Here is a 71,058-nt window from a genome sequence, read left to right as displayed (position 1 = left end):
ATACCTGAGGGGCCAAAGTCACTGGAGTCAGCCCCAAATGGTTCTCTCTTCTGCCTCTGCCAAGTGCAACCTCACATGGCCACTCAGTGTCCTGCTCAGGAGAGCACATAGAAGGCCCTTAACAAAGGGGAACTAAACTCAAGTACCATCAGGTCATGACATAAGCCACTGGGGTGAATGCCATTACCCTGATTTTAGATAAAGGTCCTGGGAGGCCCAGGAAAGTCCTTTGCCAAATTAGCAGAGTGCTGGCCTGTCAGCCACAGATGAGCTCTCAGCTTCAGTCCTGCAGGATGAGGGAAAAAGGATGAGAGCAAAGACAAATTTCCAGACCTGAAGGGACAGCCCTCTGTGATCTGTGGTACCACTTTTCCTCTCCTTTACAGTAAGGTGCTTAATATAGAGTCTTAACGATAATTTCTAGTCTGAAACAGCAATTTAATCAAGATGACAGAAAGTGGAGAACAGCTATGTCTAATGCTGTCACTGTGTTCTTTTGGACAAATCATTCCCCCATCACATGCTTTGCTTCTCTAGCTGCCAAACTGAGCCGATAATGCTGACCACCTATTTCCCTTAGGGGAAAGAAGAGAGTATTTACATCCAGCAGAGCCTGCAGCTCCTGGAGAAAAGTATTAGATAAACACTGTACCGTTCAAATGGAATCTGGGCTTGTTTTTACTTTTACTGCCAAGCTAGAAGTACACAGCATTTCAGATATGTCCTCTAAAGCTTTAAGAGCTGTTTTCATTTTCCTGAGTGCTTTGGGAAAGAGAGTACTAATGTGTTTTAGAAAACTATGCAATTTTCTCTTTTGGAATTTGGAATCTCTGGATGGGTAAGGGAAAAACCAGATTAAGAAATCAATCTAGTCTATCACTTCTACTCACACACACACAGACCCTCCTTCTTGGCAGGTGTCAGTCAAAAGTTTATGGAAACACTGCAGTCTGGGGGAAATCCTGACTCATTTTCTCACCCTCAGGGAAAGCAAGTATTTGGTTTTCCTTTTTCTTAATCGAAACTACTTTCTTCCCCAAAGCCTTTTCTAAATAGCTATTGATTTCCTTCGACTTGAATAGGCCATTAATAATGCTGGGTCCTCAGGAGTCCCTTTAATGTCTTGTCTTTGGGATTGTATTTGCTTGCTGAGGTCCTCTGGGGGCCTGCATCCCAGTGGCAGGTGAGCAGCCCAAAATGGGCTTTCGGGGTAATTTGCATCACAGCCACACCCCAACCCAGGACCGAGGTTGGGGAAATGAGCTTGCCTGATGCCCACCCTGACCCCAGCATCTGTACCCACAGCCATGTCCAATCCGAGGCCAGCTCCAGTTCTCAGGGGTTGCCAGCAGGCAGGAACCTGCTAAAGAGCTAACTGGTAACATGGCGACAGCTGCTAATAATAAGAAGGATCATCCCTGAACCAGGTACCGCTTAGGCAACTCCAGAATCTCTTTGGCCTCTCCAAAGGCCACTTGTTTCAGCCCTGGTCTTCACTGCAGTGACCTGCTCTGTGTGGGCCCCAACAACTTTCACCTCAGCCCGACCCCACAGCGCCTCTCCTGAAGGCCACTCCATTCACCACCATCATGGGGACAGGGCTTCCCTGTTGACCCTGACAAGTAAAGTGCCTTGTGGACCACCTGGTGCTCGCGCATGCGCAGCGTGGAAGAGTAGAGGAACTCATGCCCATGGGCCAAACGTCTCCAATAAGAGATGAGAGTTGGCAGATACACTCTTCTCTCTTCCTCTTCCGACCGACTGAGAAGGAATGTTGTATATGTTTGTCATATGGCCTCTCAGAAGATGGTCTCGTAAAACAAGCAGTCGTGGTTTGTACAAGTTGTGGCCAGTTTGGAAACATGCCCTTCTATTGACTCTCCCTCAGCTTTACTCTGCTTTTCCCTTCCTTCCACTCCATGGGGTTGCACCCCCTAATAAAGCAGATACTTAAGCATTTACCTCAGGCTCTGCTCTCTAAGGAACCCAGGGTAGATCATCCTTCATAAGGATGTGAGCATTTTCAAAGGGACATCTTGAAGGAAGAGGTGTTGAGACTCTAAGAGGCATTCTAGAGATGGGATCCTGGACAGAGGGGTTGAAGGAGGGTAAAGTTAATCCAGATTTTCAGAAGTGGGTGGGGAGGGAATGATGCTGTCTTTGGCTGCCTTGTCACTGCATGCCAACAAGCTTCCTCTTCCTTTTGCCCTTGCTGTGACCCAAGCTTCTCTCTGCCTGGCTCTGCTGTGACATGTTTGGTTTTTTTTTTCCCCCACTTGTACATTCTGCTTCTCAAGGTGTTTCATCCCAGAGAAACACCTGCTCCCTCTGAAGGAGGTTGCCTGAATTATAAATGAGGCTCCAACAGAGAAAGATGTGCTCAAGTGAGGGGAAAGAGAAAAACAGGTAAACAAGTGGGTCAGAACGTTTCTCTGAGCATCCCAGGACAATGCAAACTTTGCTTTCCCTTGAGCTCCTAGTTTGAACCCTGAGACCTACCTCAGGATGGTCTGAAATCATCCTGACCACCACTTTCTTCTTATGTTCTGGGCTTCACCACCTCTGTTCTTTGCCTCACTCTCTTTCCTCTGCTTGTAATGTGACCTCTTTACCCCCATCTCTATGTCCAAATCCTATGTGTTCTTCAGGACTCACAACAAAATGCTAGCTCCTCCAGGAAGCCTTCCCAGATATCCCAGTTGGGCATGATCTCTCAGGCCTCAGTCCTTTCCCTGTCTTTACTTTCTTACCTCTGATTGTAAGCATCTTATTAGTGGGACTCCGGCTAATTCTCCTCTGTGAGTAAGTAGTTGGTCAGGAAATAATGAGAAAAGGCAGGAAGGGAGGGAAGGAAGGAGGTACTGTGGGCCCAGACAAGTGTCTCCTGAGGCGGGAATACAGCAGGGTCAGTGGCTAGTTTTCTTTGCTTTCTCCTTTTTGTGCACGTTTGGTGTTGTTAATGACAAGTTGCAGCAGAGAATCTCAACTTTGCTTCCCTCAGAGGAGGCGTTGCCTGAGGTAATGTTCTTTCGTTGCTTCTCTTCGCCTCATTGAAAAAGCCTGTGTCTGAAGCCTATTAGTGACTCCAGTGTGGGGACTTTGCAGGGAGGAGTTACCAAAGGACATGACAGACATGGATCCCAAGCGCCCAGTCAGTAGGGAAAGAAGCTGTGCTGGGGGATGGGAAGCCCCTGACCCTTGCATTCTCCTCAGTCTCCCTCCCCAGCACACTGTCCTCACCTTTCACCTTGTTGTCTCCTTTGAGTCTGGTCTCCTCTCCTTCCTCCAACAGTCTCTGAGCTTTAAGTCCCTAGTGACTAGATTTATTGTCTTGCACATTTAAACAGTGCCCTTTTGCACATAGGAAGCCCTCAAACATATGTATTGAGTTAGTAAAGACAGACCACTTCCTTAATCCAAATTGCTTGAAGGGTAAAGAGACCCTCTGTTGAAGGCAGGGCTCTCCCCTGGGGACATGGGTGAGGCACATGGGACATCCAAGTGGCTTTCTACACCTGCTGAATCCTCTGCTTGATATGGTCCAGGCATCCCATAGAGCTGCTGGATAAAATCTAAGATGCCCAGTTAAATTGGAATTTCATATAAACAATGAATAATTTTTAATGTAAGTATTTGGAACATACTTATACTAAAACATAATGTGTTGTTTATCTGAAATTCCAATTTAAGTGGACATCCCATATTTTTTTGCTCTATCTCGCAAGCCTCCCTGAGAGGATCCTGGAACCCTTTGTTGTAGCCAGTTACAGATCCCCCTCTGGGTCCCTGGGGCCAGGGAGAGGTGGTGTCAACTGCGAGAAACTTCAGGAGTTTCTGTCTTATTGATTTCTTCCCCTCTAAATCATTTTACAACTAGAAAATAATTATTGCCATTTTTTTCTTTTAGGATTACTTTTAAGATGGGTTAAAAATACATGCTTTGCCATACTGTATATGCTGTATGTCAGAGAAAGTACTAACGGAGCATGGCCACGCACAGTCTCTCTTCACTCTCAGGATGACCCCGGAGCACAGGATGGACAGGTGGATAATCACTATCTGTCTGCTTCATAGTTGGGGAACTGAAGGTCCAGGGAGTACAGTGACTCACTGAGAGTCCCAGGAATGGTGCTGGGGTTGCCAAAACAAGTCTTAGGCTCCTGGTGCAAAGGCTCCTCCCTCCTTGCAGCCGCCTCCTCCTTCGCAGGTCACTGGGCTCCAAGTTAATTAGGCAGCAAAGAAGTCTTTGGAGGAAGTTGAAAGTGAAAGGAAGTCCCCTGGAGGGACTGGTGCGGGGCGAGCAAACCAGAGTGGCCTGTTTTAACTGATCTCTGACTGTGCCGAGGATGGCGGCTCCCAGGGCGAGCAGCTGCTGGTTCTGAGTCAGCTCCTTCGGGTGAGGCTCAGCCTGCCCAGAGTGCAGGCCTTTCTGGCTCTCTATCTTTTTTCTTCCCCAAGCTCTTTGTGCAGGAAGTGGGTCTGTGCAAAGCCAGAGGTTTCTTCTGCTTTCTTAACTGGCCAAGCAGCTTGGAGCCCGGAGTGCTGGGAATACTGTCCAGGGTCACCTATCGCTTCCCCCAACCTTTCCACCCAGTTTATTCTCGAAGCCCCAAGAGATCTGACTCTGCAGATGAAGCTAGACATGGCTCTAAAAACACTGCAGGAAGCTTTTGAAGCACAAAATACTTTGTGAAGGAGTTTGAAAACTTCCATGCAACTTAGCAAGTTTCTTGGCATTAGAGGTTTATTCAAGGCCACCCAGAATGCATATGCTTATCTATAACCCTGGACAAAGAGAAGCCTTCCAAGAGGGAAAAAAAGAAACTCTCTCCATTCTCACTAGAGGCCTTGGGATTTGGAAAGATCTCCAGAAAGAAGGACCTTGGATTTGGGGGCCCTCTTGCCACTGAAGTCACATAGCCAATGATTTGCTTGCATCTCCACAAAGATGTTTAATAAGCATCTCAAAACTAACTGAACTCCCTCCCTCTCACCCCCAACATGTGCCTCCCCTAATCTTCCTCATTTCCATAAAAGACCTCACCATCTATCCCAAAACAAATGGTTTCGGCTTAAACCAAAAATATAGATTCATCCTTGATTCCCTCAGCCAATCCATCAGGAAGATCTTTTGATTCTACCGTCATGAGATATCTCGAATCACCTCCATTGCCACCCTTTTCTTCCAGGCCACCATCATTCATTTGAACAACCTACATAGCTCTATCCACAGCCACTCTGGCTCCACGACAATTCCTTTCCCCATACAACATCCCAAGGCCCTGTATGATCTGGTTCCAGCCCACCTACCCCACAATAGACCTCTCTTCCTTGAAGTAAGAACTAAAGTGATACAAGACCCTGTTTAATCCCTTTAGTACCTGAATCTGCCGTTTTCATATTTATTCACCTATGTTTATTGTCATGACTTCTTCATCAAAATATAAGTTCTATGTCTTAGTCTCTGCTAGATGCCCAATATGTCAATGTATTAGTTTCCTAAGGCTGCCATAACAAAGTACCACAAAGTAAGTGGCTTAAAACAACAGAAGTGTATTATCTCACAGTTCTGGAGGCTGGATATCCAAAACCAAGGTCTTGGTAGGGCCATGCTCCCTCCAAAACCCCTAGGACAGGAACTTTCCTTGTCTCTTCTAGCTTCCAGATGCCATTGTCTGTGGCAGCATAACTCCAATCTCTGCCTCCGTTTTTACATGGCACCCCTCCCTCTGGGTCTGTCTGTTTCTCTTCTCTTCTTATAAGGACACCAGTCATGTTGGAGTAGGGCTCACCTTCCTTTAGGATGACCTCATCTTAACTTGATTATATTTACAGACTTGATTTCCAAATAAGGTCACTTTCACAGATACTAGGGGCTAGGACTTCAGCATATCTTTTTTGAGGGGCACAATTCAACCCATCACAGCCTGGCACAGTAGATGCTCAGGAAATATTTGGGGGATGAATGAATATTTTCAACTGGAGTCAGTAGAATAGTAGTGTGCTGATTTCCAGAGCAATAGCTTCGAGGGCCTTGGGGTGACCCATAAGTAGCAGGAAGCCTGTAACTCTATAATGCCACAGCATCCACTAGAAAGAGAACATTCAGATAAATGGGTTATTTGGTATTACACAATTTTTAAAATCTTAGATACTGACTTTAGTTTTTTTCCCCCCACTGATTTCAATAAGCTGGCCAAGTCAGCCTGCAGTTTAGAAATGCTTCTACGTGCATCTGTCTTCAGCTCCTCGCAGAGGAGTGAGCACACGTAGTGGCTGAGAGGGCAGGAGCTCTGAGGGAGGACGTGGCTTGCCGAGGATAATGGCAGGGCCAGGATGGGGTCCAGGCCAGTCCACCTCCTTGGACCAGTGCCTCTGAAGGCAGCCACTGTGTTGGTTTCACAGGCATGGGTCAAGGTTAGACAGTGTTTATGTGGAGCTACATGTTAAATGCTTGAGAATGAGGAAGAGGACAAGATGGAAGGAACTTTGCTCAGCTTTAAAAGAATCTAGCCAGGGCCTGAATGTTCAAAAATGAGACTGATTCTGTACAATTTCATTTTTAAAAAACCCTCTATTTTAGAGTAACATCTTTTGAGATCATAGCATCATAGTATTTTAAAGCTGGAAGAAAGACACTGTATTAGGTTCTGGGAAGAGGCCTTTGTCCTCAAAAAGGATGAAATCTCAGGAGTGGGGTTAAGCCTCAAATGGCTCTAAGACCAAAGCAGAACGTCCTAAGAGTGTCACCAAAGGTTCTAGAGGGACACAGTGAGTCTCTCTCACTATGACTCTTAAGGAAACTTCATAGGGGAGGGGAGATCCGCTTGATCCAGGTCTATAGGGAAAAAATGCAAGTTTCACAGGCAGAAATACATTCTGAGAAGAGGGACTAGCTTGAGCTAAGGAGTTTTGAAATGATTGGGTGTGTTAGTAATATAGGGAGCACTGAAGGATTATGACCAAAAAGTGAGTTGGGCCAATCAGCTTATTCTGCACGGGGACCCTTCAGTGGGAATACTGCTGGCTTCAGGTTCCAGCTCCAGCTCACTGATCCTCCAAGAGACCTCTCCCTGTGCCTCTAGGCCTGTCTCCTCATCTATAAATAAGAGAGTTTTCCAGAGATATTAAGTAAGGCTGCAAGTTCTATAAAGATACTGCTTTGATAGGCTTTCTCATTGAGCTGCCTGAATTTTAAGAATGGTTTTTATGTTTTAAAAATGTTTAAAAGCCACTGGTCTCAATAATTGAGTTTCCTGCAACTGTGTAATTCTATTTCTTTACGCTGCAGGCTTCAGAGTGCCTCTGGTTTGTTATTCAAATGAAGCATGACTCATTTAGGATTTACCAGGTCCCTCTGAATTGTCTACAGCTGTAATAAGTCATTTGACCTGTTTCCAGTGGAAAATCCATTTTTATTTATATCCTTAGGAGAAAGAGCCTGGTGTAGCTGAAGAGTCCTGAGTAGCCAGTCAGCAGATCTGGCTCCATGCTGTAATAACTAATATCATCCACAAAGCAGTATAAATAAAACAATGAATATCTGTTGAATAAATACTAACTAGTGACACCATCTTGAACAAGTCTCCTTGCCCCTCTAACTCTTGCTTTTACCATCTCTAAAATAGGAGAAAGCCTGCTGGCCTGCCTCACAGCAATTTTATGAGGCTTAAATGAGAGAATAGACACAAAAGCTCTTTACAAACTATACAGCGCTCCACTGTGTACTGTCCTGGGTGGTGCTGGGGGAGTCAGGACTTGACAGAGCAACTCTTCTGGGTGAGAGCAGAGGGGTGGTTTTTCTGAGACCTCAGGACTGCTTTTCTCCAACAAGCATTTCTCAGTTTGGTCATATAAAAGAAAAAGACAGGAAGGAAGCAAGGGAGGGAGGGAGGGAGGGAGAGAGAGGGAGGGAAAGAGGGAGAGAGAAAGGAAGAAAGGAAGAAAGAAAGAAGAAAGAAAGAAAGGAGGAAAGAAGGGAGGGAAGAAAAAGGAGGCAGGGAGGAAGGAAGAGAGAAGGAGGGAGGGAAGAAGGAAGAAAGAAAGGCAGGGAAGGAAGAAGGAAAAAAGGAGGGAGGGAAGAAGGAAGAAAGAAAGGCAGGGAAGGAAGAAGGAAAAAAGGAGAGAGGTAGGAAGGAAGAAAGAAGGAAAGAGAGGGAGGGAGGAAGGAAAGAAGAAAGAAATAGGGAGGAAGGAAGAAAGAAAGAAAGAGGGAGGGAGGAAAAAGAAGGAGGAAGGGAGGAAGGAAGAAAGAAAGAGGGAGGGAGGGAGGAAGGAAGGAAGAAGGAAGAGTGAAAGAAAGAAAGGAAGGAAGGAAGAAAGAAAGATAGAAATGTGCTACACACTTTAGATGTTTCACTTCACTCCAAATCCCAGCACGCTTTCTCAGCCACAAGGTAACTGAAACTAAGACTTGTGATGAAAAACTGGTAGAGTCCTAGGGGAAGATGGCTTGACCAAGACAAATCATCAAGGAAGACAGAAGTCTAGCTTCCAAAGAAATTTATCAGTTCTTTGCATTATTTGTGAGTTCAAGATGCGGCTTATTTGTGTATCTATTTATTTTTACCTATCATTTTAGGTCTTTAAGTGTATTTTTTTTAATTGAAGTATAGTTGTTGTCCAGTATTATACAAGTTACAGGTGTACAATATGGTGATTCACAATTATTAAAGGTTATACTCTATTTATAGTTACTATAAAATATTGAGTATATTCCCCCTGTTGTGAAATACATCCTTGTAGTTTATTTTATACCTAATAGTTTATATTTCTTACTCCCCTGTCCCTGCATTGCCCCTCCCCCTCCCCTCTCCCCACTGGTAACCGTTAGTTTGTTCTCTGTATTTGTGAGTCTGCCTCTTTTTTGTTCTATTCACTAGTTTGTTGTATTTTTTAGATTCCACATATAAGTGATGTCACACAGTATTTGTCTTTCTCTGAGGGCTTTTTCAGTTATTGTTGAATTCCTAATCAAAGTCACATCATTAGGCCAATGAATGGACACAATTTCTCCCACAGTTTAAGGAAGCACTGATTCCACTGAACTTATTCACTGACAATTCATCTATTTACCAATACTGAACCAATGACACCTGGACTTCTCTAGCCCAAACCATCTCCACAGGTTTCTTTGACCCTGCATTGCTAGAGATAGTTCTCAGATGATTCAAACATGCTAGCCTCCTCAATCAAGGGGGACTGAAATATCAAGAGACTGCAGTCTGAACTAGGCTGTCACACTGGAATGCCAGAAAGAATGCCTTTGCCCAGCCACATTCCATGGCTCCCCATCTTGCAGAGCCTGCATCCCTTAACCTGGTGGAAGGTCTCCCCAGTCCAGCCCCATTCTGGAGGCAGTAAGGTCTGCTGGTGGAAGCCCTGAGCTGAGGAGAGGGGACAGATCTCAGTCTTACCTGCCTCAGCCCCTGATAGCCAATAAGCACGTCCTTCTTTGCCTCAGTCCAATAAGAAGATTGAACTAGTCCAGCTGGAAAGCTCCATTCCTTTTCTGGGGGCTAACCCTGGAGTAAAAGGGAAGCTGAGAGGACAGAGCAGTTCTGCTTTTAGCAGGTTGATACCTGAGTAAGTTTTTGTTGGGTGAAGAATTCTGCTGCTAAAAAATGCTTGAAAAACACCGGCCCTCACCCCATGACTCTGAGGCTGCCCCAACAACATTCCTTCCCACACCCCTGCGAGAAGCCCCGCATACTCTTGCTGCAGTGACTTTACTCAAAGCCCCTATCCCGATGTGTAATACTTGGGCTCCAATTCCAGCCTCACCTCCTCCAAGAAGCCAACTCACTTGCGAGGATCTCTGCTTCTTCTGAACCACCCACTGGGTGTACCTAGAGCTGTGCTGGCCTTGGAGTGCCTCGTGCTGAGTGTCTCAAGTGTACTCCACTTGCCAACAAGATCTTATGACCCCTGGAGGCAAGGACCAAGCTCTGGGTTCGGCATCAACCCTGGAACACAAGGGATATCTTGTGAGTTTCTCTGGATACTGAAGGTGACATCACTGACAGGGCCTTCAGGCTGAAGGCTGCCTAGAAGGGGGTCACTTCCAACCCTGGGCCTCTCCTCACCCACAAAGTAGGTGCCAGTGCAAGGGGCAGAGACAAGGAGATTCCTAGGGCTGGCAGAACATGAAGCCAGTCTGAGAAAATACAGAGCGATCTGCCAACTCAGCTCCTTTAATAGCTCCCCTTCTCCTGCCCCTACTCCCGCCCCCCGCTCCCAGTCCTGACATGCCTTGGGTGAGGCTGCTGCCACCTTATAAACAGAATCTGCAGCTGCACCATATTTCCTCGGAGACTTGCTCTGGCTCCGTTTCTTCCTTTCCATCTGAGCCTAATCCATCACCACCCCTGCCTCTAATCCATCTCCACCCCTGATAGTGGGTGAGTTTGGGAAAGTCCCTTCTGATCTCTGGATCTTGGTTTCTGAGGTCTTGCCTCACTGACTTTTCCAGAATTCTGCCACCCCTTTGCCTGGATGCCTTGCTAGGCTGTATCCTGCCTGCGCCCTGGGGTGCACCCTGGGGCCCTTGCTCTTGGACCTCCTTTGGCTCCAGCCCTGGGTCCTGCCTAGCCAGAGATAACAGCTTAAGTTGACAGCTCAGGCCTACCCCCTCCAGCAGGGGAGCTGGGACAAAGGCAGGCTTGGCTTCTCCGATAAAGTTCATGTCACAGACCAGGGGAGCACCCTACTGTGGAATAGCAGATGCCTTGGGATCTGGTATCAGTGATACTTTCTGGGCAACAGAGTAGCCAGCCTGACTTGCTTAGGGTACTGACTAGAGCTTGCAATGCTGAGAGGGAGAGAGGCTTGTGGGGGAGGCCCAGCTCTGCCACTAAGGCCTGTGTGACCTTGAGCAAGTCCCCTTCCCTTCCTCCCTCCCTCCCTTTCTCCCTTTCACAAACATTTATTGAGCATCTTGCAATGGCCAAGCCCTTTGCTAGGCTTTGAGGCTTCAAAAATATAGTCCTTGACAAGGGCTTAATTTCCAAAATATACAAACAACTCAACAACAACAAAACAAACCACCCAATCAAAAAATGAGCCAAACACATTTCTCCAAAGAAGACATACAAATGGCCAATAGGTACATGAAAAAAATGCTCAATATCACTAATTATCAGAGAAATGCAAATCAAAACTACAATGAGGCATCACCTCACACAGTCAGAGTGGCCATCATTAAAAAGTCCACAAACAATAAATGCTGGAGAGGATGTGGAGAAAAGTGAATCCTCCTACACTTTTGGTGGGAATGTTAACTGGTGCAGCCACTGTGGAGAACAGTATGGAGGTTCCTTAAAAAACTAAAAATAGACTTAACATATGATACAGCAATCCCACTCCTGGGCATATATCTGGAGAAAACTCTCATTTAAAAAGACACATGCTTCCCAGTGTTCACAGCAGCACTATTTACAATAGCCAAGACACAGAAACAACCTTAATGTCCCTTGATGACTGGATAAAGAAGATGTTGTATATATCTATACAAGGGAATACTTCAGGGCCATAAAAAAGAATGAAATAATGCCATTTGCAGTAACATGGATGGACCTAGAGATTATTATATTAAGTGAAGTAAGTCAGACAGAGAACAAATACCAAAAGATACCACTTACATGTAGAATCTAAAAAATGACACAAATGAACTTATTTACAAAACAGAGACAAATTCACAGGCATAGAAAACAAACTTATGGTTACCAAAGGGGAAAGTAGGGGTAGAGGGGATGGATAAATTAAGAGTTTGGGATTAGCAGATGTAAACTACTATACATAAAATAAATAAACAGCAAGGTCCTACTGATGGCACAGGGAACTATATTCAATAACTTGTAATAACCTACAATGGAAAAGAATATATATGTATAACTGAATCACTATGCTGTACACCAGAAACTAGCACAACATGGTGAATCAACTATACTTCAATAAAAAAGAGGAATATTACCAAAAAAACCCATATATATATATATACAGTCCTGATCCTCGAGATTCTTGTAATCTAATTGCAGAAGCAGAAATGTGGACAAATTAATATTTTCCTCCCTGGGGCTCAGTTTTCTTATTCATAGAATGAAGGAGTTCCAGCCTTGAAACTCTTGTAATTCTCTCATCATGTTAGACCATCTGTTCCCACCAGTCTGGTGAAGTGTTAGGTCACAGTCAGCGGGTCATCCACCGGGAAGAGTTAGCTAGTAATAAATGGTAACTTGGATTGCACTGAGGGCAGTCTGCAGCGTGGTTCATTGTGGCCAACAGATTGCTGTGGTCTGGTTCTTGCTCTCCAAATTTCCATTCTCTCAGCTAATACAGCTGAAACTGTCAAGATTATTTTCGGCATGTCCAGGGGATCCAAGAGGGATCAGATGAAAGATAGATTATACCGAGAATGTCAGAGCTGGCACCAAACTCAAGATCCTTCTGATTGTTGGTCCAGACTACCTGCAGGCCCACCAGGTACTTCCCTTCTTTGGTTAGGAACTGAGGAATATGAAATACAGGTCTGGGCATCTAAGAAGCTATCAGGTTGAAATTGTTTCACAGGATTTCCCAGGACAATGCATTAGGTGCATTAACTAATGTTATTCTGACTGGTGGCAAATCTCAGATGTTAGTTGCAGAGTTCCTTTCTTTCACATCCTCATCGTTCTCTCTCACACACACACTACACAGCAACCATCCTCCCTCTTCTCTGTTTCTCAAGTTGAAACCTAGCAAAAGGCAAGGAAGATACCCAGGCTATTCAGCTCATCCAAGATGTCTTCACAATCCAATAGAGGGCCTTCAGCCCAGATGAAAATCAGTGGAATAATGATCCTGTCTTGGGAACCAGTGACATCCTACCAAGTCTATGTTTATGCAGCAGTCTTGGTCACTTGTCTTTCTTTTTTTCCCCCTAGTTGTCTCTTCTTGATATCTTCTAGAACTTGGATTTCAGAGTCTTTGCCTTACATTTGCAAAATATTCAGGGAAAGTGGTCCTAGACAGTCCCAGCTCCCATGAGCTGGAAGATCTACTTCCCTGGCTCAAAAGAACACACCTGTCTGGTTCTCAGCAGTGCAGGGGCTGCTAGAGCACTTCTCACTGCATTGTTCAGCTGGAGCATCAGGCCTGAGAGAGGGGCATGGCTGGGCAAACTTCAGGGGTAGCTGTGGAACTATCAAAAGGTTTGTGATGAAAAATGGATCTAAGGGGGCAGGTATAGCTCAGTGGTAGGGTCCCTGCTTAGCAGGCATCAGGTCCTGGGTTCAATCTCAGTACCTCCATTAAAAAAAACAAGAGGATCTGCAGACTTCCATCACTTAAATGTGCAGTGTGGATGCTGCCCATTCTATCCAAGAGAGGTCTATATTAGCTTCTTCCCTGGAAGAGTCCAGAGGTGAGAGGGCTCATGAAAGCTGGTTGGACAGAGTTGTCTTTACCCAGCTGAATACAGCCCTGGTCACAGGGAGTCAAGGAAGCCTCCACTGTCACCTCTGACAGGCTGATATCAAAGAATCCAGCTTGACCAATAGAATATCTCAGTCTTCTATTTGTTTGACTTTCCTTTTAGCTTTGGAAGCAACTCTCATCTTCACTGCCCTGCTGTTTGGCAGAACAGCTTTTGATTAGGCATAGAACAATATCTGGCAGTTTCTTCCTGAAATCGCTGGATGAACACGGAGGCTAATACTGAAGTGTTGCGCTGAGACACTCTGGAGTCCTGCATGGGTCACGGCTGCTGAGAGAGTGACTCATAGAGGAAGCCCAGGCCTGCCTGGGAAGCAGGAAGGGTAGCATTTAGGGATTGATGTGCCCTGGACCATGACAGACAGAGGCAGATGGGATGCGGGCCACAGGATATTGCATCACTCTGGGGGTGATCTGGACAGTGCCAAAGGCAGACAAGATGCCAGGATGACCACCGTTATTCTGTCTGACGGGTCTGTAAAGCCTTGTCTCTTGCCATTTCCTTAAAAGAAACCTCTTCTGAATTGTCTGTGATTTTAGTTAGGCTCTAGCCAAGCTTTCTTTTAAAAATAGGACACATTACCTAGTTATTGAATTACCAAGCTTTGTCAACATCAATATCATCATTATCAAAATATGAGCCAGGTGTTCGTCTGAGCAGATCTCTGCATAGGGCAATTTAAATGAATAAGCACACTTTCTTCTCATCTTTGGGAATTTAACTGAGAAGCAAAAAACAAAACTGGTGTGGATAAAAATGTAAAAAGATATGCAGACATGCACCATGTGCACAAAATCTGAGCACACAACATCACGAAGGACTAAGAGGCAAGGGTGCCTAATTCTCAGTTATATCTGTATCCACCGATGGCATGACAGCCCGCTGATGGCTCTCAGTCTGGGCTGCTGGAGAGAGAAGAGTGAATTTGAAGGGTCATTGCAAACCCTTCTGAGTCAAAATGACCCAGACTCAGAGCCCTTTAAGACAAAGACCATGTCTTATTTATATTTGAATCCTCACCATCCCACACAGGGCCCAGATGTAGTTTGATTATAAGAACTATTATTTCACTGTTGTTATCTCTATTGTGAATGTCCGTATGTCACTTACTAACTATCCCATTAGATGAGACTGTTATAATGAGAGTTCATGTCCACACGCATCTTCAACGTGCTTAATTTTGTGGGAAGTCCAACATATCCCAGTTCTGGAAGCTCTTTTCCCAGAATTCCATAAGCTGGAACAACTATCTATGAACACCATATATTAAGAGATTTGTTAAGAACACCATTGTATTGCTGATACCATGAAATGGGTGCACTGGAAAAACGAAATTGTGTTTTGATCAAATAATTAAATATATGTATAGAGCAGAATGGGGTTTTATATCCCTCTCACCCATAGTCCATTTGGGCTGATATAACAAAATACCATAGACAGGGTAGTTTATAAACAGCAGAAATTTATTGCTCACTGTTCTGGAGGTTGAAAGTCCAAGATCAGGGTGCCAGCATGGTCTGGGGATCCACACATGGCAGGAGGGACTAGAGAGCTGTGTGGGGTTTCTCTTATAAAAGCACTCATCCCATTCATAAGGGCACCAACCTCATGGTCTAATCATGTCCCAAAGGCTCTACCCCCTAATACATAACCTGTGGGGGTTAGGATTTCAATCTATGAATATGAGGAAAGACAAACATTCAGCCCATACAAACTCTCACCTCTCTCCCCTGTCTTTTCCTGGGGCCTGACAAACCAAAGTCAGAACAATCCAAGGGGGAGGGAGAGCAGAAAGTCCCTAAGCATCAATACACAGGTGGTACACCAAGCTATCAGCTTGGTCAGGAGTGAGCTCAGCTCACCTTACAGAACCCAATGTCCTGTTTCTCCTACCAGCCTCCACCCAAGTCCCAGCCCAGGCAGAGGGGAACCCAAACTGCCTGCCCCATCTTGGAGGCTGAGGATGCAAGGCAGGACCTGGGAGTAGGAGCTGCGGGTTGAGAAAGTCTAAAGAGGCAGGATTGGGGGTGAGGGGGTGCTGAAAGGAGAGAAAAGTAAATGGGAGGGGCCCTCCGGCCTAGCCCAAAGGACCCAGGGCTGAGGAGGGCCCAGGTATTCCCCCAGCTGGAGTAGAAGAGCCACTCCCGATTGATTTGGAAGCTACAACTCACACTCGAGGGGCTGTTCTCTACATTCTTCTGGATTCCATGGCACACAGAGAGGCTAAAATTGTGTAAGAAACTGAAAACTGCTCTTCCCTACCACTCTTCAGGGAGAAGCTCTGAATTTGTTTTATATGCATTTTTTTCCTTTTCTTTCATAAAATAAAAGGAATTGTACTATCATCAGTTTTTTTTTTGTTTTTTTTTTTTTTTTAAGTTAGTGCTGGAGAGAGCTCAGCAGTAGAGTATATGCTCAGCATGCACAAGGTCCTGGGTTCAATCCCCAGTACCTCCATTAAAAAAATTAATTTAAAAGAAGTAAACTTGGTTCCCAACCTCCTTAGCTTTATCTGGGTCTGACGGGAGCCAGCTAATCACTAAGACCTCCCATACAAGCAGGGTGGAGCTTTCTAAATGGACATTTGTGAAGCCCTGGGTACTGGCTGGGCTGGGCAGGGTCAGAGAAATGCAAAGCATCCCAGGCATTAGCCCTGGAATTTACTCCCAACCTCACCTCTGCCCACAGCAAAACCCTACCCCCACCCCCCTGCCCCAAGGCCTCAGTCTTCTCTACTTGGAGCTGAAGTTACCCCTGTTGGCCCAGATGGAGGGAGGGAAGAGGCTCTGGTCAGAGGGAATGCCTAATGAGTCATCACATAGTAGGAACAGGCAGAATTGGAGCAGCAGAGTCTGCTGGTCAGGTTCAAAAAAAGGTGTTTCCAGTTTTGTGAGTTCAGTGGACAGGCAAGCAGGATGAGAGCCCATGGCCAGTGGATATAAAACTCCTGGAAATTCTGCTTCTTGAACCCTGGGGCAGGCTCAAGAGTAGCCGGAAGGGCACGGACTGGAGCTATCATCTCCTTAGTGTAGCAATGGGGCCTGACACCCTCAGTGGAGTCAAGATACAAAGGAGGGATGTTGAATGAGGGATTAAGGATTAAAATAGGTCTAGGGGGCTGTTCTAGCCCAAGGAGCAAAACCAAGTGAGAAAAAAATATACCTCGATTGACAGCATATTCCAACAAATTCCAAGGAGAGGGGGCATGGGGGTTGGGGACCTTTACCATCAGCAGCTCCTTTTGCAAACCTGGGGTGACTCACTAACTGGAATGGGGTGGGGACAGGAGAACTACATGATGGCAACTTGGTTAGTGCGTTACATTTTACAAAGCATGGTCACAACAAACATACCACTGAATGGGACAGCAGTCCCAGGAAGCAGTGTCATCATCACACTGCACCTATTTTACAGATGGTAAAACTGAGACAGGTACTAGCACTTGCTGCAGTGGTGTTCCTCAAAGCCAGGGCAGAGGACCCTTGGTTATGCACAAGCTGAATCAGTGCTACTAAACACCTGAAGTAAGACATATTGACTTCAACAGGCATGCAACTGTTGCACAGAGCCTTTAAAAATACAACTAAAGCCATCAAAACTGTGATTTCAAGGAAACTTGCTTAGAAGGAGGCTATGTTTTAAAAGCAAGTTTATTTAAAGTTTGTTTAAATAAAGTATTAAATAAATAATATGATGTATGATACTTGGTTTTGATTTTTTAAAAGTGAAGGTAGGAAACCAAGTACTGATGGTGATGATGATGACAGCAACCCGCTTTATAACACTTACTATGTGCCAAAAGCTTTACACATGCTCAATCATGTATTATCATGACAGCTCTGTGGAGTTGAACCTCACAATTATTAGCCTCATTTTACACAGAGGCCAGGGGGAGACCCTGGAAGGCACAGGGTGGAGGACTGCATCTAGGCAGTCAGACCGCAGAGCACAGTTCACCATGCGGCTATGAGAGCACCTGGCTGGGAGCACAGCTGCAGGGGCTTTGAGACAGCCTCTGGGCTGGGGAGGGCGTCAATGTGCCCTCCTTGCTTCCAAGGCAGAACTGTAAGAGACCGAATCTCATGACAGCGTTACTTCCCGCTGCAAATGAGGACAAGCCAGTGACAAAAGACCAGCTCCAGAAGGGTGTTTTTTGCACCAGGCAGTGGTTCTGTTGCACAGTTGATGTGAGGGCCTGGGGCAGAATCCTGGCTAACTCAATTTCAGGCTGGCTTTCCTGCCTGCCTGCTAAACTCTTTCAGATGATTTTGGCCGGATCTGAGAGGCTTTGACAGACAGGTTGTCTCTGCGTTAGAGGAGAGGAGGGACATCTGGAAAATGCCTGGAGAGAAGAAAGGAGAGATGGTCTGAGTTCAAAGGCTCGCAGGACCAGCGTGGACCAGGAGAGGAAAGCAGAGGCTGATAGGTCCTAGGAATCCCTCGGCAGAAAGCATAAAAAACAGTTGTGCTTCTTACTTTCACACAGTGGTTAAAAATTTTCCAGCACATCCTCCAGGTCAGCATGGTGTTTAAGAGCAAGAGCTATGGAATCTCAGAGCCACTTCTCATTAGCCAAGTGGCCTTGCCTCTGGCGGTTCCACCTCTCTGGGCCTCAGTCTCTCCACCTGTAAAATGGGAACATTAAAAGTGCTTCTCCTGGAGGGTACTGTGAAGATTAAGTGAGATAGTCTGAGCAGAGTCAAGTGCTCAACCCTGTAGTTGTTACTGTTATTATTATTATCCCTTGGGATGAGGTGCAGGCTCGCAACATCTCTGATGAGACTTGACTCAGATTTTAAGTCCAGGATGATCTACCAAAGCAAAGAAAAATTTTTTAAATTCTCATTTTGATGTAGTCAATGCCCCAAGATAATAAAAAAGGAGGCACATGGGCAAGTGTACTGATTTAGTGGGACGTTTTAGCCCAAAGTAAGACATCAAGTGGCCAGAAAAGCGATCCAAAGTTGAATTCATGGTCTCTCCCTCAAAACCTACTCTTGCCTAGCCCATGCCTCACAGCAGGAGCTCCAGCCACCCTGCTTTCTTTAACTTCTGGGAGATTCATTCTGCCTCAGAATCCTTGCCCACGCTGTTCCCTCTGCCTAGAATGCCCTTCCTTCTTTCCTCTCTCCCTCCTTCCCTTCCTTCCCCTACCTCTGGCTAACTCTTGCCCTTCTTTCATATCTTAACTCAAACGTCACCTTTCCAGGGAAGCACCCTAGACCAGATCAGGTACCCTACTAAAACGTTCAAGGGTTTGGTGAGCTTTTCCTTCGTAGTATTTATCACAGATGGTAATAAGATATCGTATGGTTCTCTGATTAATGCCTGTGTCCCACACTATACTCTAAGCTCCAGGAGGATAGGGTTATCCTGTCTCTCAGCACCCAGCATGGTCACTGGCACACAGAAGATGCCAGTAAATATTTATTGATTGACTGGATGAAGGAGAAAAAGTACTGGAGAAAAAGGTGCAATCCTAGTAGGTGGTTTTGGAGATCAAATGCCCTTCTTCTGGGGAAGTGGAGCAGACTAGGGAGACACCGGTTAGGGTATTTACGTATGAGTGGGGGCAGGGGACAAGGATTGGCCTGGAATCAGGGACCAGAGCTAGCAGCTGCACTAGCTGTGTGTGAAACATGAGTGTAGCAGTATAAGGAATAAACAAGAGTGGAGCAAAGGAGGTGATTCCTGGTAGGACCCTTCTCAGGTGGGATGCACACAGGATTTGAAACTTGTCCACAAGTCTAGGAAATGCTATTACTGGCACCAGCCGCAGCAAAGATCACCAACATTTCGCTGGGTGTAGAGGCTTTCAGGTTGCTGCATCCGCAGGTGAGCAGAGAATTCATTATTTTGTGGGATGTACAGCATCTAAATCCCCTCTTTAGTTCTGGGGAAGCCCCATGGCATGAGTCTTTCGGGGAGGCAGCCAGCTTTGTTTCTTCTACCTGTTTTCCAGGGCTTATTCTCTAGCCTTCCTGGAGAGTCTCCATGCTTCCCAATATCCCTGAATAAATTCCTTTTCTGCTTAAGTCAGCCAGAATTAGTTTCTGTTGTTTTCAGCCAAGAACCATAACTGGTATAGTCTGGGGCCAGTGACATGTGGCTTCTCTGTGTAGCCAAGCATGTGGCTGCCAGCCACGCAGACACCCCAGGAGGGGGCAGGACTGCTTTGGCAGCCTGGAAGTTAAGGCCTCCTGAGGAACAGGGAAGAAAGTTGGCTATTCTGAGCCAGCGACAGCCTTTGGTTAGAGTCAGGGTTCCCACAACTCTGGGTAGAGGCCACATCAGAGGAATCATCCTATTCCTAGGATATGGGGTGGGTCACCTAACATACCCCAGACTGGTGGCCTGGGAAACACTCTGATAGGTGGAGGCCCAGTGAACCCACAGTTGGCTCCTGGCCTCTTGGGAATGCAAACTCCCGCGCTTCTGGGCCTTCCTGCATTCTGGTAATCTATTCAAGATATTTTCCACTTTGAGGACTCTGAGTCCACTCTAAAGAACAACACCAGAGGAAATAAGCAGAGAGTCAGAGTGCACTTACCACACTTCCTGATGCCTCAAATAATAGGATGTCAGAGTAGGAAAGGCCCTTGTGAACTATCTAGTCTTGTGGTCTCAGAGGTCAGTGGGCCTCAGAATCAACCAGAATCACCAGGTTAACAGTGTGAGTTCCCACAGATTTCTTCAACCCCATAGCTGACCCATGAGGCCTAGGGTGGAGCCCCAAGATCTGGGTTTTGTACAAACTTTCCCAGGCGATTCTAACATGAGTTGTTCAAGAATACTGATCTTGGACCTTCATCCCATTTTACAGAGGAAGAAAGTGAGACTCAAAATGAAATGTCCTCCTACCAAGTCCCCACAGGGAATCAGCTGTTGACCTGGACACCAAGCCCAGGCCTCCTGACTCCCACTCCCCTGGGCTGGCTGGGGCTAGGACAGGTCATGGATAGTGTTTCTTTCTCAAGTTGTTTGCCTGATTTTGATCCCCTAACAGGGCCCTCCCTTTTCTGATTTTAGGAGGGCAGCTTGTCATGGGAAAGTGCTAAAATTCAGGATGGTCATCTTGTCTTTGCCAGAGAGGCTGCTATGGCCTTAGCTGAGGACGAAACCCACGGGCAAAGCCAGGAACTGATACAGCAAGGTGTTTGGTAGCAGGTCCAGTTTCTAGTTCTGGGTCTTCCAATGCCCTATGTGACCTTGGACAAGTCAGTCCCCTCTCTGAGTCTCTGTTTTGTCCAGTTTATAAAATGAAGATAAATCTGCTATCTGCTATCTACACTGCCTACCTCATGGACCTCTGGTGTGACTGTGCTTTGTAAACTCCCAAGTGCTGCCCCAAGCAGGAGGGATTACAGACACTGAAGATGTGACAAGAATACTGATTTCCACTCAGGGTCCCTTGAGGACGTGCTGAGCCCATCTTGGAAACAGCAGAGGAAGCTAAGAAGCTGCCAGCAGTGCTTGGGGGAGACTCTCAGAGTCTTATGGGCTGGCTGGCAGGGAGAGCCCTTCTGCTCACAAAGCACTCCTGCATCGGGGGATTTGCCATGGCCCAGGACACCCCCCACTTCTAGATGCCTGTGTGTTGGGGGTAGGGGAGTCACTGGATCAGGGCCTGATACAACCAGGACCCTCTGTCCGTCTCCTAAAGAGTCATGGCTCAGGAACCCTAGTAAGTGTTCAGAAGACCCTTGGGGTATCAGGGGAGTCACACCCCACCCTTTCATGCCATAGCCTGTTTTGGCTGTTAGAACAGGTTCCAGAGGGTGGATTAGCTCACTCTGAATATATTTTTCCTTCTCACCATATCACACCTCTCCGAACCATTTCTCCAGCTGGCAGGAGTCCCAGTTAACCTTAAGTTCTCAGGATGCCGGGATTCTTACAATGTTCAGCCAAAAACCTGCTTTGTCACCTTGCTCAACCCCTTCACCTCTTTGAGCCTGTTTTCTCATCTGTATATGGAGAACATAAGCCCTGTCCCTCCTCCATCAGAGGTCCGCTGTGTCAAATGAGAACACCGTTGAGGGAGGGTTTTGTTGTCATAACCTTGTAGGAGAAGACAGAGGAGGCCTGGACAGGGAGGGAGTTGGGGTGGGCATAGAAATGACTGACCTTCAGCTCCAGGAGGCAGAAAAGCTCTGCAGAATGACTTCATTCCTGTCTCTACTTGGGGCTGTCTCAGGGCAGCAGGTCCTTTGTTTTACAATGCCTCTCATTCGCCGGTGCTGGGCTCAGCCTGGCCACTAAGAGGAGAAGGCATCTCAGACTCAGGGGCCTTGTGGTGTTGAAGCCTAAAGGAAAGCTTTCAGTCAGAGACTTAAGCAGACAGAGGTGTGAGGTCATCTAGGCTGGCGCTTTCCAAACTTTTTTTTTTTTTTTTAAAGCAGAACACTTCACAAGATCTTAAAGCAAACCCCTTACCAGTTACTTCTGAAGAATCACTGACTCTGCATCACTGATTTACTGTGCAGATGAGGGAAACAAACTCAAAGCAGGGAGGGAATGGTGGCCAAAGCCAAACAATAAACCAGTGGTTAAAACATATTTTAGAAACCATCTGGAAATCAAGTCTCTAACCCTCAGCACAGGTGTCTCCAGTTCAGGAAGACATCAAAGAGAAACAGAAAGTTTCCTTCATTTCAAGCCATTTACACACCCCAGTGGAGGAGTCCCAGAAAGGGGGTGTAGGGTAGTAAATGGGGAAATGTATTGACACTGCAGTAATAAACAAATCTTACTGGAGAGCAGGGAACTCACCATCTCCTTTGAAAATGAGAATGTTTCGCAGGATGTTTCTGAGGCACTGAGCCCCTTGCTGACATAAAGCAGAAGCAGGCCCGGCAACTTCAGACAAAGGGAAATTCCTTCCAGCTGCCTTAGCTCTGTCTTCCATTGCTCCCCAGAGCACTGGGAGCCAGGCTTTGCTCCAGGCCACCATGAGACTGACTCACCTGCAGAAGGGCCCCAGGTGTCTCCCGCAATGGTCACAGGGTACTTGCAGGAGTCATCAGCCAAAGAGTGACTTTTTGGTGTAGCTTTGGGGAGCTGACAGCCTAGGGGTGGGGAGTGGACAGAGTCAGACACGCCAATCGCCAATCGCTGCACCATGTAGATGTGGGGCAGGTGCTCGAATGGAGGCACAGTCCACACGGGAGGAGAGGACCGGTAGGGACTGAAGACCAGGCACACTGCTGGCTTTATGGCTAGGAAGTTTACGAAGACTCAAAAAAAAAAAAAAAAAAAAAAGTTTACGAAGACTAGACCGAGGTCTCAGGTCGCTCGTATGGAGCTGGGGCAGGGGGTTCACACAGCAGAGAAGGGCCGAATAGACCCCAGCTGCCCGGCCAGGAGGCAGGGAAGGGGCGGGATCTGAATGACGCAAGAGGAGCCCAGATGAGCGGCAGGGCGCCAGGGGCCAGCGCGGCGGGGCCACCCGGCCGCCCCGCCTCCTGCTCCGGCCGAGTCTGAGCGCCGCCCCCGTCGCCTGGGGATCCGAACTGCTGAACCGACGCCGGGGAGGCTGGGGGGCGGGGGACCGCGGCGGGAGCGCACCGCCAGCCTGGACTGACCGCAGGACGTCGCCGCCTCCATTCCTCTGTTCTACGGGGTGGGTGTCGCCATTAGTTAAAGCAGAGATACTTTCTGAAAGGAGCTGAGGTCAAGCAAAAGGCCCCCCGGACCCCAGCTCTCCTAGTGGGGAGATTTTACTCACCTGGAAAACAGGCGATTCTAGGTCAGTTAATCACCGCGCAGGGGAACACGCAGACAGGTTCTGATCAAGCCCTTAATCCCAGTGTCAGCTGGCAGACGGCAGGGTGCCATGCCTACTAAACCCCAGTGACTCCTGGCCTTGACTCAGAAATTTCCAAGGGGAGGGGCCCTTAGAGACTAGCGCTCTAGAGTTTCATGGCTTTCACGCTGTTCTAGATCGGAGGCACAGCCTCCAGGGTAGTGCACTGGAGGCCGAGGGGTGAGAGATGAGGCCCCATCTCGCCCCCTCTTTCATCTTTACTGCATTGAAACTCTGCATGAGACTTATTTAAAGGAGAGACGGTAACTAAACACAAGTTCTAGGTCCTTTTTCAAGCCTATTGTTCTCCCATTTTTACTTTATAGTGCATGACCTTGGGCAACTTAAAAACCTCTGTCTCAAGTTCTTCATCTGTAAAACCAGAATAGTTAGTATAGGACTACCTCCTTAATAGGGTTGTTGTAAGGATTAAGCAAATTAAAGCATGTAGTGTTCTTAGAACATGTTGTGCCTGAGTCACAGTAAAAAACATGTTAGAGGTCTTTATATTATCATTACTTCTATTTTAAAATGAGGAGAGTGAAGCCCAGAATGGAGAAAGGACTTGCCCAGGTGACAAGGGAACTTGGTAGTAGAGCAGGGAGTAATACCAAGTTTTCCTGGCTGTCTAGATGGAGTCCTTTATGTCTTAGACATTGAGGTTTATGTGCCATAGAAAACTTCGAAGATTAAACAAAGGCCCAAAAGAAGAGGCCACACTGTATAAAGGTTCTCTGGCACAACCTCTGTGACCCTCAGGAAGCAGAGGAGGAGGGGGAGTGCAGAGAAAAGGAGGGAGAAGAGAGGAGGAGGAAGAGAGAAAGGCAGGGAGAGGAGGAGGAGGTGGAAGAGAAGGAGTCTGGAACCCTTTTAGCCACTAAACAGAAGATGTCTTAGCTCGGGCTGCTGTAGCAAGATACCATAGACAACAGAAATTTATTTCTCACACTTCTGGACGCTGGGAAGTCCAAGATCGAGGTGCCAGCTTGGTCAAGTGAGGGCCATCTTCCTGGTTCATAGCTTGTGCCTCTCTCTGTGTCTTCACGTGGTGGAAGGGGCTAAGGAGCCCTCTGGAGCCTCTTTTATAAGGACACTAATCCCATTCCTGAGGACTCCACCATGATGACTTAAGCACCTTCCAAAGTCCCCACCTTCCAATACCATCATCTTTGGGGCCTAGGATGCCAGCATATGTATTTGGGGGTCAAACAAACACTCAGATCATAGCAGATGATCATACTGGGGATGCTCTTGAGGGGACATTTTCATTAGTTGGAGGAACTAGGCCTCAAAAATACTTAAAGTCTAAGAAATTTGTTTGAAGAATAAGGACTACAGTTTGGGTTGCCCAGCGTCTCAGCCTGGTTTATGATCACTTTTAGTGCAGTCACAGCCTCCTGAATCTCTCCTCTCAATCTAAGCTGAGCCCAGCTTGGCAAGGTCCCTCCTTGCAGCTTGAGAACAGTCAGGACTTGGCCTAGCAGTTAAAGAGAATCTGGATTTAAATCCTGTCACTTTCTGACTGACTGGGCAAGTACTTAAACTTAAGCCTTAGTTTAATCATCTATAAAATTGGGATTATAAATCTTGCCTCATAGTATCATCAGGAGGATCAAATGGGATAACACATATAAAGTTCTCAACCCAGAGCCTGGCATGTAGGAAGTGCTCAAAAAATGCTCTTGACTGTTATTATCAAATGTGGCTTCCTGCCCCCATGTGTGTGCAATGGCTTCCTCATCTTCTGTCTAGCTGTGGCCTACATAAATTAGGATTTAGTTTACCTACGAAGAAATAATCCCAAACTAGTGGTAATGCAGAAAAGACAGAAGTTTATTTCTTCTCACATAAAATCTGGATGGGTGGTCAAGGGTGGATATATTCCTATAGAAGGGGAGAATGGATATCAGAGACCAGTAGCAGGCTCTGCCCCAAGCCCCTGGCTTGTCCAGGCCAGCTGGGTAGCTGGGAGCCAGATCCCTGAGGACTGAAAAACAGGGATGGGAGCATGCTGCTTCTCCTCAGCTATCCCCAGTGCCTCTGTCTGCAACAGAGATGTGGACCTGAAACTCAGGCTTCCTGCCATGGGTCAGAGAAAGTCCTATCCTTCACAGGCCTCAATTCTAAAGGCCAGAAGAAAACTGGAGAGGCAGCTGACTGCCCTCTCCTGGCCAAGGAGAGGACACTGAGCAAAACAGGGTTCAGGGTGGCAGAGTGACACAGCAAGCAGGTGGGCTTGGCACAACTTAATGGAATCGCCCAGGCAGGATGTACACCTGAAAACTGTGGGGAGGCTGGGCCACCAACTAGTGCCACAATCCAAATGCCAAAATTGACAGACAGATCTGCTATGGGAGCTTCCACCTTTCTTTTCCTGATAATGGCAACACTCCAGCAGGCCACCAGGCCTCTGCCAGGGCTCAAGGAATACCTGTCCTCCCCACTAGCCTTTACTTCATCCCACAAAGGTTTTTGGAAAGGGAGGAAAGTCCACCAGCATCTCCCTACCCTGGTGCTTCTAAAACAAGCCCCTAGACCCTTTCTGCTTCAGGAGTTTCCCTGCAAGTAGCAACAAAGGAACAGGAAACCCAAAGTCACAGATGCCCTGGCTCTCCCCTTATGTGTGCAGTGGAGGAGCACAGACTAGGAGCGGAACACCCAGCTTTTAGCTACGGATGTGCCACTAACTCAGGGTGTGATGTCCCCTCTTCTTTCACTATCCCACTCCTGACTGTATCTTGGAATCACTTCTTAGACATGAGGTTCCTGGGCTCTCCCTCAGACTCACTGGCTCTGTTTTTTAACTAGTTCCCCAAGAGATGCACATGCAGGTAATTTGGGAACCAAGAGGCTGGATGACCTCGAGGTCCAGCTTGGAGTGATCTGGTTCAGATGGCTCTGAGGATCCGGGCTGTCTGAACACTGCCCTCTGAGATCTCACACCCCCTCCTTTTACTCCCAAGGGCTGGGATTCTTCAAGCCTCCGCAAATTATTGCACTTTCTCTTCAAGAATTCTGTCCTTCCCAGATGCTGGGCCAGTCCCATGTTGTTCCCTTCAGTATGATTCTCTTGCCAAGTGCCCTCCCTCCCACTTCTTCCTGTCAAATCCTCTTCACTCATCAAGTCTCCACTGAATTCCCACCTCCTTTTAGGGAGCATCTGTAATCTGCCCAATCCAAATTCTCTTCTGCCTCTCCTGGGCTCCCACAAACAGTTGGATATCCGCTGCAGTATAGGATGTCCCAAATGATAGCTCCTCTAGCTTGGTGCACAGCCCAACTGCCCCTCATGACTGGGGACCCCTAGGGGCTGGGTATGAAATCTTACTGCAGATCCCCTGAAGCCTGATTATAGACAGCACTTAACCCTCAGAGCTTGGATACCAAAGGAGAAAAGACAGAGAGGAAGCTGGTCCTGCTAAGACATGACTGAGAGGGGAAAGGAAGAGCCCAAATACATACAGCCAAAGTTGGGAGGAATTGGTCCATTCTCCCATCATCCTCCCCAAAGCCAAATGAATGGGTTGATCCCCTGGACGGTTTCAAGGGTTTGTACTGCAGAAAATACCTCTTCCTTTGCCTTCCCAACATTTGCTCTTACTTTTTCTGCTGCAGGAAAACAAGAGCTTCCCTGAGAGTATCTTTCTAGTGTCTGTTGCATTCTTTTGTTGTACGTTTAACTTCACAGAAAGTCAACCCCCAAAGTTGAAAACTCCAAGGTTACATTCCTTGAGGTGGTGTCCACCCCTCCATATCCGTGCTCAGCCTGAGCATCTGCTCTGCTTCTACCTTCAGCCTCTGGAACAGGTGCCTGGCCCCTCATGGCACAGAGCCCCTGTCTGGTCGTTCTGCAAGTGGTCTCAGCACAGTTTGCTTGGCCACTTTATTTGGTGGGCATCTGGGCATGGCCCAGCAGTGTCTTTCCAGGGACGCTCACTTTTTATTTTTTCTTTGAGACAGCCAGGGGACTCCGCAAGTAGGGAAAGACCTCTGCCCACTCATGCTCCTTAACGTCTGCCGTCGACCTGGGGGCTGAGGAGATGAAGGGAAGAAGACAATTTAGGTGGTGTGTAGATTGAGAATGACTGTATTTATTCATTTCCAGTAGAACAAAGCATTTCACTTTCTCCCTAAATCATGGTATCTGTCACCCTGTGTTAAAGTTCCCTAGAAGGGCAGTGGGCTGCCTGCCATTGGACACCCTGTGCCCAGTACAGCACCTGGTGCAGAGGAGAGACTCAACTAACAAAGGGGGCAGAGGGAGATGGGGAAGATGCTATTAAGCACAGAGGTCCCAGTGCACCTCTGAATGTGGGAACACTAAGGGCACTTGTTCTATCCTCAGCAGTTGCTCCTCCATTCCCGTCAAATCTCCAGAAACCACACCATGCCTTCTGCCAGTTTCTTCCATTGGAAGAAGTCTGTCAGTTCTGCCAGACTGCAGGGAAGTCTGTGGTGCCCTCCATAATGTCACACCTCTCACCCATCCCTAGTGGCCTGCTGCTCGTTACCCATTTCCCTGGAGGTGCTCTTGAGTCTCTATAACGTGTGCGTCTTCTCATCCAGCACCATATTCTTTCCTTGTCTCTTAAGGCACATCCCATACTACTTTGTATACCTTGTATATTATGAGCCAAAACCTTTGGCCAGAACACAACATAAGTAGAAGAGAGAGGCCCCAGCAGAGTAAACAACCCAGTAATGGAATGAAGATGGCCCGGCAGAGTGCTCGCTGGCTGAGAGCAGGCCCAGCTGGGTGGAGGCTGGGAGACGAGAGTGCCAGGCGCAGTCCTGAAGTCTGTCAAGCCCGCTCCACAGTCTGAGAGCAGAGCTTAGCAGCACTGAGACCCTGGGAACAGTGGGTACTTCCTCCTGAAACCCCGGTGGCTACAGCTGAAGCTGAGAAGAGCAATCAGCCCACTGCTATTTCTGAAGCCGCCCAGTGTGGTTACTCAGTGAGCTGTTGTAATTAAGCTCATCTATAATTTGATAAGTGGAAGCAGCCTCACATTTTATAGAGTAATTAAGTCTCACTGAGAGAGCAGCACAAGGCATTTCTGGGCTCCAGCATCTCCTGAAGCGGGTCCCCATTCATACTCTCTCTCCTTCAACGCATGCCCGTCGGAGCTGAGGTCAGGATGGTCCTCAGCCATGGCTCTGGGAATACTTCCTGGCCCTGCGCTCTTCACCTCAGGCCATCAGAGCCCAGGCCAGTGGCAGATCCAGACACAACGGACACACCTGCAGTGAGATGCATGAAAGGCTCAACTTCCCTTTCCCTGCCACTATCTGCAAAACTGTGGGCTGGGAGAAAGTTGAGTTTAATGCTCCGCACCCATCACTCCTTCACAGGCTACATGGCCAGCCTCTGACTGAATGGTCCAACCCAGCTCCAGGGCTCTGATGGAGAGACTAAGTCATCCTCAGGGTAAAAGAAGGGGCCCTAGGGATAGAAGCCAGGCCTGGGTATTCTGTCTTGGCTCACCCACTTCCAGGCTCCGTGATCTCGGGCAAATCACTCCACCTCCCTGAAGCTCAATTTCCCTATCTGTAAAATGGGAGTAGTAGCCCTTCCTAATTCATAAGCTGTTTATAAGGATCAGATGAGAGATGATTCGGGAGCACCCTTGGTTGTGAGGGGACATACGCATGTCGGCATCTCACCAAATGTGTTAAAACTGGTCTCAAAGTTCTTGCTGCTTGAAGGAACTTAGGTGGCCATTCAGCCTGGTGTGTGTCATCAAGACTGAGAGATGGAATAACCACAGCTGAAAGCTTCTGTTCAGAAAGTGAGGAGTATGGAAATCTTATCAATTGAGGAACCTGGGCTCTTGAATCTGACTTGGCTGTTTCCAAAGGTCCCATGTTCTGTACAGTTCCGGGTCAGAGCCAAGTGTCAACGGCATTATGTCAGAGGTGGTATATTTCAGCTGTCTTTGGATAGATTTTCCCTAACCAAGGAAATGCTGTCTTTGGAAGTAAGGAGATCCTTGTTACTGGAGGGCTCCAAGGCCTGGCCAGCTGCCTGGAGGCTGGGAGTCACACTTGATGACGGTTGAGTCCCTTTTCCTACTCCAAGGTTGTGGGGTTCCTGGCAGCCTCTCCCAGCCCTAATCTCAGGCCCTGGTCCTTGGTTCCTGCCCAGCAGGTGCTCACCCTACACCTCTGAAGCCACAAACCTCACAAACCACCTTCCTTAGTGCCTACACACACCAGGAAGGCCTCAGATGCTCCGGGTTGGCTTGCTCACTTGTTTGGTCTGCAGCAGAGCCCCACGGCCCTCCTCACTTAACATCCTTATCCTAGGATTCTCAAGCTTCATGCTTATATAATCCTTAAGCCCTTTGAGAGCAGCTCCAGAATCTGTCTCTCTCTGCCCAAGGTTTGGGTTTTGGTGTTCCTAGAGAATGCCCTTAGAAACGCCCCAGATGGGGCAGTGTTCGCCCAGGCCAGGCGGACTTCCTCCTAGAGGGACGCCGATGGGCTCCTTTGTCACAACCCCTCCCAGGGAGCCATGCCCAGGGCCCCGGGGAGGGAAGGAGGAGATGGGGAGAGGAGATGACTCCTGGGGCAGCACTCTGTAGTTGCACTGTGCATATGCCTTCAGATCTTTCTCACTGTTACATCACTGAGGTATTTTGTTTTCCCCTCCTTATTTTAGATCCTGGTGCCATCTGCCCTGCTTTTCATGCATCACTAGCTCCAGGTTGGAGGTTAGATTTGACTTGGCCGCCCTGTTCAATCCCTCACTTGGTGAGAGACTTGGGATAATCTGTTTCCTTGTGTGAGATGAGATAATAACCCCACCCTGCCCACCTCCCAAAGCTGCTGTGAGAACCAGGGAGCACAGTCTCTGAGCTGGCCCAGAACCGCATGGATGAGCCTGGTGACGATCTGGCAGCCTGAGCCTGCTGCTACCCAAGCCGAGGGAGCCTCTGCTTGCTCACATCTGCACCTGCAGCCGGAGAACTTGGCACAACTTTGCAGGGCCAGGCCCTGTTTAAAATACAGGAAGTGAGCAGGCCTGACAGTGGGAGCAAGGGGCAGCCTTCCCGACCCCCTCGAGAAGGATCAGCTCTCTGCCAACAGACAGCCAGTGAGGGTCTAGGTGCCAGGTGACCCTGACAAACCCATCTGGTTCCCAGGGCTCTTGGGGCCACAGAGTGAAGTGGTGGTGAACAGCACAGCTCAGGAGACTTTCGTGCTGGCCCTGGGTCTGCTCAGGTCCACTGTGATGCTGCTGGGTGAGTCACTTTCCCTCTCTGGGTCTCAGCTATGTCATCTGTAAAATGGGAACAACCACCTCTGGCCTGCCCACCTCAGCTGTCTCTTGTAAGGACCAAAACTAGACCTGCACTCAAGGAGGCTCACAGCTGCTAGAAGGTGAATAGTAACTGTGAGGTTTTAATTAGCATTGAGATTATCTGGAGTTAAGTTGCTCTGGGCTTCTCAATCACTGGGATAAAAATTAAAAATCTGCCAACCTAGCAGTCCTGACTTACCCCTGAAGGTCTCAGCAGACAAAGATGCAGCTTCTTCAGTGTTCAGTTTACTGCTGATCTTGACCCACAAGTGAGTGACCATCTCACTTCCCCTCCAGTTCCCAGGCATCCCTGCACATGAGCAACTTCAAGTGCTGCACACATTTTCCTTTAATAAAATTAGTATGGAAATGAAATCTCCCAAGATAGAAAAATGAAATTCTGAAAAGCAATGTGGTTCAAAAAGCTCTTATTGTTATGTGAAGACCATGGCCATCAAGTGTCCCACCCTGGGCTCTGAAGGGTTTCAGCCTGCCTGCCCACCCCATCATCCACACAGGCCCTCTGGGCCTCACAGTGCAGGCAAGGAGCTGGGCAGGGCATCCCTGGTTGACGACAGAGGGGACCCCGGTCCGAAAGTCAGGCTGAACTTGCTCGTTGTCAGACTCCCCTTTTCCTTGGCACTGCCTAAGCCCTGTGGCCAGTTCCAGCTGCCCAGGTTCTGCCTTCTCTTGGCACCAGGCTCCACGTTTAAGCCAGGCAGCTACTAGAAGAAAAGGAACATTGTTTCTGTGTCTTTGTGCCCAGACTGCTTCCAAGGCGGGGATCATCAACCCTTTAGAGACCGCCGGTTTGGGTGGGAGCTGAGGCCACTCTGCTGTGAAGGAGGCAGGGCTCCCCCTAGCGGCAGGCCTGGCCCTTCCAGGGCGAGGCGGAAGTGCTAGTTTGACTCTCAGGGCTGGAACTCAGGACTCTGTCCAAAGGCCTGCAGCTACCTGAAGAAGGATGTTGCCTAGTTTTGGTCCAAACATGGAGGCTCTGGGCAATTGCAGGAATAATAGCCTTCAAACCCAAACCCAAGAAGTGATAACACAGAATCTGCTTATCAGTGACCTGGCTTAATTAAAAATAAGGCCATAGCAGGAAGGTGAGCCATCAATGCAGGCCACCCTGAGCGCCACGGAACGTGTGTGTTTGTGTGTGTGTGTGTGTGTGTGTGTGTGTGTGTGTATAAGCACCATGTGAGACAGACAGGGAACCTCGACCCACCCCTGAGGGAAAAGATGCCATAGTGCCTGTCCTATGTATCATGGGTCCTGCCAAGAAAGCCCCATCAACCTGGGTCCCTCCCCAGGGAAAATCAAACCAGACCCAAACCAGAAGCAAACCACCCCTTAGCCAATGAGCACCTCCACACAAGTATGTCCTAAGACAGGATGGAGAAATCTCAAATGGAAATCTCCAGAATGTCACTACCCCCTCGACACAGCTCTGAATCACTGGCTGCAGGCTGCACATGGCAGCACCATGGACATGCAAAGATGTGCACGGTGGGCACATGGTGTGTGTGGCTCGGGCGAGGACACAGAGCTCATCACAATATCCTCAGGTAACTGGCTCCAGAGCAGCCCCGGAACACAAAGCGTGAAGTGTTTCTATGGCACTGACAAGAACACATGGCTTGCACCTTTAGATTTTATACAAAGCAGTAAGAACAACATTGATTTATAAACAATAAAAGGATAATTCATATCCTCTTCATGCTGAAAATTCTTCATGTACAAAAAGAAAAATAAACTGTCTGTTTTTACTCCTGAGGCTGATTTAAGGATCAAATGAAAGAACTTTTTTGAACTGATATTTTGGCTTAAAAATGTAAAGGATTTGGATTCTATTTCATAATAAATCTGTTGCTAATATAAAGATGTCTCCCCAAAATCTTTATATAAAATCAACTCCAGAAAGATGCACCACGTTTGCCCTGAGGTTTGGGGCCCTGTCCACCACTCTGCACCACGACTGAGATGGTCCGAGCCACTCCCTGGGCACACAAGTTGGGCTGGGCTACCCGCTCTGGTTAATGCTCAAACTGGTATTGGGTTCTCCAGAGACGGGGATAATTCACACATGGGTAATCAAGAGGCGAAGACACAAGCCCCTCACTCCCTCCCTCCTTTCTCTTCCCTCCCCCCAGGGCTCCCCAACAGACACCAGTGGGAAATTCCTCAGTGTATGTAGATCCTGTCGGAGATCGCTCCAGGCAAGTGGGTCATGATTTGCATTCGCACCCACCAGTAGTAGTCCATGGGGTGGTAGCGAGTGTAGGGGGTGGCGGAGGTCAGGGAGTGGGTGACAGCTTTGATGACGGGGGACATGTCTGTGGAGCCGCTGTTGCAGTAAGTCTGCATCCTCACAACTGCCTCATCAAAGTACTTCTTGCCGTAGTCCTTGCGCACTACCTCAGGCAGCTCATCCCACATCTTATTGGCAATGGCCCGGATGTGCTCAAGGCTGTAGAGGCTGGTGGCAGCGATGAAGTTGCCAGGTTCCACCACGCTGACCTTCACTCCCAGTGGGTGCATCTCATAGCGCAGGCAGTCAGAGAACGCCTCCACCCCAAACTTGGTGATGCAGTATGGGGAGCGGGCCGTGTTGGCCATGCGGCCCATTACGCTGCTGATGTTGACGACACGGCCTGCGGAGGAAGATAGCAAACACCTGCTATGGTGTGGGGGGCACTGCCGGTGGGGTGCAGAGGGTCGGGGGTCTGGCACGTTTCAGGAGGTCTGTCTGGAACCCGGCCTCCTGGCCCCTGACACCAGTTTTGCTGCTTGCTGGGCTGGGGCTCGGCCTTTTGACCCACCCAGGGTCAGGGTGCCTGTTAATTTATAGTCAAGGCCAGCTCAGGCCCACACATCAGCATCCCCAGTATTTCCTGGGCAGCCGGTGGTGCCAGGCAGGACAGGACAGGAGAAGAGAAATACGTGAGAAACAGACCTGCATGACAGGAGGGCACAGCATAACGGGCAACACACAACTAAGCTGTGTCTCACCTCCCGCATTCTCTCACTGTATTTTCACACCAAATTGTTATCACCTGGCAGGGCTCTGTTGGCAAGTGGGCAGGGGCAGGGTTCTGAACCTCACTTCAGGGCAAAGACATGTGGGCAAAGTCTCGGCACTGGTAGAGAGAGGGGTGCCTGGAGAGGCTCTCCCACGGGCCCAGCCTGGGGGTGCTAGCAGCTGATCACAGCTTCTCCCAGCCCCGGCGCAGCAGGTGGAGGTGGAGCCCATCCAGCATGCCCAGTAAGCCCAGGCGGACCTGTGACCCACTTGCTCCAGGTGTGCACCCAGGAAGTTAAGGCACAGCCCACCTGGGCACTATGGGGAGGCACATTTCAGAAACCACTAACTTGGAAGTTGCCGAAAGGTTGGGGTTTTCTTCTAAACCCTACAGCTGCTCTCTGGGTTCTTCCTATTATTGCTGGGACCTTGGAATCAATCGTACACCTCTCCCTTTCTTCCTCTTTTTGCCATAATTGTTTGCTATTATAGGGAGAAAATCTGAGTCAGTGACACCTTAGGTGGTTTGCTTACGTCTGGCTACCTAACATGGTTTGGGCGTTTTGTCTGTTTTGCCAATTTCTAATCTTGATTATTATTATTTTTACCAACTACCACAATTGTCTCATTTTTTATCTATGGCATAGTAACCCATAGCATGGATATACCAAAATTTACTTAACCACACCCCTACTGATGCCTGATGTGTACACACAGCTCTGTGGTTATTTGTCCAGATTAAGTTCCCAGACTGGGATTACTGCTAGAATCTTTTAGCCTTTGGTGCAGAGACTACTGACCTCTTACCTGCTCTGCTTTCTGGAAACCACATATCCCTCTCTGCCCGCCTGTCCAGGGCACCTTGGCTCGCCACCATACACAGGCCCCACGTGGCCCCTGGGAGGCATGTGTTCAGCCAGTGAGGCCGATGGATTCTGAACAAAGATGAAAGGGTGGAGCAGGTCCAGGGGACAGGAAGAAGGTCCCTTTCTGACTCACCTTTGGCCCTTCGGATGAGGGGGAGAAAGGCTTTTGTCACTTGCACTGTGCCCCAGAGGTTCACTTCGGCTATCTCCTTGTAGGTCTCCATGCTGGTGAACTCCACCTCCCCGAATGTTGAGATGCCCGCATTGTTAACCAGGCCCCACAAGCCTGGACAGGAGGAGACAGAACCACAGTCATCTCAGGGCTTGGCCTCAGATACCACCCATCAGCCTGCAGCCTATTGTCCTCCCAACTTTTATTCCTTTTCCCCGTAACTTGCCAGCTACTTGTCCAAGGCTCTTGGGACATGTTCTAGAGTCCCCCAAGAGTAGCAGGGAGATGGAGAGGCTGAAAGTGCTGGCTGCAACCCTTTCGTCCCAAATGTCCGATCCTCATCTGACTTCTGCGTGCATCGATTTTCTGACCCATCGTGAACCAGCCCTGTTGGGTGGCCTCAGCCTGGAGTCCCACCTCCCCTCACTCACACCCACTCTATTCCATCCGGTCTCATCTCACACCCTGCACCTGGGCACATTTATTCATTCCTGCCTCTGAGCCTCCGCTTGCATTCTCCCCCTTGTCAGAAACCAGGAGAGCCTCAGGAGTCTTCCAGGCCAAACTCCCTGGAGGACCAGAGAGGGGACCCAGCGTCCAAGGTCACACAGCACGTTAGAGGCTCAGCCAAGTCTTGAGGCAGGTCAGGCTTCCAGTCTGGCTCCACTCTGAGACCCTCCTACAATTACTCTATTCTCTGATCTCCCCTCTGTGAACCATCACTATCGGCTGGGGGTCATGTGGTAAGCCCTCATGAGCTGGTAAACTGTTTACCAACATCCCACGTGAATACACCTGGTCTTTGCAGGTAGAGAACACCTCTCAGCCCTGTGCGGTCCCACGGGGCTTAGTATAGGGTCAGAGCAAACATAAACTCTCCAAGTGTACTTGGGTTGACTGTTTCCTGCAAAACCAGCTAAGGGACAGCTGGCTTGTGTCGACTCAGAGAAAACGGGTGCTGGAAGGATGATTGGAGTTCATTTAGTCTGACAACTGCTCTTGCAGCTTGGGAAATGGAGAGCCCGAGGGGAAAGACTGGCTTCAGTGTGCTCAGTAAGGCAGAAGCAGAGATGAAGCAGGGTACGTGGCAATGAGGAGGCACCCTTGTTCTGCAGGGCCCTCTCTTTGAGTTCTGTCTTTGGAGCGCAAGGGCTGGATGGGCTGGAGCCTCAGGACAGAGCCGGGCCCTGCCCCTTCCTTGAGGAAATCCTCTGGGCTTGGGCTCCAAGGCCCTGAAAGCCCAGTGCTCCTTCCCGAGACATCGCCTCAGGGCAGAGCTGCCCTCCTAGGGGCTGCCCCCACTACCCACCCTGCCTCCCTGCCTGCGGGGACTCTGGCCCCACTTCCCTTCCCCAGTTCACTGTGGAAATGAGTTTGTGTAAATGACAGAGTCATTGGTCTCCAGCTGCTTTCCTTCCGTGTTACCCAAATTAAAGCTTCGTCACCTGACCTCTGGTACTGTCGCCTTCAATTATGGAGAATTAAGGACATTTATTACAGAAAGGAAATTGCTGGTTAACAAAGTGCTCATGACCTTCTCACTCCCACTCCCTGCGGCAGCCAAGATGAAGTCTCCCCCCTCCCCAGCTCTCATGGGTGACCTCACAGGGGTGCAGCCCTACACGCCCTGCAGACTTTCCCCTGGAGTCTTCACCCTTCTCTCCCCAGGAAGAGCAGGGGGCCTCTTACCAATTGTCAAGGCTGACACCTCACTCTCCACCTTCCAAACCATCAGCCAGCAATCCTTCCCTCTTTTTGAAGCAACATTTGTGCTTCCATGGCCCCTGGCTCCCTCCCTTCAATGTTGTGCACATTAGATGCTCAATAAATGTTTTTCAGATGAACAGATGTCTACAAATACCATGTCTGCATATTCTAAAGAAACTTCTTTTAACCATGCCACCCCCTCTCGCGACTGTCTGCTCTCCTTCCCTCTGTGACCAGCCTTCTCTCCGTTCCCCATTTCCCTGCTAATCTGGGTCCCAGCCCCATGCTGCCCCAGGGTGTTCAGGGCACCACATGATAAGGATGCTTCCCCACCCCCACCTTATCCATCTTCACTGACCTCAACTTCCCCCTGGTGTGAGCACTACTCATGGTTCCTGACCCTTACTTCTCCCTTGGCACTAAGGATACCCAAGCATCTCCTCCATCTTCCCTGACCCCTTCTTCTATCTGCCCCCTAGTGTCCTGTTCTAGGCCACCTTCCCTCAAAAGACACTCAGTGCTTGGGCAGCCTCGTCTTCTTTATGTTCATGGAAATTTCCAGCTGCTTTGTGTTTGATTCATATGGGACAGTACTACACGACATAAAATAAATACAGTCCTTTTGTCCACCTAAAAATTAATTACATCTGACATTGATATTGAACAAAGTTTAACTGAACTTGACCTGTGGAAGCCCACTGCTCCTGGATTACAGCTCTGCTGACATGAAGAGTAGCAAAAGTCTGTGGACCCAGAGGCTCCTGAGAGCCCTCAGCCAACGGTCTGAATAAACTCACGACATTCCTTCTGGTCTGGATGACAGCTGTTTCCCTCCAACAGCCCCATCGCCACTTCCACGTGACTGTTCCCGTGTATCCCTCGGGAGTCCTGGCTCTCTCCTGACCCCCTCTCCTCCTCCTGACAGTTATTGTCACCTAAGTGTCACACAGGTCTCCAACTCACCCTAACCAACCAACACACCAAGTGCCCTGTGGCCCAGGCCTGCTTCTCTACTTTGTTAATAGTTTCCCTTTCATCTTTGATTCCTTCAGCTCCTTCACTTCTCCAACTAACGAGTCACCAAATGCTGCTAATATGACTCATAAAGATCCTAAAGGAGAGCTGCCGGGCCCTGAACTAAGCCCTTTGCATCCATTCATTCCCCTGATCCTCACAACCAATCTACAAAGTAGATACTAAATGGTCCCATATCTGGATGAGGCAACTCAGGCTCAGAAAGGTCAAGCACCATGCTCAGCGTCACCCAGCTAACAAGTGGACAGGACGGCATTGGGAGCCAGGTCTGTTCCACTATTGGCTTCCTTTGATGTGTCCCTAGAATTGGTGTCTTCTTTCCTGTGACCACAGCATTAGTTTGAGTCATGTTGCCTCCCTCCCGTGTTATTGAAGAAGCCCTCCGGTCTCCCTGTCACATCTCTTTCCTCCACCTCCATCCTGACCTGACCCCCTCAGCTTGGCTCTCGTCCTCTGTCAGGCCCTTCCTGCTCCTGTGCTCCCCTTCCGGAGTGGGGCATGTGAGGCCTCCTTTCCACCTTCTCACCTACCCTCTGCCATGGACTCTGCCCCCTCTGAGCCTGAACAGCCCACCACTCCTCTGACGTCACGGCCCCTCCTGCCTCTGCTGCTTCCTGGCTCCGCTCAGCTCCCCCACCCTTCAGCCTGAAAGCAGCTTTCGTTGAAATGCTCCTGCCATGGTCAGATCGAGGTGTGAGCCTCACAGATGGGCAGGCTGAAGCCCACACAGGTGAATGTATAGCCCAAGCTCACACTTCTAGTAAGAGGCCAAGCCCGGAGAAATGCCACTCTTCTTACTCCCAGACCAACGGTGTCCCAGACATTGGGTCTTCCTTGTCCCTCCATAATGTCCCCAGTACTACAACACTTCCTCACAAGTCCCGCCGTGAAGCCACCAACTTCTACTTGGCTGGTGCCCAACTGCAAATTTCTCCTGCCAGCTCATACCCTTTCTGGTGCCCAGCACACTATCAAGTATACAGCAGGTACTCAATACATGTTTATTGACTGCAAGGTAAAGGACTGTTTCACATCAGGCCGTGCCCACAACCTGCTGGTTGGTCCACTCACTCTGCCTTTCCGTGGGGTGGGAGAGGAGAGGGCTGGTCCCAGGCTCCCCATATCTGGTCCCTCAGAGTCCTGCTGGGGAGCAAAGGGGCTGGCGGCAGATGGCTCACCAGCCCTAATCTAACAAGCCCCTTCATCTCACTGCCAAGGCTCGCTCCCCTGGCTTTGGCAACAACCGTTCCACGGAGCCAGGCTGAAGGGCATCAGACTCGCCATCAAAAATGTGCCCTCCATGGCGGAGGCAGTGGGGGTAGGACTTGTTTCCTAGAAGGCTCCTGCCAGGGTGGATGGCTGGAGTGTGAGTCTGAAGCAGCCATGGGCTCAGGGAATGCTTCTGGTCTGAAAGCTCAGAGAGGCGCCACCTGGAGGCCAAAGACAGTACTGCCTGAGAAGGGGAGAACTTGTACTGTTTTACCAAGGAAAAAGACAGCCCATGTGGGGAACAGGAAGGGAGAGAAAGAGGGAGAGAGAGAGACTTGCTCAACCACGGATCTGACAGATTTATTTTCTTTTTCAGACCTAAAAATCTTCAAATCTTTTTCCAAAAAAATGCAGTATGGGTTAAGTAAGGTCATGATGCCCTCACCAGAATATGTTGTATGGAAAAAAGCAGCAGGAAAGGCTTGTGCATCAGAGTGGTGCTGGGGTTTGAGCTCAGTTCAAGGGTTGGGGGTGAGCGCCTCCTCTTGTGGCTCAGGGTCCACCCTGCCTTGCCCCATTAGGCTAACTGGCCAAACCTGGACAGGGAATGGAGATGGTCCTGCCCCGGTGGCAGAGGACAAGGACCAGGGCCCCAAGCAGCCCCCAGCCCTGGTGCAGCCCTGTTCTGCACTCAGGTCTACACTGACAATTCCTTTCTATGGGCATTTTAATCACCACAAACCCACAGGCTTAATGAAGTGGCTTTATGGAGCTGACTGCAGCTGTTTTCTGGCCTAATAGTTTATGAAGGCGGCCCAGGGAAGGCGGGCTGGAGGAAGATTTACCATCAGGCAGGGGATGAAGCAGGCTGTATCTTCCAAGCTGGTAATCATCCCAGTGGGACCCATCCTGCCTTTTCTTAATGGGACAGCAGTCCTGGCTCTGCCTGTTAATTACTAAATAGATGTTCAGTGAGTTCGGGAACTCACAGGCCTCTCCTCAAAGAGCAGAGGGGCCTGGGAATGGTCTGCTGGGGGCTGGGGGTGGCACTGGACTGACAAGGTGATGCATCAGTGGTAGCTACTCGGGACAGGAGCCCCAGGGGTGGTTTCTGGGGGGTGACAGTGTGCTCAGCAGGGTGACCAGCACAGGCCCTGGTCACCCCACCCACTTCCCCCTTCCCTACCAGCGACTGAAGTCACCACTCAGGAGAGCTGTTCCCACCCCGTCCTGCAGGAAAGCAGAGAGCTGAAGGAAGCATACCCCTTTTGCCTGGGCTGTCATGTGTCTCAAAGATAAATGTCCTGGATGAAGTGAGTGGAACAGAATGCGGCACCATCACCACTGTGGTCTACAGGAACCATGACCCCTCCCCTCTGTGGTACAGCAGAGCCTCTCCTACCAAGGTCCTCCATGGGCTGAACTGGGAGGGCAATTGAGTGCTTATGGAATTTTCTGTAGCACATGACCCTGTTGGCTACTGGCCCCCAAACTTTCTGTTCCCTTAGCTTCTGGGGCACTGTACCCAACTTCTCTGACAGTTGTCTTCCCCTTCTCTGGCTCTTAATTGCTTCTGCTCCTGAGGAGTCCCTCTGTGCATCTCCCCCACTCCTAGTCTCACTTCTGACCATGGACTCCTGATCTCCAGCCCAGAAACTTCCCTAGGGGGCTCATGGGCACTTCAGCAACTCCCATCCCTCAACCTGCTCCTGCAGTGAGGGGCACCAGGTGTCCAGGATACAGACCTCTTGCCTCTCCCACATCCCCACATGCACCAGTCACCAAGTCCAGCCAGCTCTGTCTTCCCCGAACTCCTCAAATCTGACCCCTCCTCTTTCCCAGCGCCCACTGCCCCCGTGCAGGATGCTCACACGCACACTATCCCCTTAAATCCAGCCTCCACTCTGCAACCACAGTCCCAGAGTGAGCCTTTACAAGTCATTCCCCACATGAAATCCCCTGCACTGGTTCCCACTGCTCTCCAGAGAATGGCCACACTCCTTCGCCCTGGACCACATTCTTCCCCCACCTCATTTGCTGCCAACAGACTTGCCTCCCCTGCCCTCCGACCTGCTGTCCCCCAGCACAGCCTGTGTGCTTCCCCCACAGTTCCTGCTCTCCCTCCTCCTGGAAGGCCCCTCCTGTGCTCTGCCACAACCTGCACTGACTGACCCATCCCCCAGGCCACCCCGAGACTGGGCTACGTCCTTCTGTCCTGTGCTGCTCCCTGAGAGGGGATGTGGAGATCATCTGGGTCAGCCACCTACCTCCCCAATGAGCTGTGAGATCCTTGGGATCAGAGATTATGTCTTGGCCGTCTCTGTGTCCGCAACAGCAGCCCAGCACCTGGCCCAGAGCGGGCACTCAATAAGCGCTGGCTAGACTGACCTGCACTGCCTCACTGCAGTGTGAAATTTAACCCACTTCCTCCTGCTGTGCAGGAAGGAAGAGCTCAGACAATAGAGAAAGCTGTCTTTTGGCAGGATGTTAGCAAATGGAAGGTGGTATTTGGGGAAGGCCCCCTGGGATGGCCTGGGCGCTACATCCACTGCCCCAAGGTGCCCCCTACCTTTCTCAGGGTCCTTCAGGCTTGAGCGGATGATCTCCAGCACTTTGTCTACCTCTTCACTTTTGCAGACGTTGAGCTGGACGGTTCTTAATCGATCACTCTTCAAGTTGTCCAGCTCCTTGACCCCATCACCCTCTTTGTCCTGGGGAGGACAGAAGAGTTGCTTCGCCCGCCTCCTTCCTACCCTGAGTCCAGGGTGAGGTCCAGGGCCAAGGCAGGGAGCTGCCCCAAGTCCCAGCCAAAGCCCGGGGCTTACTAACAGCTTACTAACAGCCGCAGGTGGTGGTCTCCGGAGGCCCTCCCGGGCCCGCTCCACCAGCTGGTGGTTCTAGTCACCCCCTGAGCACTGATGACATATCAAGCCCAAACTAAGACACAAATTCCCAAAGCCTTACTGGCAGGATTCTTTCTCTAAGCAGAGGTTGCAAACTCAGTACCTACCAAGGCCAGACCACGGGGAGGGTGGGCCCTCAGGAATGGAGCACATGCCTTGCCTCTTACCACCTGCCAGCTGTTGCCCACTTGGGTATGTAAGTCCAGGGTTGCCAGAGGCTTACATTTTTTAAGCTAGTAATTAGGATCTCCTAACTTTTTAAGTGTTGGCAACTTACACTTAAAAAACCAAAAAAAAAAAAAAAAAGAACTAAACCAGTATATGGGCCAAAGCACATCCACAGCCACATGTGACCAGCAGGCTGCCAGTTTGTTACCTCTGTTCTAAGCCAAGAGCCAGTCATCTCCAGGTTGATCAGAGACCAGAGCCCGGCTCTAATTCCAGTTCAGTCTCTAACCAGTCTCTGCACGCAGGTGCAGCCCTTAAGAGGTGCCCAGTTTTTCCAGCTACGGTTGGAAATCAGAGTATCGCCACCTGTCCTGACCTGCTCAGGTTAATGGAATGAGGAAATTGTTGTTGCTGTTATTTTAGACCTGCTAAATGATAAAGCACTATGCAAATTTAGGTATTATTAAACATGAGAAAAGTGTCACTCACTCAACAAACATTTCTTGGGCCTCTATTATATTCCAGCACTGTGCTAAGAACACAGGCACAAAAATAAATATCTCTTCCACTCCTAAACTGTCATCTTCCACAGGGAGCCTCCCCAGGGGCTCTGGAGGAAGCAACATGGTGTGCCCCCAGCCCCTGAGTTTCTGCCCTACCTGGCAGCAGGAATGCCAGCTACAACCAGAGTCACCTCTGCACAGAGCAGCCAGGTGTGAGGCTCCAAGGCTTGGCTCTGAACCCCCCTAGAGGTGTCAGTCTTCCCAAATGACATGGTGTCCCATCTACAGGGGAACCAACAGGCCTGGAACTCCTGCTGCCATTCCCACAGAGGGCCCCACCAGGAACTCCCTGTGATGCCATCTTCAAGTCCAGAGGCTGGAGGGGCTGGTACCTACAGACATCTCTTTTTCCCACCGACAGCACACAGGCAACAGGAAAATACATACCTTGTTTTAATTTAGTCTTGGTATCGTGGTTCCTTGAACGGCCCTCGAGGCAGATCCTGGGAGGTCTGAGCCTCCAAGGGGTGCTGACGTCTACTGCCACTACAACAGATTGGAGCTGAGGTGCACGAAAGCCAGCTGAGTGTCCTTTCCTCCTCTGGACTTTGTTAACCCTGTTGTCATCTTGCAACAACTTCAGACCCCATACCTGTGCCTCCGTCAGCATCAACCCGATGCCCTGCAGCCCCAGAAGGAGCCCTGCACTCCAGGTCAGGGAGCCCGCAGAAGCTTAGTTTGACAGCTTGGTAGCTAAGTCTTCTCATGGAGGAAAGCGAGGGTTAATCTCACTGCCTACAGCTTCCGGGTCAGCATTCAGGCCCCCAGGAGAGAAACACCACCTCCTGCCTTCTCCTGACAGACTTGCCCAGGAGTCCTCCTCTGGCCTCTGAGCTGCCTGCATGTTCTGTTCCTGACAGCAGGGATAGGGACGGTCAGTTTGTCCCCAGCTGATCCAAGAAAACCTTTCGCAACCCCCCTCAGCCCACAGCCTGCTGACTGTGGCAGCCTGCCCACTTCCAGAGCCACCTGTCCGAGGGCCAAGGCCGCACTGCCTGGGCCATACTGCCTCCCTGGCTCCAGGGTTTCTGTCTTTGTCCACGTCTGCCTTGCTGCTCAGGAACAAGCACTCTTTCCTACTGTGTGGTGCCCTTGTACCTGGTTTTTTGATAAACCCACTTCTTTCACTATCCCTTTAAACTTCCAACGGTAAGCTATTTTTTCCACTCCTAGACGAAATTTCAGGCAAGTCTTGTAGCTTTTCCACTCACTCTTAGATCATAGAGAACCTCTTTGTTTTGGCATAGAGTCCAGTTCAGTCTATTAATCAAATAATTCCAGCCCAGGCTGGTTGGAATACCCAAAGTCTCAAACTTGTATTCAATGTAGAGCCTGCCCTGCCCCAGGCCTGACAGGGCGCGGGGAGTGGGATGCCGGGCAGCAGGGCTGGAGGCTGTCTTTCTCACTATCTTCTACCTCCTCCTCCTCTCCTGGTCCTTAATCTCTGACCCTTTCAGTGTTGGGTGCAGGGGCTAGCCAATGGGAGGGCAAGACTTCAGTCTTCCGAGGGTGGTACCATTTTTGTTGGCCCTTGTTGCCCTGGGTCAGCAGATACACATGAGCTGGACCTCCCGCCTTAGGATACTTCTGTGGGTTCCACAGAGATCCCTCCACTGGACCATCCCCTCCTCCAGCTGGGCATCTCCTTCCGCCTGGGCTTCAGTGGGACACCCCTCTGGCTGGGGTCACATGGAACCTCCTCGGTGTCTCACTGGGCAGGTGCCCTTGAGATGACTCCAGGCAGCTCTCCCCTTGTCACATCAGGTCCAGGCAGCAGTGTCCTGCCTGGGTAGGAGGACACCCTCTCTCTATGCAGTTCTCTCTGCTCTGCCTCCAGACAAGCCACGCCAGCTCATTTTAGGGCTTTTAGACTTCTTTTGGTAAATATCAACACACCATTCTGTGACCTCCAAACTCCAAGGCACAAAAGGTAAGCTTTCCAAGAAAGCTCTCTTGAAGCACACCTCATTTCACTTGAGACCAGAGGGAAAATATCACAGCACACTAACTACTCTTGCCAACCTCTCAACCTCTTCTCCTCAAGTTACTACAACATTGAGGCAGGTGAAGGACTCATCCTGACAGAAAGGATTCACAGTCTCTCAGCACCAATTGTTAGGTGGTCTAGCACCTCAAGGCAGGATGGGAGGATGCTCAGCACGTGTTATACCTGAGCATTTATCACACGTATTAGAAACACAGTGACAAGAGAAGCAAGCCTGGGGCATTGGAATATTTACAGCATGAGCCAAAGGAGGAGCCAGCAGAGAAGATGGAGAAAAAACGAGAGCAGGGTGTCCACGAAGTCAAGAAACAAAGCGTAACAAGCAAGAGTGGTTTGTCAGAGGCATTCAGAGCCCCACCTTCCTTTCTCAGCTTCCTTTTCCTTCAGCTACCTCAGACTCCCGGTGGTGCCTGGATATGTCACCTCCACTCACCACAGGGAACTCCTATCTGTCCTTCCAGATGGTGATGAAATGCCACCTTGGCCCACCAAGCCTTCCCTGCACTCCCAGAGAGAGACAATCTGTTCCTTCTCTGATACAGATCTTACCACTGCCACCTCCATTCTCATTCGTGCTATGCCCCTCTTACTTACCGGACTTCAGCCACAGAGGCCTCTTGCTGTTTCTCTAACACCCTGGGTACACACCCTTCTCGGAGGTTTTGGCTTGGCTCTCCCGTGTTCCCCACACGTCTGCAAGACTCGCTCCTTCGCCTACTCCCAATGTCACCTTCTCGGTGAGGTCTTTCTTCCCTCTTTAAAACCAAGCACCTCCTCTGCCACATTCACCCTCCATCTTCTTTTCCTGTTTTATTTTTCTCCATAGCGTTTATCATCTCAAGGAGAAGGTATTTACTTATTTACTGTATTCCTTGTCTATCTCCTCCCCTCATGTAGGCTCCACAGGGCAAGAACTTGTCAATGAATTGGTACAAGCTGTATCTCCAACTGAGAATATTGTTTGCTCATAGTAGGTGCTCAATAAATATTTTTGGATGAATAAATAAACAGAGCGGTAGGAGCAAAAGCCTGATCCAATTTGGGAAAAAAAAAAATGAGAAGCAAATAAGTGAAACTATGTAGTGCCAGCATCCCTCTGGGGATGCTTTTCTACAACGGGAAGCAGGGAAATGGTGTAGTAGTACACACAGGAAGTGGAGCTGTGTCGGGGTGTGTGTGTGTGTGTGCACATGTGTGTGCATGTATGCCAGAGTCGGGGGTGAATTATGTAGGAGGGTGGAGACATCTGATGGAGCAAAGTCCTTGGGTTGGCCCGAAGCGCAAGTGGAAGGGTGACTCTAAATAAGGGCAAGCAGAATGTTTGGCAGATGTAGCCAGACTCCATCATGCGGCTTAACATCTCAGAACTAGGTGGAGGACTGATCTCCCATTTTCAACTCCTGCAGCACTTTATCCATAGTCTGCAGTGGCTCTGACCACCTTCTGAGCTGCGTAACTCATTCAGACCTCTAGTGACTTCCAGTCCCGCTAGCTTTTAATCAGAAAAGACAGACCATGACACCATAATACTCAAGAGGTAGACACCACAGACATAACCTGGCAGTGATCTTGTCTGGTATTCTCTTCAAAGTAACTCATAGAATTACTGCCTCAGGAGCAGAAGGACCTAAGATATCCAGTCTGACCCCCTTATTATAAGTAAGAGCAGATTGAGGCTCGGGGAGGGGAGATGTTTGCCCAGTCTTCAGGTTAGTGGCTGATCTGGGACTAGCACACGAGGCCCCAACTCCCTCTCGAAGGCTCCTCTGTAGCACTGAGTCCAGGCGCAGCCCCTGTGGCACTGGACAAGGCAGCACAATGGCACAGGTGAACATATCAGCAAGAACTTTAAAGATACAAAACTTTTTGTGGCATCATAGCTCCTGCCAGGACCTGTTAAGGCAGGTCCTCATTATGCAGAGAACCCATCTCTGAGCATGGCCACACCCTTCATCCCCATTAGAGAAAGTAGGCACTGCCATAGCTCTTGAGGGGAGCAATCTGGCAGATTTGAATAAATTCTAAAATCTGCATACCTTTCCACCTAGCACTCTCACACCTAGAAATGTTTCCTAAGAATTACTAATGAAAGCACGCAAGAATAGGTACAAGACTATTCACTGTGGTGTTGTTTATAATAACAAAAGTAAGAAATAAAGTGCACAGATGAATTTCAGTTACTTTGGGGCAAGAAACTGAAATGATAAGACCCCACTTTTTTATATCATACACTTTTGTATTATTTGACTCTGTTATGTATATGTACTATTTTCATAATTCAGAAGGAGTAAAAATTAAAAGGACAAACTCTTCTCTGACCTGAAAATATGCTCAGACCATAGCAATACAAATTACTTTATTATTTGTATTTATTTATATTATTGAAATTTTTACATTGAACAGATGTTGGTCTATAGATATTAAACCTAGAGTAAAAAAATTCCTTCCCAGGGTTCCTACTGCCTTCAAAATAAAGAAAAATGTCTCATCCATTGAGCAGAGAGAGAAAGTTGTCATGAATGCCCATCTTCCCTTATTCTATAGCAGTAAAACCCCTGTCTTAAAGCAGGGTACATACTGTCTCAGAATACTGACTGTATTTCCCAGCCTCCCTAGCAGCCAGGTAGGTCATGTGGCTAAGTTCTGGCCAATAGAATGAGAGCACAGGTGCTGTATGTGCAACTTGTGGTCATGCCTTTAAAGAACAGTAAGAGAAGCACTCATGGTAAAAGAAATATACATTAAAACTCTACTGAGATACATTTCTCACCTATCAGATTGGCAAAAATCGAAAGTTTGAGGTACATTCTGTTGATGAAATTATGTGGAAACAGGTACTCTCATACATTACTGGTGGGAATGCAAAATTATACAACCTCTATGATAGAAAATTGGGAAATATCTTTTTAAATGATGATATATTTTATTAACCCTTTGACCTAAGAGTAATCTTACTCATAGGAATTTACCCTAAAGATAAACGTCCAATAATATAAAAATACTTATTTACAAGGTTATTCATTGTGGCATATTTGTAACTGCAAAATACTGGAAAACATCCTAAATGCTTGTACATATATAGGAAACTGGTGGAGTAAACTGTGGAGTACTATGATGCTTTTAAAAAAAGTGAGGAAGATCTCTGAACTCATGGAGGGGTTTCCAAGATATACTGATAAGTTTTTTTAAGTATGAAAGAGCATATACAGTATGCAAACAGTTGTGTAGCAAGGGTGAAATAAAAGAGGAGAAAACATAGGAGGTGGAAGAATATTTCTTTTAAGTTTATATTTTTATATAATTTTGATTTTAGATCCTTGTTAATGTTTTACATCTTCTAAAATTAAATTAAATCAACAAGAATGAGGGGAGCAAAATACAAACAAATAAATGAATCAAACTCTTCTTCAAATTAGTAATATAATAATAAAGAAAAAAGAATTAATCCAAGTAACTTCTAAACACAGCATTTTGTATACCTTGGTCAATAAATTAAAAAAACACTTTAAAGAAATTCTGAGCTCTACTGTGGTGGCCACAGTAGGCTTCCTTTCAGGACAACCTGCTGGGTTTTTTGTTTTGTTTTGCTTTTTCGTTTATTGGGAGTTTTCATTTGTTTGTTTCAGGAACTGGTGTTTATTATCAAAGTCATATTTGATATCAACAAGATACAACTACAGAAAAACTGAACATTGATATCTCAATGCAAACAGTCAAATGGAACCCTAGCTATTAAAAAAGTAATTCAAATTAAGCAATCGAATTTTTTAAACATCTTTATGCGTATAGTCAACAAATTAAGATGGTTAACAAGAAAAATACAAATTAAGAGGTCTGGTATTGATGTTTAAAAACAGCAACTGCTTAAGCATTTCTATTGATTCAAACATCAATCTCTCGGCCACTCAGCTTCATCCCATTCATCATCTGGCAGGCTCTCTCAGGCACCTCTGGTGACTCAAACTTAACCACACCCTACCCCCTTGGACTTCCCATTCTTCATCTTGCTGTTGGCATACAGCACGCAGCCACATTCATTGACAGAAGGTCTCTGGCTGCTGTACCTTTAGATTCACTGTGGCATGAGTGCCATGGCCACGGCCATGCTTGCCTGGGCTGCTTTCAGCCAATGGCCAAGCATGGCAGGACTACTGGGCCATTCTTGCCCAAGGCAGATCTCCTCTAGCAAACAACCTTTGCTTGGGGACTCTCCAACATCCTAGCCGAGACTCTGACTAGACTGCAGTCTGAAGCTCTGCATAACTAATCCTCTTTCCTCCAATTTCTTTTCTCAGATCTGTATTATAATCTAAAGGATTTCCCTGACTTTTACTGCTCCATACCTTTAGCCATTACAGGTATTTTCTAAATCAGTCTCTTGCACATCTAATCCTACTTTGGCATCTGCTTCTTGCAGGATCTGAACTGACATTACATCATAGTAGGTTTGTTGTTTGTAACAATATGAATGGAGCAATTCTGAAGCAATTGTGTGTGTACTGTAGGATAAACCAAATTAGTAAATCTGTCAGTTAGTTGGGTATCAGGGTTCTAACCGCAGGAAAAGAAACAAATATGCAATGAGTGAAGCAGGAAGAATGCTATTGTGTTGAATTGAAATAGGTCAGTATAACCTTATGAATACTGTGTGTGATATTTACAGGAAATGTATATAGGAGACAGATAGATATAGATATAATGTGTGCATATGTATATATGTGTATATGATTATCTTCTAGCTCTGTCCACTGAGAGGAACAAGGAGCAGCAATGCCCTATTAGCAATGAGCCCATCTAATGCCCAGATGTTGGTTTCTAAATTCCACTAAAAAGAACCAAGTAGAAACATATGTCTACAACGAGACATGCATGTGAGGGTTTATAGCAGCATTAGTCATAATGGCCAAAAATCCAAACATGTTTATCCAAATATCCATCAATTAGTAAATAAATTTTTTAATGTAACATATCCATACAATAAAATACTACCCAGCAGTAAAAAGGAATGAACCACTGATAAATTCTACAATATGGATGAATCTCAAACATATTATGTGAAGTAAAAAAAAACCAACATAAAAGACAATTCATTATATGATTCCATTTATATGAATAGTCCAGAAAGGGCAAATCTAGAGAGACAGAAATCAGTGGCTACCTAGGACTAGAGGTAGGTATGGGTAGGTGTGCAAATGATAAGGGGGAAATTTTGAAAGCTGGAAATGTTCTAAAAGTGGATTGTGATAATAGTGTCACAACTCTCTAAATTGGGGGAACTGTCCCCTAATTACTTTTGCAGCTGCATGTCCCAATGCTTCTATTTCATGTACCCAAAATTCCACTTGATTAGTCCCAAAAGATCCTCATGCTTCCCAGCCTATGGCCAGGTTACTCCTTCTGTCTGATAGGTCATTCCTTCCAGTCTCCACCTATGACAGCATTATTCATTCTCCCTGGCCCAGAACAAATGTCACACCTTCTGTCATGCCACAGTCAGTCCCTTCTTTCAATGCATTTTCATTAAACATTCTTTGCACAACACTGAGAGTGCTCTCCACTCTAATTCTTCCAGCTGTGTCTGTGCATGGCTGTCCCATCACCACTGGACAGTACTCCTTGGGGGCAGAGACCAGGTCTTATTCTTCTGAAGCACCTAGCAAAGTGCCAGGCACATTATTAGCATTTGGCAAATGAATGAATGAATGAATGAATGATGCTAAAAGGAAGAGAGACTGATGTGAATGGAAAAAGTATCAGCTGTTTTAAGCAACAGATGAGCCAGTTATTAGGAAAGCAGTTAAAAAATAACTACAAATGCTGGCCCAGGTCCTGAGTAATAATGATATTAAATAAATTCTCAACTTGAAGTAGGATTCTGGGAAGATGGCAAAGCAGAAAGCACCAATCTGTCTCCCCACCTAGACAATAAGTGTGCTGGCAGCATCTGTCTAACGTAACAATTTTGGAACTCTAGAATCTATTGAAGGCTTGCAACTTTCTGAGGAATGCTTGTATGGTAAATTGTGGTTAATTTTGACCAATCTCACCATTTCTATTCAACATATTACTGGAAGTTGTAGCCAGAGCAATTAGGCAAGAAAAAGAGATGAAAGGCATCCAAACTAGAAAGGAGGAAGTAAAATTACTGCTTGCCAATGATATGATCTTATATGTAGAAAACCCTAAAGATTCCACAAAAATAAAATCTTGTTAGAACCCATAAATGAATTCAGAAAAGTAGCAGGATAAAAGTCAACACACAAAAAATCAGTTGCATTTCTATATACAAAGAGTGAACAATCTGAAAAGGAAATTACAAAAACAATTCCATTGACAATAGCATCAAAAAAGAATAAAATACTTAGGAATTAACTGAACCATGAAAGTGTATGTTGTTTCTTGTACAATGAAAACTATAAAACATTTCTGAAAGAAATTAAAGATGACAGAAATAAATGGAAATATATTCCGTGTTCATGGATGGAATGACTTAATATTGTTAAAATGCCAATGCTACCCAAAACAATCTACAGATTTAATCCAATGCCTGTCAAAATTGTCACAATATTTTTACAGAAAGAGAAACACCCATCCTAAAATTCATGTGGAATCTCAAGGGACCCCAAATAGACAAAACAATCTTGAAAAAGAAGAACAAAACTGGAAGACTCTGCCCTACTGATTTCAAAATTTACTAAAAGCTACAATAATCAAATAGTCTATTGGCATAAAGACAGACATATGAACCAATGAAATAAAACAGAGAACCCAGAAATAAACCCTCATATATATGGTCAAATGATTTTTGACAAGGGTGTCTTGACCACTCAATGGGAAAAGGACAGTCTTTTCAATAAATAGTGCTGGGAAACTGGATATCCACATGTAAAAGAATGAAGTTGGATCCTTACCTAAAACCATATACAAAAATTAACTCAAAATGAATTAAGGACCAAAACAATAAAACTCTCAGAAGCAAACAAAGGCCCAAAGCTTCACGACATTGGATTTGGCCATGAGTTTTTGGACATGACACCAAAGGCACAGGTAGCAAAATTAAATAGGCAAATTGGACTTCATCAAAAATTTTAAAATTTGTAGATCAAAAGACTATCTGCAGAGTGAAAAGGCAACCCACAGAATGGGAGAAAATATTTGCAAATCATCTATCTGATAAGGATTTAATATCAAGAATACATACAGAAATCCGAAAACTCAACACTAACAACAACAACAACAGAACAACCCAATTCAAAAATAGGCAAAGGACTTCAATAGACATTTCTCTAAAGAAGATGAATGAATGGGCAATAATCACATGAAAAGGTGCTCAACATCAAAAATTATGAGGGAAATGCATTTCAAAACTAAAATGAGATACCTCCTCACACCCATTAGGATGGTTACTATAAAAAAAAAACAAAAACAGAAAACAGTAAGTATTGGCAAGGATGTAGAGAGATTGGAACCCTTGTGCACAGTTGGTAGCAATGTAAAATGGTACCATTACTGTGGAAAACAGTATGGCAGTTCCTCAAGCAATTAAAGATAGAATCATCATGTGATCCAGTAATTCTACTTGTGGGTAAATACTCAAAAGAACTGAAAGCAGGATCTTGAAGAGATAATTTGTACACCCGTGTTCACAGCAGCATTATTCACATTAGCTAAAATGTGGAAGAAACCTAAGTGTCCATCAACAGATGAATGGATAAGCAAAGTATGGTTTATACATACAAAGGACTATTACTAAGTCTTAAAAAGGAAGAAAATTCTATAATATAGTGCAGCATGAATCAACCTTGAGGATATTATGTCAAGTGAAATAAGCTAGTCATAAAAAGACAGATACTGCCTGAGCCCACTTATATGAGGTACTCAGAGTAGTCAAATTCATAGACAGAAATTGTTGCTGGGGGCTGAGGGGAGGGGAGAGTATACAGTTATTGTTTATATTAAGTATAGAGATTCAGTTTTGTAAAATGAAAAGTGCTATGGGGATGGTTGCACAACAATGTGGATGTATTTAATACCACTAAACTGTCTACTTAAAAATGGTTGAGATGGTAAACTTTGTTATATGTATTTGACTGCAATTTTAAAACCCAACCAAATAATAGCTGTGTATAAGGACAGTGATGATGAAGATGACCATCTCTTACCTTCATCAAGCAGCCAGCAAACACAAGGAAGCCTTCTGAGTGCAGATGCTTGGCCAAGGAGAACCCAAATCCAGAGTCACAGCCTGTGACCAGGACAGCTTTGCTGCCAACCTGTTTTAAAAGGTCAGACTCCACATTAGGAACCCAGGATCCTAACTAGATGCCCAGGCCTCCCCTGAGCAGTAATAATTAGGGCTTCCTGAGTGGGCCAGGCCTGGCCTTCCCTGCCTGTCTCTTGTTGTTTGGAGAAGCACCATAGTACAGTAGAAGTGCCTGGACTCAGAATCAGGGGACCAGGTTCTAACTCAGACTCTGCCACCAACTAGCAAGTTCGCCTGGGGAAGCTACTTCCTCTTTCTGGACCTTATCTAGTTTCCTAATCTACAATCACCATTATCTCCACCACCATCATCGCTGTCATTTTCATCATCAGGTATGGAGTCCTTGCCATGTGCCTTCATCATGCGTGCATTATTTTTATTTAATTCTCACAATAACTCCATATAATAAGTACGATTATTGTACCATGTTACAAGTGAGGAAACAGACATTTAAAAAATGCCCAATAAAATTAGTGATAGAGCTGGAATTGAAATTAGGACTGAGAGACTCCAGTCTAAGCTCAACCTGTAACTTCATTTGATGGGGTTGAGGGGTCATTCAGCAAGTGAGAGTGGCTCCAAGGGGCTCTAAAGCCCTGCTCTGAGGGTGGATCAGGGCCTGGGAGCCCACAGAGGAGGGCTCTGACCCCCGGGCTTGTTCCCAGGTAGCCGGGCTGCCACTCACCGGGTTCACTGAATTGGCATAAGTCCGACGGCCAACAGCGACAAAGGAGGCCGAGTAAAATGGCAGTGAGTGTCTGCAAGAGGAAAGAAGGCCATGAGCAGAGGCTGTGGTCACACCAGACCTTGTTCTCGGGGCAGAAGCAACTCAATAGACACTCAGCCACCAGTGAGCACCCCACTACTGTCACCCCAGTCCCCTGAGGACAACCTGCTGGTACTACTGAGGAGGGGGCCCTTTTCCTCCAGGGTTACTGACCAGTCTGGAAGAGAGCAGGCCAGCAGTTGCAGTGGCCATTTTTGCCACTGGGTGGAAAGAACCTTCCAGTGATATACCTTTGCTAACAAAGCTTTCTGCAGATTCAGTGTCTTAACCCTTAGGTTTTATGCTGCTTCCTGACAGTCTTTTAAATTAAACTTTTTATTTTAAAATGATTCTAGATTCACATATAGTTAAGAAATAATACAGAGAGATGCCCTGTACATTTTACCCAATTTCCTGTAAAGGTAACATCTTGCAAAACTCTAGTGCAGTATCACAACCAGGATATTGACATGTGCAGTGAAAATATAGAACAGTTCCATCACCACAAAGATCCCTTGTGTTATCCTTTTATAGCCACACCCACTTCCCTCCTAGCCCACATCTTCTTTAACCACTAATCTGTTCTCCACCTCTATAACTGTGTCATTTCAAGAATGGGATCATACAATATGAAACCTTTTGCAATTGCTTTTTTCATGCAACATAATTATCTGGAGATTGTATGTATCAATAATTTGTTCCCTTTTATTGCTAGATTGTATTCCACGGTATCACATACCACAATTTGTTTAACCATTCACCTGTTGAAGGTCGTCTGGGTTGTTTTCCTGTTTGGGGATATCACAAATAAAGATGCTAGGAACCTTCCTGTACAGGTTTTGTATTGAGTAAATTCCTGTTTTTCTGTTGGGTAAAGCCCCAGGCCCCAGGGGAGCAATTGCTGGTCATATGGTAGTTACATATTTAGTTTTTAAAGAAACTTTCAAACTGTTTTCCAAAGTGGCTGTAGCATTCTTCATTCCCAGCAGCAATGGATTAGAGATCCTGGTTTCTCCATATCCTAGTCAGTATTTGGTGGTATTACTATTTTTTATTTTAGCCATGCTGATAACTATGTAAATATCTCCATTGTGGTTTTAATTTGCATTTCCCTAATGGCCAATGATGTTAAACATATTTTCATGTGCTTATTTGCCATCAGTAAATCCTCTTTGGTAAATGTCTCTTTATGTCTTTTGTCCATATTCTAACTGGATTGTTCATTCTTTCACTCTTAAGTTTTGAGAGTTCTTTATATGTTATAGATGCTAGTCCTTTGTCGCATATATGATATGCCAATACTTTCTCCTAGTCTGTAACTTGTCTTTTCATCCTTTTAACAGGGTCTTTTGTAGAGAAAAAGTGTTTTGTTTTGATGAAGTCTGATCATTCATTTTTACACACCATGCTTTTGCTATCAACTTTCAGAACTCCTTGCCTATGCCCCAACCCAAAGATTTTCTCTTTTTTTCCTAAAAGTTTTATAGTTTAGTGTTTTACAGTTTCAGTCCATGATCCATTGTGAGTTAACTTCTACATAAAATGTGAGACTTAAGTCAAAGTTGGTTGCTTTTGTTTCTGTTTTTTCCTATGAACATCAGTTACTCCAACACCATTTTTTGAAAATGTTCTCTTTCCTGCATTGAATTTCCTTGCACCTTTGTTAAATATCAGTTAGGCGTATCTGTGTGGGTCTACTTCTGGATTCTCCATTCTGTTTCACTGATCTATGTGCTCCCACCTTATTTTTCTTTTTCAAAATTGTTTTCACTATTCTATTCCCTCTGCCTTTTCATAGAAATTTTAGACTAATCTTGTCTTTTTCCAAAAAAGTCTGACTGGGATTTTGTTTTGTTTTGTTTTGGTTTTGAGGGGAAGGAGGTAATTAGGTTTATTTATTTATTTTTGGAGGAGGTACTGGGGATTGAACCCAGGACCTTGTGCATGCTAAGCATGTGCTCTACCCACTGAGCCACACCCTCCCCACTTGACTGGGATTTTGATAGAAATTATGCTAAACTTGTCTATTAGCTCAGGGAAAGTCAACGCCTTTACTCTTTTGAGTCTTTCAATCCCTGAACACAGTGTGGGACTCCATTTATTTAGATCTTTGATTTCTTTCATCAGCATTAGATAGTTTTCAGTGTACAAATCCTGTATATTTTGTTGTATTTAAACCTAGGTAACTCATTCTTTTGAGCAATTGTACATGGTATTGTTTTAAATTTTGATATCCACACGTTCATTGCCAGGATATAGAAATACACTGATTTGTGTGTGTCATCTTGTATCCTGTGTCCTGCTGAACTCACATATTAGCTCTTAGAGTGTTCTGTGGATTTTGGGGGATTTTCTACATGGTCAACCATGTAATCTACAAATTGGGACAGTTTTATTTCTTCTTTTACAATCTGTATGACTTTTATTTCCTTTTCTTGCCTTATTACACTTCTTTATTGCTCTGTGGTGGATCCATGGTGAGAGCAGACATTCTTGCCTTGCTCCCTATCTCAAGGGAAAGGCATTTAATCTTTCACCAGGAAATATAATGGTAGCTGCACAGTTTTTGTAGATGCTCTTTACCAAGTTTAGGAAATTCCCTTCTATTTTTGGAGAGTTTTTGTCATAAATGGGTGTTAAAATATGCTGTTTCTGCATTGATAGATTCATGTGATCTTTCTTCCTTGGCTTTCAATTTGGTGGATTACATCAACTGATTTTCAACAATGAACCATCTCTGCATCCCTGGAACAAATCCACTTTTTCATAGTTTATAATTCTTTTTATATATTGCCAAATTCTGTTGGCTAATATTTTAAGCATTTTTGCATCTATATTCATGAAGGGTATTCATCTGTAGTTCTCTTTTTTTGTACTGTCCTGGTCTGGTTTTGGAATCAAGGTAATACTAGCTCCATAAAATAAAATGGAAGGAGTTACTGCTGGGTGGGGAAGGGAGTTCCAGCTCCCCACTGGGTCTCCACCAAAACTCCCTGGCTGGGAGGGGTTAGAGTGCCTCATTTCTGGTCCCCAAGTGTGGGAGTGTGAGGTGTCATTGCTGCTGAGAAGTGGAGAAAGTCGTGACTCTCCCTCTCCACTAGGTGTCCTCTGACACTCCCACCCCTACCCCACGCAGGCAGGGTGCCTTATTACTGCTTGGTTAGTATGTAAGTCCTGGCCCCAATTTGGCTTTCTCTGACATGACCCCTGGTAGTGAGATTGGTCATAAGTGAACAGAATGGGGAGGTCAGTGCACCCAAAACTAGTTAATTGACCTTATCTAAAAATAATCACTGTTTTCCCAGGATCTGCTCCACAAAAAGGACAAGGTGTCCCTGGCAGAATTGGATCATATGTGCTTGTCCCCTGACACTCCCTTTGCACTATTTGATATTTTTAAAAGTAACAATAAGGTCACAGCAAGGAAAAATTTATTTCAAACTGCTTTGTGGCCAGATTTTCTCAAACCTACCTCCCCATGCTCAAATATAGCCACTCAAACTTGACTATCTCTGGAGGTAGCATACCAGGCTCGACAGCTCAGACCCAGCTGCCAATGGCATATTTCTCCTTCTCCAGAGAGCACAAAGCCCCATCCCTCCACACTCAATCCCCAGGAGGCAGAGTCCTGACGGTGGGTGAGTCGGACCAAGAACACTGCTGGGACGATCCAGCTGACACAGGAGTGCCCTCCTGGGCACTGCTTGGCTTCTCAACCTTTCCTTCTCGGCCATAGCTGGGAATGCCTCATCCTGCTCTCATTTCTTCTCTCACTTTGCAGCTTCTGCAGGTGCTATGGGACCCCTGGCTTAGGACTTCTCAATTTGGAGGGGCCTTGGGCCTGGGAAGGCTTTAGCACCTCAGTTCCATAACTTTGGTTAACAAGCACCTGGGAAGCTTGTTAAAATGCAGGCTCCCAGGTCCCTGATTGACATTCTGATTCAGTAGGAAGGGGTGGCCCCTGGAAATCTGCATGTTTAACAAGCACCTCAAGTGATTCCAGTACAGGCGGTCTAGGGAAAGGCCTGGTTGATGTAGGTCAAGAGCATCGGTTCTTGGGTCCGCCTCCCTGGTTGTTTATTAGAATCACTTGGGAATCCAATCATGATTATGTGCTCACATTATTAAAAGGAATCCTTACCATTTAGAGATAGATACCTAAATATTTACAAGTCAATCATGATGTCCAGAATTTGCTCTGAAATAATCCAATAAAGGGAGGGGGAGGAGAGTGGGTGGGGACACAGATGAAATGAGACTGGCCATGAGACGATCACTGCTGAAGCCCCAATACCCCAGGGGTCAGTACACAACTTTCTACCTTTGTATATGATTGAAATTCCTTCCAAAATAGTTTAAGAAGAATCACTAAGGAAGCTTTTTGAACTATTTGCACAGTTGGCCCCATCCCTAATGAATGAAATCCAAATCCCCCGGGGTAGGGCGCAGGGAATCTTTTCCCCCCACTGTCCTCTAGGTGATTCTAATTTGCAACCAGAGTTCAAAACTGCTGCCTTAGGAAAAGAGAAAAAGTACTTTTTCCCCATGAGGTTTCCTTTTCAAACCTCTTGCCTGCCAAAGCCCTATCATCTCTGGGGACAAAATCAGCTCTGGGCCACAGCCCAGTTCAGCCAAGGAAGACACTGCTGTTTGCCGCCAATATCTCTCTTTTCATCTGCCTCGTCATCAAAATTTTGTCTTGGGTAGCAATGTGCCCAACTCTTCCCAGGCTTGCCCTGTGATCATGTGACTATCCCCAGCTCATAATGCATAAGCAGAACCCTGCAGTGATTGCTGGGAGAGTTGCTCTCCTGATGCAGGGGCAGCTCCTCCCTTCCTCCATGCTGCTTTGCTTTTCCCTGCCTGGACTGGGGCTGGAGGTGGAAAAGAATCATGGCACTCTGAGGTGAGAACAGCTATTGGGACGACAGAGCAGAAAGATAAAAGAAGCCTGGGTCCACTGATGCCACTCCAGCCCTAGCCTTCTGGAGGTCCTTGCTCTTCTTAGTGTGATGCAGTTCTGATACACTGGCTTATCAAGGCTAAGAATGCCCCTGAGGGGTTAAGTCCAAGCCCCATATTATGAAATAGTGTGCATTGCCCTGGAGGGTCCCCTCTCCCCAGGAGGGGCTTACGGTAGCAGCAAACTGCTGGTCAACCAAACCACTCACTCTGAGAGCTATGCAAGTCTCACAGGTGGTAAAAGTTAAACTCAGGATTGTCAGTAACCTTGCAGAGGGGTGAGTCCCAAAGAGGTGGCCACCGGATTCAGAGGAGAGCTTGCTGATTTCCATCCTAACCTAGAAGTGCAATCAGACAGGGTGGAGCAGGTGCAGGTTGGCACTTCCCCAAGGGCCTGTGGAAGAAATGGCTGGTTCCAGAGCACTGGTGTCCAGGAACTTCCAGGCCACATTCAAGACACCACCCAACGCTGGCCAAGGCATTAATGCTGTCTTCTTTTCCATCCTTCTAGTTTATGTCTCTATCCCTTTGTTCCTTCTGTCATGAATCAGCGACAATAAACAGTAATGCAGCTGTCTGCTGAGAGAAGTGAGGAGTCAATTTGACAGGCTGAATCTAACAAGATGAGCTTAGGAGGGACAATTATCAGTGACACAAGTGCAGCTGGGGAGAAATGCAGCCTCCCACAGCAGCATCTGTGGAAAAAAATGTAGTCTGGTCGACCACGAATCATAAGTGATGGGGCTGCCAAAAGAAGCTATGTGAGCCTAGGCTGGTCAGGGATGAGGGAGGCAAGGGCCCCTCTCCACTCTGCCCAGGTCAGGCTGCCCTGGGGTATTACACGTCACGGCCGGGCAGGCAGGGCTGAGCACTGGGGCCAAGCCAACTGGTGTGTGTAACCAGGATCCGGGAGGTAGTGTTCCAGGTAGGGAATGCATCAGTAAGTCACTGGCTCCAGGAGGGAAGCCAGAGCCTTCTGGCAAAGCCAGAAATCTGAAATCTGAGGGCTATATAGTGTCAGTAAGCAGAACAGGGTGTCCGGGCAGGGACCACACCTGGCCACCCCTGGGGAGGTTTTGTCTGGACAGGACCTATGTACTGATTGACTGCTGCCCTGAGGAATGCAGGTATGGGGGTGCACAGGCCAAAAGGACATCATTCAGGTGGAAGACCTGGGTGCTGAATGGGGAAATCATGGGAGATGAGCAATGACAAAACACGCAGACGCAATAAGAGAAGTTGGGGACGGAGGTATCGGGGTAGTATGGTGTCTCTGGGGATAAGAGATGAACTTATTCAGGATGAATGTAGATGGCAGACCCAGAAATAAGAGGAACAGAGAAAAGATTTCTGCCCAATGTGAAGAAGGACTTTATAATAGCACTGTCCAAAGACAAGAGGCCTGCTGTGAGAGGTGCTGATGGTCCCATGGCTGGAGATATTCAAATAGAGGCTGTAAGTTCACTTGTTAAGGATGTGATCACAGGATCGACGTACAGGTAGTTGACTGGAGTCTGAGATTCAAGCAAAATGATCAGGCCAAAGTTCTTCCCCACCCAAGACCTCCTGTCTCATCCAGGCACAGTGGTCACCCACCATTCCATCCTCCTCACACACCTGGGTCTCCCTCCCTCCCTGACCTCTGCTGACAACTTTGCCTGGAAGACAGCTAATGCACTTGACGCAGCTCTGCCCCTGACCACCCTGCCCCAACTCCCCTCAGCCTAAGCAGGTTATTTCTGCAAGCCTTCTAGAAGATTCAGAATCCCCTGTGACAGCTTTTCTTTCCACTCAAATGAGCCAGAAGCCTAACTAATGCCTCACTTCCCTTTAATTTTTTTTAAAATAATAAAGTACTGAATATTTCATGTCATTTCACTAAAGTGAAAAACAGAATGTTCACTTGGATACAGAGCAGTTAATTCACTTCCCTTTAATTTGAAGATAAAATCTTTGTAAAAGTATTTTAACCTCCTTTGGGATTACTTTCTCCTCTGTAAAAAAACCTCCAGAAATCTCTAAAAGCCTCTTTTGAGACAGACTTTTACCATTTCTATGAATCACTCACTGAAAAAAAAATTTCAGTAAATCATCTTCTTCCAAGAGTCCTGCGTCAGAGCCAAGTTCCATTTCCTCTTTGATGGGATGTCACCTCTGCAGTAGGGGCTGTAACTGAACAGGACCCTACTGTCATCAGTGATCATCTGACAACTGTAATGGTGTTTGTAACTGCTTAACTGTGTGATGGTTTAAAGGGTTTTTCTCACGCTCTTGCTGACCAGGGTTAGACCGGAAATGAGGGAGGCTTGGGGTACAGAGGCCGTATTTCAGCAACAGGGCCATTTAAAAACTCTTTTTATATGGTGTCCTCTGGTAGTTGAAGCCCCATCTCCAATCAAGCTTTAGTATCCCATGGAATTGTTTTTAAGCAAATGCTGCTAAAAACCTAAATTCATGTTCTTCTAAATTTATCTATTGGCATAGAAAATAACCATCAATTTTCTAGCTGCCAGGACTTTGAATTTAACCTGCCACTTGATTTAACTCCTCTCAAATATAAAAGAAAGAAAAAGTCATTACTTTTTCCTTGCTCTGGCTGCAAAGGAATAAAACGAGGTAGCTGAGCACACTAAATCCCCTTGGAAAAGGCAACTTCCAGGAGCTCTCAAAGAAGAGCTGCTTCTTTCATTTTTACTTAATGCTTTCTCTAAATCACACAGTTCAGTGAAGTCTTGGGACATTTTGCTTAATTGGTTTCACATGTGACATTTTCAAAGCGCCATTAGCCAGGTAATCAAAGTAATGGGATCTGTGCCTCCTGATGTGATGCACCAAGATGGGCACCTCCTTATCTTTCCAAATATGCATACTTGTATCTAAACACAAGAACATCCCAAAATCCACACTGAGAGATAGTCTTCCAAGGTGTCAAGGTCATGAACAACAAAGACTGAGAAAGTGCCCCAGGAGGGAGAGAGTAAGGAGACACAACAACTAAATGCACTGGGGACCCTGGTTTGTATCCTGGACCAGGAAAAGGTCCATTACTGGGTCATTTGGTGAAATCTGAATTAGATCTATAGGTTAGTTAGTAGTATTATATCAGTGGTAATTTCCCGGTTTTGATGATTGCACTACGGTTTTGTAAGATGCTAACATTTGGGGAAATTAGGAAAGGGGGATAAGGAAACTTTTGTACTATTTTTGCAACTTCTGTGTAAGTGTAGAGTTATTTCAAAATAAAAAGTTAAAAAAATAATCTGATGAAAGATATTCTTCTGTGCCCTGTGAGCCGTCCTTTGCTGATAGACAATGGGTATTGAGAGACATTTTTGAGAGTCAAGCCTTATTATGTGTGAAGAGCTTTGCTTTGCCCAGAAACTATAACCCTCAAGGCTACCTCCACCCTTCAATTTCTTACCTGGTTCCGTTTCCTCTATCAGAGAAACTCAAGGTTTTCCTTGGGAGCTGTGACAGGAGTCTGGAGAGGCGGGCGGTCAGCATTGTGGCCACAAGAGGCAGAATGGTCAGGCTCCTCCTGGTGGGTTCTGAAACACAAAGGCACCCTCAGCATTGCCTTGTTGCCTTCAGGGGTGGCTATATTCCTTCCAGGTTGTGAAAGTCAAACTGGGCTCTGTCTGACCCATGTCCAGTCATGCTACCAGGCAGTCTCCTCTTGCCACCTTCCTCTCAAGCTTCATCCTCACATGATGGAAAGAGTCAGGAGACTGGGACATCTGGAAACCTGGGTTCTGGCTCTGGCTATGTCATCAACTCTAGGGCAACCCTGGATGGGTCATCACCCATGTGCAGCATAACAAGGTTGGAATAGACTAGTGACTGTCAAACCAGTCTGTGGAGGGGCACTGGGGGACCTGCCTCCTCAGAGATTCCAGCTCTATGAGTTCCTCTCTCCTGTCTGTGTTCACCATATCCAGCAGAACGTGCATCTCAATGTGCCCACATGCCTCCGGGCAGCTTTTCCAGCCCCGGGCCACGTAGCATCTGATTCAGCTCTCCACCTCTCTCCCCACCTCACCAAGCACAGGGTCCAACTCGGGGGCTGAATTCATCAGCAACTCATAAAAGCCTGGAGACTGGAGCTAGAATTTGAGACACACTCTAATCAACCTCAATTCACACACACACAGAGTCTCCCCCACCATCCTACCAGCCCCTGTCCAGGTTAAATCAACTTGGTTGTGACAACGACATGTATCACTTGGTGTCACCTTAAGGCTACTCAGCACTGTGACTAGTCGTGCATTAGGAATTGCTGATCAGCAGGTATATTAGTTGCCCTCTTAAACTCTGCTTAATTCTGTTCTGGTGATTCCTCCCGGCCTAAGGGAAGGGAAGGGAGGAGACGAGGGAGTTGAGCAAGACAACTACAGCCGGGGGAGCTATTGTTCTTTTCCTGGTGAGCCATTCTAGTCTCTCCTTGCACACCCGCCTCTGGTTTGTTAACCTGTTCTTATCAGTAATAAGGTTCTGCCTGAGAGGCAGCTCCTTCCCTGTCCTATTGCCAGCACCCCTAATCTAACTGATAACCTGCCCCCTGGGCCAGTGGGTGTGGAATAAATTCATTAACTAGCCAACCGCAGGGTGTTCACTGCAGGAGGCAGGTGGAGTTCAATCCTCAGGAAAGGCAAACAAATAGGGATCTTTTGATCTATGTGATCCTTCCTGGACCATGCAGTAGGCTCTTGCTTCCACCCCTGCCCCTACTCACAACACTCCATTCTCAGCCCTGCAGCCAGAAAGATCTTTCTAACCCCAGTCAGGTTATGTGACTCCCTTGCCTAAAAGCCTCTCCATGCCTTTTGGAATGGACCTCTGCCTCCCTTGCTCTCAGTTTCTGGCACCACCTTCCCTGGGCTCACTGCACTGGAGCCACACTGACCTCCTGAACATACACCAAGCTCTTTTTCACCTCGTGGCCCTGGACCTTGCCTTTCCCCACTCTAGATGGCTGAGTCCTTCCCACCCTTCCAGCTTCAGAGAGGCTGCCCCAACCCCCCATGCAACACACAGGGGCTGCCCTCTGTAAGATCATCCTTGGGGAGAGGGTTTACAGCTCAGTGGAAGAGCACGTGCTTAGCATGTACAAGGCCCTGGGTTCAACCCCCAGTACCACCATTAAAACAAACAAATAAAAACCTAATTACCACCCCCTCCAAAATAAACAAAAGAAATTTAGAAAAAAATAAATATTATTTTTAAGAAATCATCCTTCAACCCAAAATTACTTCATTACTTTATCTTCCCCTTCTAAAGCATAAGCTCAGTGAGGCCAGGAACCTCGTCCATCTTGGTCACCACTGAATCCCTCATTCCCAGAAAAAACCTGACCCAAAGAAGGCGCTCAGTGAAGTCTCTGCTGAGTGGGGATGAGTTAAGTGCTCGAACCCTACCATCACCGCCACACAACCCCCACTATAGACTGGTCCTCCTTAGAAGGCACAGGCCCATGCTGGGCTCAGATTCTTTAAGGGGTGCCCCCACCCCACCCAAATACTGACCAGTTGGCTGAGCACACGTATCTCCACCTACTTCTGCCAGGACTGGAGTTTGAGGTCACCACCGCTGGGTGATTTTTAAATTCAGTTGTCTCTAATTAAAGCCCTTTCCCGTCCCTTCTGCTCCATGCCTGTGGCAGAGAATGCCTCAAAGTTATCTCCAAAGAGAGGGCTGCTTTCCATTTTATTTTCCTTTGAGTCAGCAATATTTAAAAGTGCTGCAGTCAAAATAGCTTAAAGTGGACAAAAACTCAGCTCCTTTAATAATGCACCATTCACAATGTAGTCTCTTACATACAAAATGTTAGAATTTTAGAACTCTTTTTCTTCTCCTTTTTACGTTTCTTAAATATGTTGCTGTTTTCACCCCCCAAAACAATGCTATAGGCAGTCGGATTCCTGCACACTCTTCAGGCTTGTTTGTCATCTTATGTCTTGGGCTGGGCTTTATTCTCTGTAAATATTAGCTTCTCAAACGAAAAGCCTTTTGGTTTGGAAACAAATGGTTGTGGGAGGAGGGTGCTGCAAGGAGGCAGGCAGAGTCCCTGTCGGGGTGAGACCATCTCCTTAGCCTTGACCTCAATCAGCTGCTCGATTATCAAATTTATAAGATACTGTCACAAAGTCAAGATGCTCACATATTAATTAACCTGGGAGAAACTTTTCTAACACTGAGAACACTTAGGTCTGCTCTCAAGGGCACGTCCTTTGCATTGTCAATGTAAAACCCATGGACTGCACCCCCCCTCCAAAAAAAACCGGTGTTCATCCTGGTCTTGACGCTGGGCTCGCTTGCTGCATTCTGACAGGACTATCTTGCAGAGGACATAGCTGGTTGCATTCCTGTGGGTCAGGGTCAGCGTGTCCCCGGCAAGTGGCAGATATCCCCAGTACTGACATCCTCAGAGGACGCAGGGCATCAGCAGTGAATTGAGAGAAATCAGGAGGCTGGACTTAGGCAGGAAGGAGAAAACTCTTGAGTTTCTGGACATGAAGTCTGGATGGGCCTTGGTAATACCAGGCAGGAAGGGAAGGCTCTGTTCTACCGAGGAGGGCATGCTGGGTTTAGGCAGAGAACCATCCTGTGGAGAGACCCCACACTGAGGAGCTTAAAGCCAGTGAGCTGTGTGAGACTCCAACTGACAACTCGCAGCCTGTTTCCAACACATTCTACTTGGCTGTTTTTTTTGGCCAACCTAGTGTTTTAAAAGGCAATGTAACTAAGCAGCTGTGTTATGCTTGAACTCAATACAAAAAGTTTGCACTTACTATCTTAAGCCTACCCACATCACCTCTGTTAACTGCCTGGACACTGTGGGCATTTGCATTTGAGATCTCTCACCAGAAAAATGTCTATTACCCTTTGGCTATTTCCCTTCTGATCACTTAGCATTATCTTACCTGAAAGTTCCAGCTCAGCTCAGATATGTGTGCTCACTGTACAGTTAATGGAGGATTCCTTGAGGCCATCAAAAAAGGAAACCAGACAAGTTTTAAAGCCCTCATTCAAAAAAAGATGCCTATTATTCCTTAGAGAGATAACTATTCTGGAACAAAAGTCTAAAAGTATTATATAGGAACATCAAATGATAGAGTAGAGGTTCTCACTACCATATTATCATAAATGCAGACATGACTTTTATATAGCTGTCTTTAACAGAGACCTTCAATAAAAGCCAAGGATTTAACTTTAGCCCAGTTCAGCAAAGGCAAACCTAATGCAGATACTTGGATTAGTCCAACACTCTAGTCACCAGATTGGATTTAGGTGATGGCCAGTTCTCCTCAGAGAACAACACATCACACTCTCTGCAGAGGCCATCTTTTGGGTGTCTGTCTTGTTCACCTGATCCCTGTCCTCTTGGACCTGTCTCTTGCCCACAGGATTTGGCCTCTGTAGCTGTAGTTGTGCAATGAGAACCCCGCCCCCTTCCCCGGGCCACTGGGTCAAGGAAAGACAACAGATGAATCTATCATTCTGTCCCCTGGCACTATGGAAGAATGCAAATCCATCCCTGCAGGGCAGAGACATGTGATCTGGCTGCTAGAGTGGGGAGAAAAGTGGCTATGCTACTTTGAGCATGAAGCCAGAAAGAGAGATGGAGAAAGCCAGTCTGGAGAGAGAGAGAGAGACAGACAGACAGAGAGAATAGTCAGGCACATATGTAGAATGAAACAGAGATGGAGGTGGAGAGAGAGAAAAAACAACATCTGAGACTCCAGAGGGGAGCTCTGCTCTTGGAGACCCAGCTGCCGTCCTACCTTCAGCTTCATGCCATGTCTTTATTCTCTGTGTTGATTTAAGCAAGCTTAAAGTTTCTGTTAGTTGCAGCTGAAACAATATTGGTGAAACCACACTAAAAGCAGGTTCTTTCTGCAGATCATTATCATTAATTCCTAAGCTTGCCCCATATTCTAAGAATGTCACACTATAGATCTCGTAACATAACAGCAACATGAGCCTCCCCCTCTCCATTCTGTCAAGGAGACATCTGCTGTTCCCCAAGAGAAAGTGTTACCAGAGCTACCAAAATGGCCATAACTACAACTGCTAGCTTAAGCAGGCATTCCACGCCTAGGAGAACAGGGCTTGCCTACCAAACTCAAGACAGATCACTAAACGATGGAGTCCCAGGGCTCCCTTCTTGGTCTCTTCTCACAACCAGGCTGAGCTCTCATTGCTTTAAATATGATTTACATGCTGCCATCTCCTAAATTTTCATCTCCAACCAGCTTCTTCTCTGAACTCCAGGCTTAATGTATCCAACTACCCATCCAACATCTCCACTTGAATGTTTAATAGGTATCTCAAACTTAGCCTGTCCAAAACTGAGCTTGTGCCATGGCCCTGCATATCTGTTCCTCTGAGTCTCCCTTGTTCTTGACTCCTCCCTTGCACACTCCACAGCCAAGCAGTCAGCGAATCCTGACTCCACCTTCACAATATATCAAGCATCCTCTGCTATCATCTTTGCTAAGACTTCATCCCTTCTTGCCTGGGTTGTTGCAATCGCGTCTCAACTAGGCTCCCTGCTTCCATCCTAGTCCCCCAACAGACACTGCTCAACACTGCCTCCATGAGCCTACGAAGTACAAATCAGATCATGTCACTCCTGCACCAAATTTTTGCTCAGAGTAAAAGCCAAAATCACTCAGACTGCCTACAATGCCCTCCATAAGCTAGGTCCCCATGACGTCTCTGATCTCGTCCCTCCTTGTTCACTGCACTTAGGTCACAGTGGCCTTCGTGCTGTACTTGGAACATGTCAGGCAAGCTCATGCTTCAGGGCTTTTGCCTGATTTTCCCTCCACCAGGAACGTTCTTTTCCTCACTCTCCGCAGGGCTCATTCTCTCAATTCAATCTTTTATTCAAATGTTTACTCAGTAAGGCATTATCTGGCCACCCCATCAATCCCATCCCTACCCTGACATTTTCTATCCCCCTTCCCTGCTTCCTTCTTTTTTCCTCCTTGGCAACTTGCCACATTATACATATTGTACTTACTTATTGTATTTATCATATTTCAGTCCCACTAGAATGTAAACCCTGAGAGCAGGAATTTTTGTCTTTTTTGTCCCTGTTGTATCCTCAACACCTAACGGTGCCCTGTACACAGTAGGCACATGATATTTGAATGAATTAAGAGAGATTTCAGCAGGGGAATACCATATCAGACGTATTTTAATAAGATAACTCTCACTGGGTTAAGAATAGACTGAGGATGGACAAAGGCAGAAGCAGGAAGACCATTTAGAAACTATGGCAGTAATCCAGGACCATCATGTACAGCCATGCAGGTTGTGCACTGCACAACTCCAGGAAAATGTGAAAAAGTATTCCCTGGAGATATATAAAGGGCTGCCAGCCCTGGTGGAAACCATGGAGGTAATTAGAAGTGGTCAAAGTCTGGCTATGTTTTGAAGGTATAGCCCATTGCAATTTACTAACAAATTAAATGCAGGATATGAAAGAAGGAAGAATCAAAGATACTTCCAAGATTTTTGGTGCAGATGTAAAAAATGATATTAGTATAATTGACAGATTAAGGAGTTGTCCTATTCATAAGTGCTTACTGCATTTCAAATCAAAGTGTACAAGCCCAGTATTCTGGTCCTTGCCAGGCCCCTCCAAATAGTCTCTCCAAATATATTTTTCTCATCTACCCATTATATCATTTGCTATGCCATCTCTCAGTAAGCCCTGTACTTTCCAGTTTTTGTGATTTGCTCATCCTATACCAAATCTGATGTCTCCTTCATCTACTAAGTCCTAACTGATTCAAATAATACCTCCTTCAAGATACCTTTCCTGATTCCCTAAATCAAAACTCAATCTCCTGCCCATACTTGCATTTCACTCCTTCCTTCTGTGCCTCTGAAACAGCACTTAACCTAAGTTGTGCAGTATTAGAGGTATTTCTGTTTATAACCAACCACAGCCCTCACCTGACCACCAATCTCAACCTGGACTGTGAGCATCCCACAAATAAGACTCACGTGTTCTATCACTGACCAAGGCTGGTGTCTGACAGGAAGCAGACACTTTGTAAATGTGTACTGAAAGAATATGAAAGCTACACAAATTTCAAAGGTCAGCTTCCTCGCCCGCTAGGGGTATATGCCCTGTGCAGGGCCAGGCTCCAACGCTCTGGTGAAAAGTAGGACTTTTGCTGCTTCATAAAGGACCCCAGCAGCAGGAGGCCCACGGTAATGAAACGTGTACCTCTGCAAACCCTCGCAGGGTTAGACAGTGATTCAGCATCAGCTGACTCCAAGCAGATTTTGGCAAACTGGCTGGAAAAAACCACGCGCTGCTCAAGGGAGCTCAACATCACGCTCAGCTCCAAACCCTCCCCCAGCAGCGCGCGGCCCCGAGAAGCGGACACTGCCCTGGCGCAAATCTGCGACGCGCTCCAGCACGCCGGCAGAGCGCGCAGGCGCCAACTTGCTCAGCGCAGCTCCAAGCCCCACACTTTGGACGGAGCAGCCAATCACGTGGCCGCAGTCCCTTCCTATCCACCAGAGGCGGGGAGCGGAGGGGGCACGGCCCCAGTGGCGCTCCCATTGGCTGAGATGGCACCATCCAAACAAAGCCGGGCTGTCCTCGCTCCAGTGCGCTGCGGGGGCTCCAGGACTCGCTGGCCCGGGCCCACCACTACCCCAGCATCCCCGGCCTGCCCCCATGGCTCCTCCACCTCGCTCGGTCCTCCTCCTCTCCCGGTCCTATGGCCTGTACGGTCCTCCAGCAATAGCCAGCTCCGCTTGTACTCAAGGAAGCTGGGACCGCGGCCTGTCCTGTCCAGCATTCTTCCCGAGGGCACAACGGGAGGAGAGGAAGCACCCCACTCTCACCCCCCAAATCCCCGAGAACAGAGCCTCGTGGAGGACGCAGGAAGACGAGGGATACGGGGCAGAACCGGAGAGAAGGGAGCAGTGCCTAGAGCTCGGGCTAGGAGGCAGGACTACCGCTCGGCCTCTGAATACGATGTGACCTTGGGCCAGTTTCTTCCCTTATTGGGACTGGGCTCGTCTTCTGTGAAACGCGGCCGCTGAGAAGGATAAGTGCTGAGGGTTTCACCTGGGAGACTCGGGCCGTGTGTTCAAACCAGGACTCCTTTTGCCAAGTATGTTATTCCGAGTAATAAAGGTCAGGACGGACGCCCTGGACAGAAGGTCCAGGAGGGCGGCGGATGAGGACAACCTGGAGATGAGACGGGTCTGGTTGGGATAGGTCCCTCTTTCCACTCTTACTCCCGCCGCAGCCCCAGGGCCCAGCCTATAGGACTTGATGTCCCCCTCCCCACCCGCATCCTGGCGACCGGGCTAAAAGGCAGTGCAAGTTCAAACCAAACCAAGAAGAGGGCGCCGGTGCATCAAGCCGATCTGCAGAGCTGCGGACCCCTACTCTTACCCCAAAGCAAACGGGTGCAGGGGCTGCAGCTACTGGGGGCTCAGCTGGTGCGTTCGCCGTCACCCCGCGCTTCGCAGGTACCGGCGCTCGGGTCTTGTACCACCGAGTCGGGCCGCTACCGCCGTTTGCTTCTCGAAGCCCCCCAACCGGCTCCCACTCCTGCGGCCTCCTGCCTCAGCTACCGGGGTGCTGCTACATACCTTGGGTTCGCTTCGTAGGGCTGCGCAGGGCGGAGCCAGACTGCAGGCGTCGCCGGGGCGGGGACCGTTCCCGCGCCGACTCCTTCGTCCTGCGGAGTCCCGCCTAGCCCTTCTCCCGCAGAGGATCCCCCAGTCGCTAGGTGCTCAGCCCGAGATTAAACCCTGCCGCCAGTCCGTCTTGGTCCTAAAGAGGGTGTAGATTTCCTCCACCGCCATGCCCCTTCTGCAGCAGGCGGGAAAAGATTTCAACCCCGAGGGGTTGCGGGCAGGGTGTAGATGCTGCTCCAGGAAGTGAGGAAACCTGGCTCCTCCCAGGTCCTATGCACATTTGCTGTCTTTCGAGCTCGTCCTGGTTGTTGGTTGATTGATTTTTAAATTTGTCTTTTGATTAGATGAAATTTATTTAAAAATTTGTTCCTATGGGTTTTAACAAATAAGTTAGAAATAGTACAGCTTCTCAGTTTCAGCAATACAACACCAGAGGTCAATCCGCCACAGATCAGGCTCCCCTGCCAAGTTTTCAGGATGAGAAACCGGCTGAGGAGAAGGAACCTATGGGGCAAATTAGTGGCAGAGCTATGTTTAGGTCAAATTAGAGAAGGACTGACTGGAAAGGGATCAGGCAGATGAAAATAGAAAGGAAGGAAGGACCTGGAGGGACTTTAATGAAACCTGTCACTTCTGTTACTTGAGCTTCTTGAGGGCTGAGGCTGTGTCTTACTTCTTTACCCCCGGCTCCTGGCACATAGAGCTTTAAAGGCTGGGAGAACCATAAATGTAGGATGCACTGGGTTCTCTGTACCCATTTCACAGACATACTCAAGCTTGCTTCTGTGCTGTGTTTCAGAATAGTCCCTGGTACAGCATGCCACAGCCATAACATAAATCTTTATAATGAGTCACCAGGTTACACTTTGCAGGTCATGCATTGCTAGAAAAGTAGTCAGCTAAAGGAAGAGTTAATATTTCTACCTAGGAATACCATAGATGCTGTCTGTGAACTGAGAATTAATAGAAATAAAGTTCTATTTATGGAAGACAAAGACAGGACATTTGAAGATCAGTGGCTGATCTCACACCCTCCCGGCCCATCTTTTTATTCCAGTTTTGCTGTGGCAACCAACCACTTACGGGTATAACCTGAAATCACCTTGCCTCAGCTGTACCTGGTATCTTCCTGTCTCAAGACTTCTCTGTCGCTGCA

The 71,058-nt window shown here is 47.3% G+C and overlaps 1 protein-coding gene and 1 long non-coding RNA gene across 6 annotated transcripts; both read right to left on the bottom strand.

The window, feature by feature from the left end:
- Window positions 1-15,831: 15,831 nt before the first annotated feature.
- Window positions 15,832-23,565, bottom strand: LOC116153558 (uncharacterized). 2 transcript variants are annotated; one of them, XR_010383951.1, is made up of 5 exons: window positions 23,202-23,565; window positions 22,441-22,542; window positions 21,602-21,780; window positions 17,951-18,099; window positions 15,832-17,816 (listed from the first exon to the last, which is right to left on the bottom strand). It is a non-coding gene; the product is annotated as an uncharacterized LOC116153558 (long non-coding RNA). The 2 variants fall into 2 exon arrangements; XR_010383959.1 differs by lacking the exon at window positions 23,202-23,565 and having other exon boundaries at window positions 22,441-22,672.
- An 8,653-nt stretch (window positions 23,566-32,218) lies between these two features.
- On the bottom strand, window positions 32,219-70,100 carry BDH1 (3-hydroxybutyrate dehydrogenase 1). 4 transcript variants are annotated; one of them, XM_031453796.2, is made up of 8 exons: window positions 69,855-70,100; window positions 69,322-69,444; window positions 61,645-61,771; window positions 53,181-53,253; window positions 52,395-52,505; window positions 41,163-41,304; window positions 34,604-34,756; window positions 32,219-33,236 (listed from the first exon to the last, which is right to left on the bottom strand). In XM_031453796.2, exons 3-8 carry the CDS (start codon window positions 61,725-61,727, stop codon window positions 32,767-32,769), a joined length of 1,032 nt encoding a protein of 343 aa, XP_031309656.1. In that variant the 5' UTR covers window positions 61,728-61,771; window positions 69,322-69,444; window positions 69,855-70,100; the 3' UTR covers window positions 32,219-32,766. The 4 variants fall into 4 exon arrangements, with proteins under 4 accessions (XP_031309656.1, XP_031309645.1, XP_031309652.1 ...); XM_031453785.2 differs by lacking the exon at window positions 69,855-70,100 and adding an exon at window positions 69,655-69,839; XM_031453792.2 differs by lacking the exon at window positions 69,322-69,444.
- Window positions 70,101-71,058: the final 958 nt, after the last annotated feature.

Source organism: Camelus dromedarius, chromosome 2, assembly GCF_036321535.1.
Source record: "Camelus dromedarius isolate mCamDro1 chromosome 2, mCamDro1.pat, whole genome shotgun sequence".
Lineage (NCBI taxonomy): Eukaryota > Metazoa > Chordata > Mammalia > Artiodactyla > Camelidae > Camelus > Camelus dromedarius.
The sequence above is the reverse complement of the archived record's forward strand: the minus strand, read 5'-3'. Positions and strand labels throughout refer to the sequence as shown.

Bases quoted from the DNA above. Each gene is read 5' to 3' on its own strand.
- BDH1 (XM_031453796.2), bottom strand. From the start codon at position 61,727: ATGCTGACCGCCCGCCTCTCCAGACTCCTGTCACAGCTCCCAAGGAAA. The intron at 41,305-52,394 runs GTAAGAGATGGT...TGTCCTCCCCAG, and splicing joins TTGCTGGCTGCTTGATGAAG to GACAAAGAGGGTGATGGGGT. The intron at 34,757-41,162 runs GTAGGGGGCACC...CCTCCTGTCCAG, and splicing joins CCTGAAGGACCCTGAGAAAG to GCTTGTGGGGCCTGGTTAAC.